Here is a 72,089-nt window from a genome sequence, read left to right on the forward strand (position 1 = left end):
CCAAAAATATGAATGATTCTAGCTCCAATGACCTTACGATGTCCATCCAACGGCTGTAGTGCTTCTTCAACCTCTGGTCTTCTTGCTCCAGCTGCCCGAACCAACGTCGGTCGTGCCGCGTGCTCCTGCCTCCCGTGGCTGGCTGTGAGGCCGCGGAGGCCTCACCGCCCCCTACTACTCCCACCGCTGGCCAAGCCATCCCTCTACTCACCCACACCACCTGTTATTCTGCGGCGACGGTAGCCTCACACCGTAGCTGAACCAGTGAACCCTCATACTCATCTACGCGCGGACATCCACTGCCGCGTCTTCCCAGGCTCCGCGTCGTCCCCTTCCTAGGCCTCACCGTCGTCCATCGCCCTGGTGCACTCGGCGCAGCATGGTCAACATGGTCAGGAACGACTTCCATCGGACATGGACTATACGTGGAGAGGCTGACAGCTGGGTCCACAGTAGCCGCAAGGAATTGGCTCCTTATTACGCGCAAAATAATTATTCCTCCACCTGACAGCAGGAACCCACCAGACGGGCAACCGTATTTCACAAAAAAAATGTTTCCCCCTGACTGCTGGGACCCACCAGCTACACCTTTGCATGCAAGGAAGTGCGTCCGGGCAAAAAAATGATTCGCGCCCCCTGACTGCTGGGACCCACCAGCTATATCTTCACACGCAAGGAAGTGCCTGACAGTCGGGACCCACCTGGTCGAAGCGTACATAGCATTGTCATTCTGGTCGCGAACGTGTACATACATACTGGTCGATGTAGAGGCGCGCACGTGTCGTAGAAGAGGCGCGCACGTAGCATGTACACGTACATACAACGGCTAGTGTGCAAGAAAGAAAATATGGCCACGTACGTACATACAGGCAGGGTCTCGAACGCCTACTCGCGCATACATACGGCCAGGGCTTGTGTACATGGCTGGGTCGGAACGGAGAAACAGCGTCGTGGTCGTGTTGATGGGGAGCCAACCGGCTGGGTCAGAACAGAATGCGTCGTCGTGTTCATCGGGAGGGGTCTGGCGTACCGCAAAATGGAGGAAACGGACTTCTGTTGGACCTCCTACGGTCGAAACGGGGTCTTGCTGATCGGGAGGGGTGCGGCGTACCGCAAAACGGAGGAAACGGACTTGTGTTGGAGCACTACGATCAAAACGACGGTCCTGTTCATTGGGAGGGGTGTGGCGTACCGCAAAACGGGACTCCACGGGATACCGTTCATCTCCACCATCGACCTCCTCCAGCCTCCACGGGCTACTGTTCATCCACCGTCGACCTCCTCCAGCCTCCACCTGCGACTGTTCATCCATGGGCTCCTGTTCATCCAGCCTCCATCGCGCGCTACTCCACCGGCTACTATTCAACCAGCCCTCTCCACGGGCTCCTGTTCAACCACCCCTCCACGGGCTACTGTTCATCCATCCCTCTCCACGGGCTCCTGTTCAACCACCCCTCCACGGGCTACTGTTCATCCAGCCCTCCACCGTCTACTGTTCATCCAGCCCTCCACCGTCTACTGTTCATACAGCCCTCCACGGGGTCGTCCTGTTCATCCAGCCCTCCACGGGGTCCTATTCATCCAGCCCGAACCGGCTCGATCGATCGGGGTCCTGTTCATCCAGAGGCAACACCATGGGGTCATGTTCATCCACCCCCACCGGGAACTGTTCATCCAAACCCCCCAACAGTAGCGAAGGAATCGCTCGATCGGGTTCAGTTAACACCCATCGATCGATCGCTCGGGTTCAGTAACGCGTAGCCTACAGTGCAATCGCTCGGGTTCAGTAGGTGAACGCCTCGCTCGGGTTCAGTTAGATCCCAATGCCTCGCCCCCACGCGCGTGCGTGTACGAGAGAAACGCGTAAACCTCCATGCATCACTCGGCCCCGACCACCCACCGTAACCGGGAACACCCTGATATTTTTCCTCGCCCTCGCTTCTACCATGGTTTTTTCCGTCATGGACGACCCAAAGAATGTCATGCAACTGCATCTCCGGCCCGCCCAGGACGAAAAGCCCATTTTCTGTCATGATTTTTTGTCATAGAAGTAGGATCCCACCACATCTATGATGATACCGGGTTTTGTCACAATTATCGTCATAGAAGTGTCATAAGTATGATAGAAAAAAATTGTTCGGCCCAAGATGTCACGGATGTGTCTTTTTTTTGTAGTGCAACGGTGCAGACGTACGATCCGTGGGGTTTGGGTTCTAGCCAATCAGAACACACTACTCAGATCGCGCGCACAGGAGGGGGAGGGGCATCGGCCACGGTTTGGTGGGCACACGGCTTTCGTGAGTGAACCATGGGCTATTTGAAAACATTTCGTGAGAAGAATCTCGGTTTTTAAATCCCAGTAAATCCAAAACTCATCCAAAAATCAAGAAACTTGGCATGGTGTCACGACATGGCACATATATGTCGAGGAATTTTTTTTGTCCATTTTGGTGCAAGTTTTATTACAAGCCTCTTACAAACCGGAGCTTCTCTCAAAGAAAGCCTCGTGGTTCCGATAGGGAAACGTGTCCCCCTTGTCGGGGAAACGATAATCACTGCCTCTTTTCTCCTTGTATTTTCTTCTACCGACAACATGGAACGACAAGATATCCGTGCTAAAATTTAAACTTATTTAGGGTTCGTTTGGCCTTTTTATACACTAATTGAGTTTCTAGGCATTTATTGTCCATAATTCAAATATGAACCTCAAATACATGCTCCACTTCACCAAAATGGCTAGAAAAATTATACATGCATGTGTCATTGGGTGCATGTTTAGGTCTCATGCCAGGAATGGAAACGAATTACAACTGTACTGGCGTCCTGGCTCATCCTCAAACATTTGGAATCTTGGTTTTTAAATCACCGTAAATCCTAAACTCACCAGAAAATCATGAAAGTAGGCATGGTGTCACGTCATGGCACATATATGTCGTGGTAAAAACATTGTCCAATTTGGGCCAAGCTTTATTACAAACCTCTTACAAACCGGAGCTTCTCTCAAAGAAGCCTCGTGGTTCCGATAGGGAAATGTGTTCCCCTTGTTGTTGAAACATAATCACTGCCTCTTTTCGCCTTGTATTTTCTTCTACGGGCAACATGGAATGACATAATATCCATGCTGAAATTTATACTTATTTAGGGTTCGTTTGGCCTTTTCATACACTAATTGAGTTTCCTAGGCATTTAATGTCAATAATTCAAATCTGAACTACAAATACATGCTCCAGTTCACCAAAATGGTTAGAAAAATTATACATGTGTCCTTGGGTGCATGTTTAGGTTCCATGCCAGGAATGAGAATGAATTACAACCTTACCGGCGTCTTGGCTCGTCCTCAAGCATTTAGAATCTCGGTTTTTAAATCCCCGTAAATCCTAAACTCACTAGAAAGTCATGAAAGTTGGTATGGTGTCACGTCATGACGCATATATGTCGTGGTAAAAACATTGTCCAATTTGGGCCAAGCTTTATTACAAACCTCTTATAGACCGGAGCTTCTCTCAAAGAAGCCTCGTGGTTCCGATAGGGTAACGTGTTCCCCTGCGACGAAACGTAATCAATGCCTCTTTTTGGCTTGTATTTTCTTCTACGGGCAACATGGAACGACGAGATATCCATGCTGAAATTTAAACTTATTTAGGGTTCGTTTGGCCTTTTTATACACTAATTGAGTTTCCTAGGCATTTAATGTCCATAATTCAGATCTGAACCTCAAATACATTCTCCAGTTCACCAAAATGGCTAGAAAAATTATACATGCATATGTCCTTGGGTGCATGTTTAGGTCCCATGCCATCAATGAGAACGAATTACAACCGTACCGACGTCTTGGCTCGTCCTCAAACATTTGGAATCTCGGTTTTTAAATCCCCGTAAATCCTAAACTCACCAGAAACTCATGAAAGTAGGCATGGTGTCACGTCATGGCACATATATGTCGTGGTAAAAACATTGTCCATTTGGGCCAAGCTTTATTACAAACCTCTTACAAACCGGAGCTTCTATCAAAGAAGCCTCGTGGTTCCGATAGGGAAATGTGTTCCCCTTGTTGTTGAAACATAATCACTGCCTCTTTTCGCCTTGTATTTTCTTCTACGGGCAACATGGAATGACATAATATCCATGCTGAAATTTACACTTATTTAGGGTTTGTTTGGCCTTTTCATACACTAATTGAGTTTCCTAGGCATTTAATGTCAATAATTCAAATCTGAACTACAAATACATGCTCCAGTTCACCAAAATGGTTAGAAAAATTATACATGTGTCCTTGGGTGCATGTTTAGGTTCCATGCCAGGAATGAGAATGAATTACAACCTTACCGGCGTCTTGGCTCGTCCTCAAGCATTTAGAATCTCGGTTTTTAAATCCCCGTAAATCCTAAACTCACTAGAAAGTCATGAAAGTTGGTATGGTGTCACGTCATGACGCATATATGTCGTGGTAAAAACATTGTCCAATTTGGGCCAAGCTTTATTACAAACCTCTTATAGACCGGAGCTTCTCTCAAAGAAGCCTCGTATTTCCGATAGGGTAACGTGTTCCCCTGCGACGAAACGTAATCAATGCCTCTTTTTGGCTTGTATTTTCTTCTACGGGCAACATGGAACGACGAGATATCCATGCTGAAATTTAAACTTATTTAGGGTTCGTTTGGCCTCTTTATACACTAATTGAGTTTCCTAGGCATTTAATGTCCATAATTCAGATCTGAACCTCAAATACATGCTCCAGTTCACCAAAATGGCTAGAAAAATTATACATGCATATGTCCTTGGGTGCATGTTTAGGTCCCATGCCATCAATGAGAACGAATTACAACCGTACCGACGTCTTGGCTTGTCCTCAAACATTTGGAATCTCGGTTTTTAAATCCCCGTAAATCCTAAACTCACCAGAAAGTCATGAAAGTAGGCATGGTGTCACGTCATGGCACATATATGTCGTGGTAAAAACATTGTCCATTTGGGCCAAGCTTTATTACAAACCTCTTACAAACTGGAGCTTCTCTCAAAGAAGCCTCGTGGTTCCGATAGGGAAATGTGTTCCCCTTGTTGTTGAAACATAATCACTACCTCTTTTCGCCTTGTATTTTCTTCTACGGGAAACATGGAATGACATAATATCCATGCTGAAATTTATACTTATTTAGGGTTCGTTTGGCCTTTTCATACACTAATTGAGTTTCCTAGGCATTTAATGTCAATAATTCAAATCTGAACTACAAATACATGCTCCAGTTCACCAAAATGGTTAGAAAAATTATACATGTGTCCTTGGGTGCATGTTTAGGTTCCATGCCAGGAATGAGAATGAATTACAACCTTACCGGCGTCTTGGCTCGTCGTCAAACATTTGAAATCTTGGTTTTCAAATCCCCATAAATCCAAAACTCACCAGAAAGTCATCAAAGGTGGCACGTTGCACGTCATGGCACATATATGTCGTGGTAAAAACATTGCCAATTTGGGCCAAGCTTTATTACAAACCTTTTACAAACCTCTTACAAACCGGAGCCTGTCGCAAGAAACCTCATGGTTTCGATAGGGAAATGTGTCCCCTTTTGGGCCAAACTATAATCGGTTCCTCTTCTATCCTCGTATTTTCTTCTACACACAACATGGAACAATGTGAGATTCGCGCTGAACTTTGAAATTATTCAGGGTTCGTTTGACCCTTTTTATTCATTATTTGAGTTTTCTAGGCATTTCATGTCCATAACTCAAATCTGAACTACAAATACATGCTCCAGTGCAGCAAAATGGCTAGAAAAAATGTACATGTGTGTCCTTGGGGTGCATGCTTAGGTCCCATGGAACAAAGGAGAATGAATTCAACCGTCTCGCCGCCCTACCTTGTCCACAAACATTGTGAATCTCGGTTTATAAATTTTCGTAAATCCAAAACTCACCAGGAAATCGTGAAACTTGGCAGGGTGTCACTACATGGTACATATAATTGTCCAATTTGGGCGAAGCTATATTACAAGCCTCTTACAAACCGAAGCTTCTCGCAACCCTCGTGGTTTCGGTGGGCGAAACGATAATCGTTGCCTCTTCAAACCTTGAACTTTGTTTTCTACAAGCAACATAGAATAACTGGAGTGTCGTACCGAAATTTGAAACTATTCAGGGTTCGTTTGGCCATTGTATATATTACTAATTAAATTTTCTACGCATTTAATGTAGTCCATAATTCAAATTTGAACTATAAGCACATGATCCAATGAAGCAAAATGGGTGGGAAATCATACATGTGTCATTGGGTGCATGTTTAGGTCTCATTTAAGGAATGTGAATGAATTACAAACTTGTCATCTTCCTAAATCATTGAGAATCTTGGTTTTTAAATCCTAGTAAATCAAAAACTCGCCCAAAAAACGTGAAACTTGGCATGGTTTCATGACATGGCACATATATGCCATGGTAAAAAAATCGTCTAGTTTGAGAAGAGGCGCGCACGTTAGTAGCCAACAAAATCCTTTTTGAAACAATAAGCTGACACGTTAATATCAAAAACGGTTGTATTATATGAACCGTGTCAATATTTAACCATGCTCAGTGGCGTGCGTGCAGCTGTTTGATTAGACGGGGCGAGCGCGAGAAGTCTGCCGTGCAGGCTCGACGGGACGCGTGCGAGCAGTCCACCATGCAGGCTCGACGGGACGTGTGCATCCTGTCCACCTCGCAGGCTCGACGGGACACATGTGAGCAGCAAGGCCGCCCATGCTCACCGAGAAACAAGCTCTTTGACCTCCATGCACCAGCCGCCGCCCACCTTGCTCACAACTTCTCCATTAATGGGCTAATTAAAGCACATGGACGGAGGTTTTTTAGGGGTGGACGGAGGGTGTTTGGTTGTGATCCATGGCAGCATTTGCTTTGTTCGTGTTTTCAACTCGTATTCCACCATTATTTAAATTGCCACATAGGGCAACGGATAATACGACGACAAATAAAATGGCAACGGATAGTACAGCGACAAATATACAATGGCACAGATAATAATTGTCTTACATATTCCGGATAATTTTAAATGCCACATGCGCAAAGCCCGGAAGACATGGGGGCAAGAGAAGAAGGAAATCGTAGACAACGATCAAGATCGCTATTGTATCTACTCTTTGATGGATCGCCAGGCGATTACATCCTCTAGCTCCTTCCTCAATTCCTCACAACTTTGCTTGAAAGCAGCCACTAATTCCTCCACCTCCTGCTCGCACTCGATCCGGAGCTTCCTCAAGTCACCCATCAGTTCATCGACGACTGTTGTCAGCTTCATCCCCGAGGCACTGCTCTGCTCATGCAACATCTTCCAGCCGGCGGCCTCCTCCTCCTTCTCGGCGAGTGCCTTGAGGAGCTTCGCATTGTCACCCATGAGTTGCTCGACGAGGCCGGTCGCCTTGTCAACCGAGGCGTCGCTGATCTCGAGTAGCTTCATCAAGCCACCGACCAGCTCCTACTGCTTAATGTGGCCAGCGAGAATGTCGTCATCGCAGGCCAAGGACTTCAGCAACGCCAGCTCGTCGCGATCACCGACGCGGTGAGTGCGCTTGTGAGAGCCCTCGCGTGCCCGTGAGAACTCGTTGTAGGGCTCCGCGGCGCGTCGGGACATCTCTGCTGCGGCTGCCACTTTGCGGCGGGACCTCTCTAGTGCTTCCGCGGCCTTGGTCTTTGCTGTCTGGTTATATGCCCATCCGAAACTCCTCCTACCGGTCATGGCGGAACAACTTGACAGGAAAGACCAGTTTTGTGGGTGACGAGGAGAGGAACTGTGAAGTAATTTTCAAGTGGGTCCGGTACTAAGTGTGAACACATATTAGTTTGATCGGTGTGAACAGATTTGCAATCACTTATTGCCTTGTAATCTGCAATATGACGAGAAACAAAGTCAAAATTTATTGATGGTTCTGGGCCTATAAAATCCTATTTCTGTTGTTCTGCCTCATCGCAAACATTTTTTTTGGATCAACCGTATGCCACGCATCGGAAGCCCGAAACGTGGGCCCTTGTTCTCTGATGTACGTGTACGTGTCTGCCCACTATCACACACAGTTATGATATCACCATCGTGTCCTATGGATGCACCGTCGTGTCTCCCACGGGGTGCCATAAGGTTGACCACATGGTTGCTCGCCGTGGAGTCCTTGCTTTTTTTGCGGGTACGTGGAATCCCTGCACACGCTCTACTCGCCGTTGAGGCAAATTTACAATGGCAATGATTAATAATTGTCTTACATATTCAGGATAATTTAAAATGCCACATGCCGCAAGGCACAAAACACTCACGACCTACTTATGCATACAATTATAATAAAATATAGCTAAAAAGCTAAGTCGGCGGCCTTCCGACGACGGTCTTCTAGGACTCCATGATCAGCATATCACCCTTGCGGCCGTTCATTATGTGTAACTTACTAATCATCGCACACGAGTACTCGCAGACGCATCGTGTGCGATACTCCTAGCCACCGCAAGCAACTAGTTTGCATTTTTCAAAGTTTTTTGTATGAACAGAATCACACACGAACTTACTATAGTAACCGTCTATGTTATAATTTCTCATCGCAAATAGTTCATCCGAGTGGGTTGTTTGCTACGTATCACACACATCTGGTTTACACGAATCGTCTGTGTTCTTTTGGCTGATCACAAATGCCGCATATCACACACATCTTGTTAAGATGAACCGTTTCCGTTCTCTTGCCTAATTGAAAACAATTTGTCCGAGTGAACCGTATGCCGTATATCACACACACCTTGATTTGGCTGACCGTTTCTGTTGCATTCCCTAATAGTACACAGCTCATCGGAGGGAACTGTATGCCATATATCGCACACACATTGATATGGTTGCCCATTTCTGTTGTTCTTCCTCATCGCAAACAGTTCTGCTGGATCAACCGTATGCCCAGCATCGCACACGTAACTAAAATCTGAACCGTGTTTGATGTCTCCGCCATCGCAAACGTTTTGCATCTTTTTTGACGGTTTTTTCACACCACCGTTTGTGATTATTGCATCGCACACAGTTTCGTCGAAGGGTCTCTGATTGTAGTGTCGCGTTAGCAGCATCCTACAGTAGTGTATGTTCTTTGTCCGTATTACTCCACCAGTATCTGCAGATAATCTCACTAATCTGGTTACATAAAGTCTTGGTCATATCAAACATGCCATTGCAAAGACCGGAACTGCTTGGGCTATGGCCTTTATTAGAATCTCTTTACCCGTCGTGAGAGCATTTTTTTCTTTCCACCCCTGAATTTCCTCCAAATTTTGTCTTTGAGGTAGGCAAATGCTTTTTCTTTTGATCTTCCGATGTACACTGGCAGCCCTAAATACTTCTCTGTTCTTGCCTCTGATCCTCCTGGAGTGCAGCAACAAGTCACCTAGTGCATATGGACAAAGCCACCTTCCCCATCCTCCAAAGGGTGAGCATTCCTATTTGGTAAATTCATACTCACTCTGTTTCTAAATACAAGACGTATTGTCACTTCAAATGAAGTGCCAAAACGTATTATATTTAGAAATGGAGGGAGTGTAACTTATGCCATCTATGTATGCTACAACTTATATGGATTGTTTCTTTTAGACAAGTACTCCCTCCGTTCCAAATTACTCGTCGCTAAAATGGATGTATCTAGAACTAAAATACATCTAGATACATCCATACGTGCGACAAGTAATTCGGAACGGAGGGAGTACTACCTTATACATGATGGCTATCCTAACAGAATAAGATATCTCGCACTGTACAAAGGAGAAAAAAGTCATCCCCACTAACTTTCACACAGGTGTCTTGTTGAATACCCCATAAGGGATAAGTTCAACATGATCCAATCGTGCAAGCGCAATTGCATAGAGTTTCCATGAAGTGTTGAAGACGAAATGGCAAATTCTACTCAAGATGCCAACCTATTAATTTGAAACCCAGAAAATGATTGTTTCCACTGCTATGGCATTTTATAATTATGTTCGTTTCCATGATAAAAAAAGGTATATTCATTTTGTTTGATGTGATAGAACCTGACTATGTGCCAACAATTTCGGAATGATCAGAAGTTCTTTGTTCCTGCATGTCTATCAGATACATCAACTTCACAGGCAAATGGTGCCGACATGGATGAGATTGATCGACTATCTACCGCCATTTCCTTAGGTTGGTGAGATTTGGTTGACGCAAGAGATATGTGCCTCTTTTGATTTGCAAAATGTAAGGCTTTTGTTCTATGAATATGTGTTAAACTTGGAGTTTTTTCATGATCTATATTTTCGTGTTTATTTTCAATTTTACATGAATTTTATATTCGCAAAAATACAAAAAATTACACTGGTCAAATGTTTTTTTGAATCACTGGTCAAATGCTTTGTATAGGTGAATAGGTATGTACACAGCACAATCGCTACAGGGAAAAAACGTTTAACAGACACCCACCTGACTGGGCTTAGAAAAACAAGGTCCAACAGCCACCAACCCGAATGGGCCAGTCCAACACCAAACAAAACTTCTCACAGTGACTCGGCGAAATCACTATTTAAGGAGTGCTTGTTGGAAAGATTACTCCCACCTTCTCAGGTTGTGACAAGTGACGCGCTGCATGTGCGCCATTTGTCGTTATCTGTGAGTTTTTCCTTTTTTTGGATTCGTTTATTCAAAATGTTTTATCTCTTAAACCGTGCGTCCAAACCGCGAACCGTTTTCACCTTTAGTTTCCTGGCGTCGAGATCTTCATAACTAGATCCCATGTTGATAGTTTTTGACGAACATTTTTTTTCACAAAAAGACTGAACCGGGATCACGTATTTTTTCCCATTCCGAAAGAGGCATGCCCATGCCTCTCGCGGAAAAAAGAGAGGAGAAAACGCATTTTTTCGTCCCCGAGGAGGCACAGCCGTGCCTCTCGCGAAAACACAACCATGCCTCTCGTGGAAGCAAAACCGTTCCTCTCACGAAAAAACAGAAAACATATTTTTTTTGTTTCCGAGAGGCACGACCGTGCCTCTCGTGAAAGCACAACCATGCCTCTCGCGGAAGCAAAACCGTGCCTCTCGCGAAAGAAAAATAAATAGAAAACATGTTTTTTTGTATCCGAGAGCCGTGCCTCTCGTGAAAGCACAACCGTGCCTCTCGCGGAAGCAAAACCGTGCCTCTCTCAGAAGAAAAAAAAACAGAAAACACGTTTTTTTTCGTTTCCGAGAGGCACGGCCATGCCCCTCGCGAAAGCACAATCGTGCCTCTCTCGGAAGCAAAACCGTGCCTCTCGCAGAAGGAAAACAAAACAGAAAACGTGTTTTTTTTCTGTTTCGGAGAGGCACCCGGTGACTCTCCCGAAAGCAAAATCGTGCCTCTCGCGGAAGCAAAACCATTACTCACGTTAAAAAAAATAACAAAAACGCGTTTTTTCGCGCATTTTTTTTCCATAAGTTAAGGAAGACCGGTAGAAAACCGAAATGTCGAAAACCCCCGAAAAAACCCGTTTAAAAAGCCAAAAACGCGTGCGGAAAAATAAAAATAAAGATAAAATCCGAAGGGAGCGCCTAGAGCACGACACACGGCGAAGGGCTGAGAGCGCGCCAAGTGGCGCTGATCGTTGTGAGCCTCCCGAAGGAGAGACCTCCTATATGGCGCGTGGGGCGCCCCCCAGTGGCCGTAGCGCGCACCCACTGCCCCCGCTCACCCAGTTGGGCCGGCCCATGCACTTGGCGGGCGCCCCCGATTTATTCGGTTTCTGTTTTTTACTTTTCCTTTGCTTATTTTCTGTTTTTGATTTATTCTATATTAAAATAACTCGTGATTGCATCTAAAACTCAAAATATTGTGAATTGTCATAAAAACAGATCTTGAATTCAAAAAAATATTTGCAAATCAAAAGAATGAACATTTTTTAAATTTTAGCGAACATTTTTTAACAATGATGAACAATTTTCAAATTTCATGAACAAAATTTGAAATCAATGAATAAATCTTGAGTTTGACGAACTTGTTTTGAAAATGATGAACAAAATTTTAATTTAATGAACATCTTTTTAGGTTGGTGAACAATTTTTGCATTTTGGTGAACATTTTTTAAATCCAATAAACAAAAAAGTTCAATTGGATTAACATTTTTTGAAAATGATGAACAAAATTTCAATTTAATGAACAATTTTTTAATTTTGGCGAACATTTTTAAAATCCGATGAACAAAAAAGTTCAACTCGATGAACATTTTTTGAAATTTTGAACTTTGGTGAATAGTTTTTAAATCCGATAAAAAAGTGCAATTTGATGGGCATTTTTCAAAATGATGAACAAAATTTGAATTTAATGAACATTTTTTAAACAGTGAACAATTTTTGAATTTTGGTGAACATTTTTTAAATGCGATGAACAAAAATTTGAATTTGATAACATTTTCTGAAAATGATAAACAAATTCAATTTAATGAACATTTTTTAGGTCGGTGAACAAATTTTGAATTTTTGTGAACATTTTCTAAATCCCACGAACAGAAAATTTTAATTTGAGTAATATTTTTGAATTGTTGAACATTTTTCTAAAATGATGAAAAAATTGAATTTGATGAACGAAAAAGTGTTTGTTAATTTGAAAAGTAAATCTGCAAAAAAGTGTAAAAGTAAAGAGGAAAGAAGAAGGAAACCAGAAAAGAAAAAAAGGGAAAAGAAAAAAGAAAAAAGAAAAAAATTGAATTCGATGAACGAAAAAGCTGGCGGCAGAGGAGTTTGGTGAACGAAAAATTTGATGAACGAAAAATTGAATCCTTCACCGCCGCCGTCGCCTAAGGCCTTAACTTTTACACTTTTGCAAGCACCGCGGCCGGTCGTCCACCTTCGCCTGTCCCACCATTGCCCTCTCTCAGCTACTACCTCCTGGTGGAGCAGGCTGAGAGCATCTCCAACAGCCACACCAAAAGGCGCGCGCGCGGTAAACCGAGTTTTTTGCGCGCGCGGGACGTTTCGGCGCGCTCCAGCGGTGGCGGGAAACTCGCACGCGTGGGAACCGTTTGCGCGCGTGTGGGAAAAGGCGGCAGCTCACGCGCTATTTTTGCGGCGCGCCTTTAAATTGCGGCGCTCACCCCGCGTCTATTCCACACACTTCTCTTCCTCTTCCGCCGCCACGCGCGCCTCCACCGCTTCCTCGTTGCTTCTGCTGCCACGCGCGCCCCCACCGCTCCAGCGCCCCGCCACCAACGCGCCACCATGCCGCCGCGCCGCCGAGGAGCGTCGGGCTACCGCGGCGTCCGCCAGCGCCCCAACGGCGGTTTCTACTCCGAGATACGGTCCGGCGAACTTCGGCTCGGCCTCGGCATCTTCGGGACGGCGCGCGATGCCGCCCGCACGTACGACGCGGCGGCGTGGCGCCTAGGCGGGCCGCGCCCACAGATGAACTTCCAGGATATTTACACGCTCCAGCAGGCGCTGGACCGTGCCCCGCCGCCTTGTCTTAACACAGCAGAAGACCGTGCGGAGCACGCTGAGCGGCAGCGCCGCCTCCTCGTCGCCCAGGAGGACGAGCGAGTCATGGCGGAGTGGCGCCGGTGCCACCCGGAGGACGTCACCTACGAGCAAACCTACTGGGCAAGGCGCCGCGAGGAGGAGACTCAAAGGCGCCGCGATCAATAGTTGGACAGGCGTCGGCTGAAGGCCCTGACGATATCGCAGTGCGAAATCGTTGAGAATGGTGGGCAGACGATCTTTACATCTGACGATGATCGTTGGACGGACATATGACTCGATACCTCGGACGAGACCAGGGAGGATGGCGATGATGATGATGGTGACGACGACTGGGAGTAGGTTGTAGTTGCACTATCTAGTAGTTTTATATCTATCTATGCTATGAAACTATGTAAAATATCTATGTATCGTTTTTTTATCTATGAATTTTATTTAGTTTTATTAAAAAATGTACGCAATGTATAGCGCGCGCTGCCTTTTTGCGCCGCCGCTGGAGCTACGCGCGCGTGCTCAATTTTGACGCTGCTGCTGGAGCCAGCGCTGCCGGCTGCGCCAAACCAGGCGAACAACACGCGGTAAATGAGTTTTTAGCGGGCGACGCGTTGCGCGGCTGTTGGAGATGCCCTGAGAAGGTGGAGCGCGCTGAAGCTGATGGGAGCAAAGAAGACATGAAGAAAGAAAAGAAGAAAGGGAAGGACAAGAAGGAAAAGAAAGAGGCTGGGTTGGGTCGGCAGAAGCAGATGTTTGATACCAATGCTGGTAAGGAGCTGGCCGAAAAGTCGGGCTTGACGGCGGTAAATTCCTTTTCGGAGCGTGGCGATCGGGAAGATGCAGAAAATGTTAAGAAATTGTAAGACAATAGGCTTTGGGGGGAACCGGCACAACCCTCTAGGGGTGGCCTATCACATATATATATATAATGAGGTGGTATACAACGTTACAATATACACATGTAAATACAGTCTAACACCCTCCCTCAATCTTAGCCACTTTCTAATGAATCTAGAAGGGTAAGATTGCGCCTGCAAGTCTCAAACTGTGGCAAAGGCAATGGCTTGGTGAAGATGTCAGCAAGTTGATCCTTGGAAGAAATAAACTTGATCTGTAGTTGCTTCTGAGAGACACGTTCACGCACAAAGTGATAGTCAACTTCAATGTGTTTCGTTCGGGCATGGAATACTGGATTTGCAGAAAGGTATGTAGCACCGATGTTATCACACCAAAGAACAGGAGGCTGTGATTGAGGTATACTTAACTCCTGAAGCAAGGACTGTACCCAGATGATCTCTGATGTGGCATTGGCCACAGCCTTATACTCAGCCTCAGTACTGCTACGCGAGATAGTAGCCTGTTTCCGAGCACTCCAGGCAATCAGGTTAGAGCCAAAGAAGACAGCATAACCCCCCGTGGATCGCCTGTCATCCGGATTGCCAGCCCAGTCTGCATCAGAATATGCTGAAAGACAACCAGAGTCAGACGGCCGAATATGCAAACCATGAGCCACCGTGAAACGAATATAGCGCAAAATCCGCTTAACAGCAGACCAATGAGTGTCACGGGGTGACTGCAGATACTGGCAGACTCGGTTAACAGCATAGGAAATGTATGGTCGCGTGATCGTCAAGTACTGGAGCCCACCAACAATACTCCTGTACTCTGTCGCATCAGAAGAAGAAAGAAGCACACCATCAACAGCATTGAGCTTATCAGTGGTAGACATGGGTGTAGTCGTCGGTTTGCACTTAAGCATCCCAGCTCGCTGCAACAAATCCAGAGAGTACTTCTTCTGCGTCATAACAAGGCCAGCATCACGAGAAGTAACCTCCACACCAAGAAAGTAATGAAGCTTCCCAAGGTCCTTGACCGCAAAATCAGCACCAAGTGAGCGAACAAGCGCAGTAACAGCCGACTGAGAGGAGCTGACCAAAATGATATCATCTACATAGACCAACAAGTACATAGTAACCTCAGGCCTTTGAAGAAGAAACAATGAGGAGTCAGCAGTTGATGATGCAAAACCATGAGCACGAAGAGCCATTGCAAGACGAGCATGCCAAGCACGAGGAGCCTGCTTCAGACCATAAATTGCCTTGGACAGACGACAGAGATGATCAGGGCGATCCGGATCAGAGAAACCCGGAGGCTGGCGCATGTAAACCTCCTCCGCCAAGACACCATGAAGAAAAGCATTTTGAACATCAAGCTGACGAAGAAACCAACCTCGAGTAACAGCCAGAGAGAGAAGAAGTCTGATGGTAGTAGGCTTGACCATTGGACTGAAGGTGTCTTCATAGTCAAGTCCAAAACGCTGTCGAAAACCACGAGCAACCAGACGAGCCTTATAGCGCTCAATGGACCCATCAGAATGCCTCTTCACTTTGAAAACCCATTTGGAATCAATGATATTTACGCGTGATTGTGGAGGAACAAGAGTCCATGTCTGATTGCGAAGAAGCGCTTGATACTCCTGCTCCATGGCCTCTCTCCAATGAGGAATGCGCATAGCAGCTTGATACGTGCGTGGCTCAGAGGATGGATCTGCGAGAGCAGCAGACATGCACGCCGCTAACCAAGCAACTGTGCCATCGTGACGTTGCTTAGGCTGAAAAATGCCACTCCGACTGCGCGTATGTGGACGTAGAGCAGCAGCAGGAGCCGGCAGAGGCGAAGGTGACGGAGACGTGACGGTCTCCGGAGATGCAGGAATCACCTCAGGCGAGCTCGGGACAGACGACTCCGGGCTGCATGGCGAAGACTGGCCCGACGACAGGGGCTCAGAGGCCATGGGCGAACCGAGAGTGGGCGAGGCCAGCTCCGGTGACACCGGCCCAGACGGCCTTGGCGAGGCGAGAGCAGGCGAGGCCGGCCCTGGTAAGAAGGGTCCAGACACCCTGGGCGAGGCAGGGGTGGGCGAGGCCAGGCCTGGTGATGACTGCCCCGACGCCCTGGGCGAGACGGGGACCGAGGAGGCCGGCCCAGTCGGCGGGGTTGCAGGGCGCGACGATGGCGAAGGCAGCCCAGAAGCCAGAGGCGACCGGGCCAGGACGTCGATCGGCCGTGCATGAGCACGAAAACCGAGGCCATGCAGGGGCGCCATGTGCTCCTCATGCACAACAGAAGGTGCCGAGGATGAAGGCGATGGCGACGAAGAGGAAGATGGCACTTCCAGAATCTCCAAACGAGCCCCACGACCAGTGCCTGCATCATGGTTAGGCAACAATAGAGGAGAATATGCAACATCATCAAATTGGTCAGAAGCAACAGAGGATGAATGCATGACAGGTGGCTCGGTAGTGGACACAGGGAGTTTGGCAAAGGGAAAAACATGCTCATCAAACACAACATCCCGAGAGATGTAGACACGATTAGTGGGCACATGAAGACATTTGTATCCTTTATGAAGAGAGCTATAACCAAGAAAAACACACTTCTTGGAACGAAACTCGAGCTTACGCTTGTTATATGGACGGAGATGGGGCCAGCAAGCACACCCAAACACCTTGAGAAAGGTGTAGTCCGGTTGTTCATTAAGGAGAACTTCAATGGGAGTCTTCATATTCAAAACACGAGTGGGAGTACGATTGATGAGAAAACATGCAGTGGTGAAAGCATCACTCCAAAAACGAAACGGAACAGATGCATGGGCCAAAAGAGTCAGACCAGCTTCAACAATGTGACGATGCTTACGTTCTACTGAACCATTTTGCTGATGTGTATGTGGACATGCTAAACGGTGAGTGATCCCAAGCGACTGAAAGAAGGAGTTGAGGTTGCGATACTCGCCACCCCAGTCCGACTGAACATGAACAATTTTGTGCTTGAGAAGGCGTTCAACATGTTTTTGGAACTGAACAAAAATGTCAAACACATCAGATTTACGTTTGATAAGATAAAGCCAGGTAAAGCGGCTGTAAGCATCAACAAAACTGATATAGTAATTATGACCACTAACAGAAGTCTGAGCAGGACCCCATACATCTGAAAACACAAGTTCTAAAGGATGTTTCACCTCACGACTGGACTCCGAAAAAGGAAGTTGATGACTCTTCCCCTGCTGACAAGCATCACACACTGCTACATCTTTATTACTAGACACACTAGGAAGCTCATGACGACGCAAAACATGCCGGACAATAGGTGTGGCCGGGTGACCAAGACGAGCATGCCACTGTGACGGAGATACCCGAACTCCACTGAAGACGCGAGCGACGCCAGGATGCTCCAGACGATAGAGACCTTGGCAGAGCCGCCCACTAAGAAGAATGTCCCTCGTGCCCCGATCCTTAATAAAAAGATCAAAAGGATGAAATTCACAAAGCACATTATTATCACGAGTGAGTTTAGGAACTGAAAGAAGATTACGTGTCACAGATGAAACTCGAAGAACATTGCGAAGTTGAAGACTCCTATTGGCATGTCTAGTGAGAAGTGATGCTTGACCAATATGAGAGATGTGCATACCTGCTCCATTGGCGGTGTGGATCTTGTCGGAGCCATGGTAGGGTTCACGAGTGTGAAGCTTCCCCATCTCACTGGTCAGGTGCTCTGTCGCCCCAGAGTCCATGTACCAGTGGGGATCAATGGAGTAGGACTGAGTGTGTCCCTGTGGCTTCTGCGGCGGCGGACGATCAGCCATGGCGACCTGACGAGCAAAGTTGTGTGTATCCTTCCCGTCATTGCCGAGACCAAGAAAACCCCGCTGGAAGTGCTTGTGACAGTTCGAGGCCCAGTGCCCATCGCGACCACAAAGCTGGCACACACGTGGACCGCCAGCCCCTGGTAGCGTCGCAGTAGGAGGAGGGGCCGAGGCGGGTGGTGGTGACTGCCCCGAAGGAGCCCTGGATGAAGCAGAGGAGCGACCACCCTTGGTGGCGGCGTTTGCCGAGAGGGCGCCGTTGCCCCTGGATCGGCGCGTCTCGACTCGTTGCTCAGTAAGCAGGAGGCGTGAAAAGACCTCGTGTGCTGGCATGGGCGTGGAGTTGCCCCTCTCATTGATGATCTCGACTAGGGCGTCATACTCCTCATCAAGACCATTGACAATAAACGAGTTGAACTCGGAGTCGGTGAGGGGCTGTCCAATGGAGGCCAGCGTGTCGGCGAGACTCTTAACTTTGTTGTAGAACTCAGTGGCGGTGGAGTCAAGCTTCTGACACTCCCCAAGTTGGCGATGGAGCCCAGATACACGAGCCTGCGACTGTGCCGCAAACGAGCGCTCAAGAATAGTCCATGCCTCGTGGGACGTCTTGGCGAAGACAACAAGCCCAGCAACGGCTGGAGAGAGCGACCCCTGGATGGAGGAGAGGTTCGCCTGATCCTGCCCTGTCCAGACACGGTGAGCCGGATTATAGACCGGACCATGCACGCTGTCAACCAGCGCAGGAGGGCAAGGGAGTGAGCCGTCGACATAGCCAAGCAGATAGTGACTCCCAAGAAGCGGAAGAACCTGTGCGCGCCAGAAGATGTAATTGTCCGACGACAACTTGATGGTGATGAGATGGCCGAAGTGAAACGGCGGCGGCGGCTGCGATCCCATCGAGGAGACTGGCTGAGGTGAGACCACCGTGGAGACAGTCAGAGGGGCAGCCGGCGCGGTGCCAGAGGGCGCGATGGCCGCGGTTGACGCCGCGAAGCCTGCCAGCGCGACGTCCTCCGCCACCAGCGGCGCAGTGGCCGAGGGCGCGACAGCTGCGGTTGACGGGGCGGCGGCGGTGTGGGCCACAAGCGCCTGCCCGGGCGAAGTAGCAGCCGGCGGGAGCGCGAAGAGGGAGCCGACGCTCCGTGTCCCGATCGGCGCCTGAAGGGAAGCGGCATCCAGCGGCCTCGAGAGAAGTGCCGCGAGGGAGGCCGGCAGAAAACCGGTGGCGGTGGAGCCGGACGCAGCGGCGGACGTCATAGCAGTCGGGCGACGGCGACGGCGGGCGCGGCGGCGGCGGCGGTGGCGGCGGCGGCGGTTTAGGGTTTTTAGGCGGAAGCGGACGTAACCTAGCGTGATACCATGTAAGACAATAGGCTTTGGGGGGAACCGGCACAACCCTCTAGGGGTGGCCTATCACATATATATATAATGAGGTGGTATACAACGTTACAATATACACATGTAAATACAGTCTAACAGAAATACAGGAAGAAAAAAGAGAAAAAGAAAGACAAAGAAGCTGAGACGGCCGGGCAGATGCAGGCATTTGATATGACTGTTGAAAATTTATGGTCGGAGGTGTATGCAGAGAGAATAAAGGTTGAAGGAAAACAGTCTAGTAGCAAGTCCAAGAAGAGAAAGCGCAAGCGTCACGATGGCGAGCTTGCTGCAAACGTTTCTGGTGGCGATCACATTGTGGCAAGAGAAGATAATAAAAGAAAGAAGGAGAATTCAGTTGTGCTGGAAAAGAGCAGCCAAATTGACAATGCTAAGAAAGGTACCAGTAAGAGAGGAAATGGAAGTGATAAAGTGAGTTCAGACCTTAGCCAGTATGTGTTTGCTGGAGAGGAAGCTAATGCAGATGGTAAGGGTGATAAGAAGAAAAAGAAGAAGAGAAAGGAAGGGATTGAAGGAGGAAAAAAGGGCAAAGAAAATGCAGCTCGGTCAAAGAACAAGGGTAGGTGGGTGACATTTGCAGATTTAGTGGAGGTTTTTAGCATCGAAGGTGGTGATGATGAAGAGGGTGGAAGCAGTGGTGGATCTGAACTTGTACATGGACAACGGTTTACCCTGGAAGAAGACGCCACCCTCATGGAAGCTATGAGGGATTATGCAGAGATGAAGCAGCTGGGAGAGGAAGGTTTAGAGATGATTCGTTGCTGTAGAAAATACCCAGAGCTGAAGGGTTACTGGAGTGATATAGGGAAATCGTTACCCCATAGAGGCATAGACCCCACGAGGCAATTTACCAGGGAGCACGTATATTACTCACTAGAAGCGACGAACGTAAATGGACACAGGAAGAATATCACAAGATTCGACAGTTTGTCGAAAAAAATGGCACGGATTGGAAGACATTGTCAGAGGAACTTGGAAAGAGTGAGATCCATGTAAAAGATACTTGGAGAAGAATAAAGCCTAAGAACTTGAAAAAAGGGCGATGGACCCAGGACGAGCACCAAAACTTGTTTGATTTGGTGAACCTTGACCTGCGTCTGAAAGCCCATCAGGAGAAAAATCCTGGCCATCGTAAGCTAAGAGATAACATTTCCTGGGAGACCATCAGTGATAAATTGACCAGCCGTAATCACAAGAATTGCTGCTTGAAGTGGTATGTCATATTAGCATCTCCGCTGGTCAAGCAAGGAATATGGGCGGATATTGATGATTATCACCTGGTGGAAGCGCTTCAAAGGGTCGATGCTGTTTGCATTGAAGATGTTGATTGGGAGAGCCTTCTCGGTCACAGGTCAGGGGAGGTTTGTCGTCAAAGATGGAACAAGTGGAAGTGCTGTCCAAGCTTTACTGCCCAGAAATGATTGACCACAGGGAATGAGAAACATCAGGAGTTCCCCACCCAGCAAACTTTTGGATGTCTCAATAGAACGGCATGTTCGATGTTGCATCTCGCCTGTTGTCGTGTGTTGTAGCCTGTAATATGTCTGGCTTGTGGGATTTGTGAGATGCTGAAATGTCCACAGCACTTGGTTTTTGCCAAATAAAAAGGGAACTTCATCTTGCTGTTTTATCTCCTCACTCCATCTCAACCACATTCACACCTAGTGCTCTAACTCCTACTCCCTCCGTTCCTAAATAGTTGTCTTTCTAGACATTGCAAATGGACTATCATATACGGATGTATGTAGACATATTTTAGAGTGTAGATTAACTCATTTTGCTCCGTATGTAGTCACTTGTTGAAATGTCTAGAAAGACAAATATTTAGGAACGGAGGGAGTAGATCACTCGCTCTCCTCTGGTTATGACAGCAGTGGCGATGGCAACAGTGACTTGACCCCTGCGAAGAATTGATCCATGCCTGACCGTGATCTGTACCATGAGTGTTCCAATCTTCCATCTACCTGTTCTACAGTGGTGTTGTCTGCAACAACAACAAATGCATCTTGCAAGTAATTTTATGAGGGCCTTACTCTTGTTAGCTAAACCACTTGACTGTGAACAATTTTAAGTGGAAATTTGTCACCAAGCATTCAAATTAGGATATCTACTTGCAATCATCTTTTTAGAGTAAACTTATGTACTTGCAATCATCTTTTTATTTTAGAGTAAACTTATGTATTTGCAATGATGCAATCTACTGCCGTGCGGGGGTAATTATGTACTAACATGTTCTGTTTTTTTAGGGGGCTATCATGTTGTTTCTTAGTAAGGCAATATGGGCGCTATCCAGAATGTTCTCTTGTCGAGTTACATTATCACTATTAAGGCTCATATAGATACAACGGAGACGACCAAAGGCACGTCCACAACTTATTTACTCCCTTCATAAAAAAAATATATAAGAGCGTTTAGATAGTTCCACTGTTGTGCGAAACAAGGAGATAGTTCAACCAAACTGATAGAATACCATACTGTATCCAGATTCGATGTGAATACTTTGGCTTAGCCTTGTTGTGATGATCAGTCTCTATATGCTAGTTTTATGCCTGGCTTTCTTTGTGTACATTTCCATGTGATTTGAACAGTTGTAGAATGATGTTTTGAGTTGGTGTGCATTGCAGAGTGGAAGGGTTGCTGAAAGCTGGTGGGCGAAGAGAGTGCGGACAGTGAGGGAACAAGCTAGGAAGGGCACCTGAACCTGAAGCCTGTGCATGTTTCATAAGCTGCTGCCCATCTTGGACAGGTAGAGTAGGCTGGAACTTTTTTTCTTTATCCAAGCATGTTTTCTTGGATATGATGGATGGATGCGGTTGCCCGGGCGGACAAATGGAGGGCGGACGCTTCCTGTCTGCGGATCGTTTTTGTTACTAGCTATATTTTTTTTCTATAAATTACTGTACAGCCCTGGGTTCACATAAACGGTGGTTGTAGCGTTTCGACTATACTAAAGGCTAATGCGCGCTTCGCCGCGCCGTTCTTCACTTGTGAAATTAACTTTTTTATATCTATAGATTATTGTGATCAGTTGTTTTGTTGTAATTTTATCTGTGCTGTTATTGTGTTTTAATTTTTATTGGTGGTGTTTTTTTTGTTCATATATCATGTTGGTTGATGTTGGAGTATTTTTTTATTCAAAAGAAGAGAGGAGTTATTTGATGTGTGGTTATGAAGTCTTTGCACATTTTGACCTGGTGTCGGTCCGGTGGTGATTGTTTGAGCCTATTGGGAGTTCTTATTTCATGCTAAATTCATGGAATTGCTATTGTGACGCTCACATGGGTCAGCACACGAAGCTTTAGCTCGCTCAGTTTGGCTCTATGCTCCTCTTGCTCATTTAGTTTTTTTCTCTAACCCCACTGTTAGCTCAGAAAAAATCTCCTATAATTTTTTATTTGAAAAGGTTAGTTAAATTAAATAATATTTTTGCAAATAAAAAACTAAATAATATTTTAAGGACTTAAAAAATAGTATGAATTTTAAAACATAAATTTTAGAAACATTCATAAATTTAAAATATATTCATGGTTTCAAAATTGTTCGCAAAATAAAAGGTTTTCTTATTTGAAAAAAAATGCTCACAAATTTTAAATGATCATGAACTTGAAAATATCCTCAAATTTACTCAGTATTACTGAATCTAAAGAATTTCAAAATATATTTATCTTCTTTAAAGTACACAAATTTTAATAAGTGCTCATGAATTAAAACGTGAAACAAATTAAAAATAAAAAGAAAAGAAGAAATAAAACTAAACAACACACGCTTACATGTGGGGTCCTAGTAATCCCACAACCCTCGAAGCACCACAACGCTTCAATTCGAGGGAGCTTAGTATCTCTATATATCTCTAATTAGCTTTTTTTTTTCCTTGTTTCTTGCACGCACGCATTTCTTTCTGGTGGTGGTTGACACGAAATTCTTCATGCAGAGATGGGGATAATCGTAAGATACAAGTAATTAGTGTCGTATTATGCGGATGCTTAACGGGATCGGTTTCTTGTTGAAATTAATGGGTTTTCCTAACCAATCATGCTTGCCGTTGGTGCACCCAACCCCCTACGGACTACTAGATCACTCCCGAAAGAAATTAGAGAGGCAAGTGATCGAACAACCCAGACAGACAGCGAGATCACAACCACGATTAAAAGGAGCCTCTGCAATTTTGCCGCAATAGTATATGTATCCCATTCCTGCAGGCTTTATATTTGATCTCGTCACATGCATGGTTCGCGTTGCAAGCGAAGCAAATCTCTCCCTTTGCTCCACCAGCATCGACGGTCCCTGCCGGTACGATTAACTAGTTATTATAAGCGTCTCCATCTGATGAAGCGTCTCTTTCGCATCACCCGTCGTCTTCGCTTTGCCGCTTGTCTCTCCAATAATGTAGTAGTACCAACTCGTGGTTAGTCCCCTTCACACACAAAAAATAAAACTCGTGAGTAGTTAACAAAACCAGCACAGCAATAACACCATTGCTGTCTATCGTTGCTCTCGTTAAGTAATGCCACTAATTAACTGACTGCTCACTACTGGAATCATGACATTTCATTTCACTTTGTGTTTTTTAAGTAAAATACATTGAAGGTCCTACAAGTATTCCAAGTGTGTCAAGTAGGTTCTAAAAGTTTGAAATCGTTCACCGCAGGTCCTAAATGTGTGTAAGTCGTTTGCCGCGGGTCCTAAAAGTATTTAAAGTGTGTCAAGTACTCCGTATAATGTAAGACGTTTTTTGACACTAGCACTAGTGTCAAAAAACGGCCTACATTATGGGACGGAGGGAGTAGTTCCTAAAAATCATTGGTAAAACATACAAGTAGGACCCGCGGTGAACGATTTCAAACTTTTAGGGGCTACTATTGTTTATTGGTCCCCTTTGCATTTTGTGTTAAAATTTGACCCTAGATTTTACTAACTAAATGTTATGCATGTAACCAAAAATAATATCACTGAAAACTACATTCAAATAGAATTCAACGATATAATTTTTTATGACATGCATTATTATTTTCTTAATTAAATTTATTTTTAAAGTTTGGCACAAAATACTAAGGGGCCAATGACACACTTCGAATACTTTTAGGACCTCCAGTGTATTCTAGGTAACATTTCACTTAGTGCCCAAACCAAACACACCCTTACATATTACTGTGAATTTTGCGATGCATGCATAATGATTCTCTAATCTCTTTGGTTACACAAACGTGCTGCTGGAAGCTCACTCCAACTTGCCACAGTGGAGGGACCTAATCATGTTTACCCAGAAAAGGGAGCTCGATTAGTTAACGTGTTTGCAGGTGGGAGTACGTTGCAACAGCCAGCTGGTCGAGGTAGGTAGGTGAGAGCGAGGTACTCCTATGCCGCAAGGTTAGTGTTCGTCCGTGTGCCCACCCAATCCAATCAAGCGTGTTTTGCAAGACCACCACTGGTCTAGAAAGCCTGACTATCAATTCGGTTTCTCTGCTTTGTTCTCACGCTTATTCTCACTCGGAGTAACTGCTCGGTTGACTTTTGTCGTGGGCGGATTTTTCTCATGCGGTCATGCCTTCCCGTGTCGTGCGTTGATGCAAACATCGCATCCTCCATAGGTTTCTTTCCTGTGTGGAAATTGATTTGACTTTTTTATTGTACATTAAGTAATTGAATAAAACACAATGTACACACGACTGCACTGAGCTCAACTACAAATCCCCTAAGCCCAACAAATATGCACTTCCTCTGCAAACGGATGCAAAAACGTCCTACATTTGTTTATAGAGGAAGTACCGCATTCTTAACAAAGAAATACCGGACAAATATATGAATTATGAATTTGTTTAGAACACATAATAAGTCTAAACGCTGCATCAAATTAAGTATTTTTCTTTAAGTATAATTAAATTACTTTGCTCAAATGCGCCTGAATATGTGCCTGCAAGCACTTTAAACTTTAAAGATATACTGATATTTTTATGGGCAGGACATCGCGTATAGCAGGGTGCCAGGATCAGAAGCAGAAGGCTCTTTTGGGAGGTGGACCAGCTGCACCAGAAAGTTGGTGGATCATTTTCCTACGTCAACATCACAGAACACGTGACGATCCTCTCGCCTACATTATTACAATACACTGTGCACTAACCGTTGGAAGCACTCGCACGAGAGGCTGACTGGTGGGGGTTCAGATGCATATAGTTTATTGTTAAGGTTGCAACTGCCAGGAAGCTTAGTGGACAAACAATAATAGTGGTAGCTAGTGACATGCATGTTGTCACAGAATATTGACTGCACTGGTGGTTGCACAAAGGCCATGGTTCGCTTCAGAAGCACACCCAAGGTAAGTGCAGTGTTTTATTTAGAGAAAAATATTATTTTTTTCATGCTATCAATCGTAGTGACATGATAACTGTCCCCTCGGACATTTTGCATGGGATTTCTGTTTGTCCTGTGGTTGATCAACATCCGCTTTGGCAAATAAAATTCCATTCACTGTTCCAAATTTGAGGCAATATGCTCCAACAGGAACATTGAAACTATTTGCTGTTGCGGACATTCATACATTTTTCAATAGACCTGAGGGCATCTCTAATAGCAACCCTCAAATTTTCTCCCGCATCCGTCCGCGAACAGGGGACCAGTCCTTGGACATGGATGCTCGAGGCAGCCATCCAACTGTAGCCGCATACATTTTCACAACAATTTGAACCAACCGGACGAAATTCGATCAAACCAGATGAATTTTGATATAAACACGGCGGATTTCATTAAAAGTAGGATAATTTGTATATAAAACAAGATGAATTTTGATATAAACACGGCGGATTTCATTAAAAGTAGGATAATTTGTATATAAAACAAGATGAATTTTGATATAAGCACGGCGGATTTCATTAAAAGTAGGATAATTTGTATATAAAACCAGATGAATTTTGATATAAACACGACGGATTTCATTAAAAGTAGGATAATTTGTATATAAAACCGGACGATATTTCGTCCAGTGAACTAAAAAACCAAAACTAAACCCCCAAACTATCATATACTTCACGGTGACCTCGTAGGTCATGCCGGGCTAGCAGGCGGCTCCTCCACCGTCATCGTTGCCTGACCCGGCGTCGGAGTCGTCAGAGTCGGGCTTGGGGCGGCGGAAGGTGGATACGTCGCGACAGGGCTTCCCGGCGGCCGCCTGGCGCTCGCGGATGATCCTCTCCGCCTCCTCCTGCGCCATGCGGAGTGCGGCCCAAGGACGTGGGCTGGGGGAGAGGGCGGTTGAGGGAGTCCTGAACTAAGGGGTCCTCGGGTGTCCGGTCTATTCAATATGGGCCGGACTGATGGGCCGTGAAGATAAAGAAAGAAGACCACCTCCCGTGTCTGGGTAGGACTCCTGTATGCGTGAACGACAAGATTGGTGTCCGGATAGGCTATTTCCTTTCCCTGTAAACCGACTATGTACAACCCTAGGCCCCTCCGGTGTCTATATAAACCGGAGGGGTTAGTCTGTAGGCAGAATCATAATATTCATAGGCTAGACAAGCTAGGGTTTAGCCATTACGATCTCGAGGTAGATCAACTCTTGTAACCCCTATACTCATCGAATACAATCAAGCAGGACGTAGGGTTTTACCTCCTTTAAGAGGGCCCGAACCTGGGTAAACACTGTGTCCCTTTGTCCATTGTTACCATTGATACTCAGACGCACAGATTGGGCCCCCTACCCGAGATCTGCCGGTTTTGACACCGACATTGGTGCTTTCATTGAGAGCTCTGCTGCGTTGTCAACAGAAGGATTGATGGCGTGCCTCATCATCAACGATGACGCAATGTCCGGGGAGACCTTTCTCCCTGGACAGGTCTTTGTGTTCAACGGCTTCGTGCTATGGGCCGACTCGACCGGCCAACTCGAGCAGGTCGACAGCTACACCCCCGGTCAACAGATCAGGTTTGGGAACCTGAATTACGTCGCTGATATCCGAGGAGATCTGATCTTCGAGGGGTTTGCGGCCTCGACTGCCGCTCCCTAACCTCATGAACAAGGCCCTTCGGATCTGCTATCAAATCCCATCCAGGGGTCAATATTCACACCTGCCTCGGCCTTAGATCCGGGGCAGATCGTGTCGTCCAAAGACGGGAGGATCGACCCCGCCAGACCTTCTCCTATCATGGAGCTCCCAACCGGAGACCCAGATGCGATCGCGCCGTTGGTGAACCCGGAGCTAAACAGGACTCTCTCAGTCATCTGAGAGCCGGACTCGCCTCTGGACGGTAACTCCGAACTGTCGAGGTCTGCGTCCATCGGGCTCGATCAAGTGCCCGGCCCCGCAGATCTGCAGACTCCTATCCAGCTTTCGCTCTTAGACGAAGCACTTGGCTTAATACAATCTCTCGCCATTACGGAATCCTTGCCTCCAAACTACACCCAGCTCAGGCTGGGGGCTGAGATCGGGGAATTTCACACCCCACCCACCACCCACTTAATAGCCACTGTCGAGGATTTAACCGACATGCTAGACTACGCCTTCAAAGACATCGACGGCATGGACGATGATGTCGACGCCGAACAAAGACAAAACCTGCCTATCACTGGGCGTTGGACGACCACTTATACCTATGATGTATACATGGTGGACACTCCTGAGAAGAAGGATGACGATGGCATTCAAGATCCAGGCAAGGACAAGCCCGTCGATGAACCACCAAAGCGCCCACGTCAGCGGCACCGCTCACGATCGCGTCGGGCAAAGCATAGTAATACCGGCACCGGAGATAATGACACTCCGGATAATGCTGAAGACCGTGACCACCCCATCGAACCCCCATCCGAACAGGACAAGAGGGAGGAGGGTCAGTACAACCCCAAACGCGCTGATCATGAGGACTCGGAAGACAACAACTACTTACCTGCCTCCGAAGAGGATGTGAGCCTCGATGACGAAGATTTCATCATCCGAGAGGAACCCCTCGAACAAGAACTCTTCAAGCGACAACTCATCGCCACCGTGCGGAGCCTGAAAAAGAAACAACAGCAGCTTCAAGCTGAATAGGACACGCTCAATGATAGATGGACCAAGGTCCTAGCCGCCGAAGAATACGGCCTTAAGCGACCAGTAAAGAGTTACCCCAAGCGCAGGCTACTGCCACAATTTGATGATGAAGCCCTTGATCCAATTTCGTCAAAATACAATTATGCTGATCAACCAGACCGACCACCACGTGGACGGCACAAAACGGCTCATCATGCCGAACACCAGCCCGCACCACCTCGCCGTAGAGGCAAGGAGACAACGGCGCCAGACTACACTTATGAGTTACGTCAGGACCTGGACAATAAAGCCGGCCGGACCAGATCAATCTACGGATCCAGAGGACGTGCTCCGGCACGAGATGACGGCCACCAAACCTGGCGCGATGAACATCATCAAGTTCGAGGTCAGCACCGAACACATATGTCATCCGAACTTCGTCATGATGTAGCCAGGTATAGAGGTGTCACACACCCTATGTGATCTACTGATGAGGTAATGCAGCACCAATTTCCGGAAGGGTTTAAACCCGTGAACATCGAGCAGTACGATGGAACGATAGACCCTGCCGTCTCGATTGAGGATTTTCTTTTCCACATTCACATGGCTCGCAGAGATGACCTCCACTCCATTAAATACCTTCCCCTAAAGTTGAAGGGACTAGCACGACACTAGTTGAATAGCCTCCCAGAGAACTCCATTGGGAGTTGGGAAGATTTAAAAGATGCTTTCCGGGCCAACTTTCAGGGCACTTATGTCCGGCCACCGGACGCCGATGACTTAAGTCACATAGTATCAGCCCGGCGAATCAGCTCACAAACTTTGGAATCGGTTCCTCATTAGAAAGGACCAAATCTTGGACTGTCCAAACGCCGAAGCCTTGACGGCCTTTAAATACAGCGTCCGTGACGAATGGCTCGCCCGACACCTCAGGCAGGAAAAGCCGAAAACCATGGCAGCTCTTACAACACTTATGACCCGCTTTTGTGCAGGCGAAGATAGCCGGCTAGCTCGTAGAAGCAACAGTTCCAGCGACCCCGACACCTCTGAGGCCAGGGACGGCAATGGTAGACCACGCCGCAATAAAAACAAGCACCGGAACAATAACGACGACACAGAAGACACGACAGTCAACGTCGGATTCAGTGGTTCTAAACCCGGCAGCGGAAGAAACCTTTTAAAGGAAACAGGGATGATCCATTCAACTTGGACAAAATCCTCGAGAGGCCTTGTCAGATTCGTGGCACCCCCAATAAGCCTGCCAATCACACAAATAGAAATTGCTGGGTTTTCAAACAGGCCGGTAAGTTAAAATACCAAACATAAGGGAAAGGGACCTCCAAGTGAGGATGATGATGAGCCCCGTCAGCCGAACACCGAGGGTCAGAAGCAGTCCCCCCCGAGGTGAAAATAGTGAACATGATTTATGTCACTCACATCCCCAAGAGGGAGGGCAAACGCGCACTAAGGGACGTCTACGCAGTAGAGCCTGTCGCCCAAAAATTCAACCCATGGTCGGCTTGTTCGATCACCTTTGATCATAGGGATAATTCAACCAGTATTCGTCACGGGGGTTCGGCCGCCCTAGTACTCGATCCTATCATCGACGGATACCATCTCACTAGAGTCCTTATGGACGGCGGCAACAGTCTTAACTTGATCTATCAAGAAACTGTCCGTAAGATGGGTATCGAGCCATCAAGAATTAAGCCTAGTAACACTACCTTTAAAGGAGTGATACCCGGTGTGCAGGCCCGTTGTACGGACTCATTAACACTAGAAGTGGTATTCGGCTCTCCAGACAACTTCCGCAGCGAAGAACCGATCTTCGACGTCGTCCCTTTCTGTAGTGGCTATCACGCATTGCTCGGACGAACGCTTTCGCCCGCTTTAATGATGTCCTGCACTATGCTTATTTGAAGCTTAAAATGCTCGGACCGCGTGGCGTCATCACAGTCAATGGAAATATGGAGCGCTCCCTTCATACTGAAGAGCACACCGCGGCCCTAGCAGTCGAGGTGCATGGCGGCCTCATCAAGACAAACAATTCATCGGTCATCAAGACCAATGACATTGCCAAAAGAGTCCAGTCCGCATCTCATTGCGATAGCTCGATCGACCCAGACCTTGAATAGCAGTTCTGCCTCCACCGATTGCCTTATAAGGCCGTGGTATATGTACCGTGTGTACATAACTACGCACTTGAATTACCTTGGGCAATGCCAGAGGCACACTACGGAAAAGGTCCATAGTACGGTTCGACCCTATTCAGACCTCACATACCCTTTTTTTCTCTCTCACTGCAGGTTCATTCGAAAACCTACCAGCTGTATGGTTGCATGAGGGCTCCCTCCTAGGCCCCTCTTTCTATTCTTTGCAAACAACCATCTAATCCTCCTCTCAAAGGATTCACTACTAAGGAGAAACGGCGCAGACGTGTGAAGAGCACCAATGGGATCTTCAAACCACTACTTTTTAGGCCCTGTGTAAACCTTTCCCTTATGTAAATTTTTGGCATGACCTCAATATTCCTGGCTGTAAGGGCATATTTATCCCCTAGTGGTTTTGGTGATTGATGACAATGCTTTTGCGGACTAATCGTGTGCGTTAAGTTCTTTCAGAGAATCATCCATTGGCACGAGATGATTTCCTCCCCTCGGTGTTTTATTCAAGACGGTGTAGCTCCTTCGTTTCGTTGTTGGTGGACTAGTTTCGTAGGAGTCACCGTACTATTAAGAGGGGATCCGCTTTGGTAAGACTAGGGTGGAATCAACACGTACACATCCCAATCACACCCGTCGTCTTCCTTTCGCATCTTTGGAGCTGCAACTTCTCTTCCGTACCTGCTTCACCCTGTGCCAGCGGTAGTACTGCGGTCTACAGCGGTAGTACCGCCGAAGCCCTCCAGCGGTAGTACCGCTCCACGAAGCGGTAGTACCGCTCTCAGCGGTAGTACCGCTCCACAGAGCGGTAGTACCGCTCGCGGGCTTCGGTCGTAGTACCGCAGCTGTACCGCGCTACTGCCGCCTCAATTCGAGACTGTGTTTCCTCGTGTCGGGTTTTGCGGCACTAGAAGCGGTAGTAGAAGCGGTAGTACCGCTCCGAGCGGTAGTACCGCTCCTACTCCCGCGGTAGTACCGCTCTAGGGCCAGTGGCCTGACTTCCTCGCCAGCACGGTAGTACCGCTAGGTAGGGAGCGGTAGTACCGCTCTCAGCGGTAGTACCGCCCTGCCCTAGCGGTAGTACCGCTCTGTGCGGGGCTGCTCAGTGGGGTAACGGTTGGATTTGTTCCCCCACTATATAAAGGTGTCTTCTTCCTCCAAGTTGACCTACCTCTTTCCCCCAAAGCTCCATTGTTGCTCAAAGCTCCATTTTCGCCCGATCTCTCTCCCTAGCCAATCAAACTTGTTGATTTGCTCGGGATTGGTTGAGAAGGCCCAGATCTACACTTCCACCAAGAGAAATTTGATTCCCCCCACTTATCCCTTGCGGATCTTGTTACTCTTGGGTGTTGAGCACCCTAGACGGTTGAGGTCACCTCGAAGCCATACTCCATTGTGGTGAAGCTTCGTGGTGTTGTTGTTGTTGTTGGGAGCCTCCGATTGTTGTGGAGATTGCCCCAACCTTGCTTGTAAAGGTTCGGTCGCCGCCTTCAAGGGCACCAATAGTGGAATCATGGCATCTCGCATTGTGTGAGGGCGTGAGGAGAATACGGTGGCCTTAGTGGCTTCTTGGGGAGCATTGTGCCTCCACACCGCTCTAACGGAGACGTACTTCCCCTTAAAAGGAAGGAACTCCGGTAACACATCCTCGTCTCCACCGGCTCCACTCTTGGTTATTTCGTGCCTTTACTTTTGCAAGCCTACTTGTTTTACATCCTTTGCTTGCTTGTGTGCTAGTTGTTATTGCATCATATAGGTTGCTCACTTAGTTGCACATCTAGACAACCTATTTTGTTGCAAAGTTTAATTTGGTAAAGAAAAGCTTAAAAATTGTTAGTTGCCTATTCACCCCCCCCTCTAGTCAACCATATCGATCCTTTCAATTGGTATCAGAGCCTCGTCTCTTTTTAAGGACTTTACCGTCCAAAGAGTATGGTTGATGTCGTAGATGAGGTGGGAGAGCACTCCGGTGCGAATCCGATCTCATCTACGGGAGATGGGGGTAACTCGATCTCACGTGAGGAATTCAATGTGGCTTTGGAAACATTGAAAACCTCCATGACGACCGAGGTCAAGGACATGTTTAAGGAATTCCTAGAAGGACTTAAACAATCTACCTCGCCGATGAAAGTGGGTGATCCCACCAACAAGGTGACGGATGCTCCCTCCGACAAGGGGGAAGCTAACATTGATAAGAGTCCTTCTATTAGTGGTAGAAATGGTACCGGCATCTTTGCCCATGTGGAACCTCCAGTTTATGGAGGGCCAATCCCATCCACTCATTTGAATCATGCCGGTCCTCCTCCTAAATATGAGAAACATGAAGATTTTGATTCTTGGGTCTATCGCTTTAAGCGTCATTTAAAACATGTGAACACTAACCTTTGGAGAATCATTGAAGAAGGTTTTTATCCTCATGACCCAAGCAACTTCACCCCTCGAGAAGCCGTGGACAATCAATTCAATGAGAGTGCTCTCTTCATCATCCAAGATGCTATCCTTCCCGAAGATCTTCCTCATCTTCGACCCCATGTCATGGCTAAAGAAGCATGGAAATGTGTCGAGGGTCTCTATCGTGGAAGTGCTAGCATTCAACGCTCCAACTATGAAGTGGTGCAAGATGAAGCCGATGAGTTTGCAATGAAAGAAGATGAAGAACCTCGTGAGCTCTTTCGAAGAGTGACCAAACTCGCGGTCGCACTCCGAGATCATGGAAGCAAGGACACGGATGACAATTGGATCAAGCGAAAGTTCCTCAAGGCCATGATGCCCTACAACAAGGCCATGTCCTCCGTCATTCGTCAACGACCGGACTTCCACTCCATGACCTCAAGTGAAGTGTTGGATGAGTTCGTTGCAATGAGCATCTTGGACAAGACCGCCGACAATGCGGTGCTCCGTTCTCAAAGGGCAAAGAAGCCCAACCTTGCTTTGAAGGCCAAGGTTATTATGGAAGAAGAGGAAGAAGTGGAAGATGAGGAAAGCAACCCCGAAGACACCAAATTTGACTACCATGAGCACATGGCCCTTGCTTCAAGACAATTTTGGAGCAAGAAGAGTTCAAGACCCAACTTCAACAAGAACAACTCAAGTGGCGTCAAGGGCAAGCAACGAGTTAGAACTTGCTTCAACTGTGGCAATGTGAGCCATTTCGTTGCGGATTGTCCTTACGAGAAGCGGGAAGACAATGGTGGCAAGTTCATCAGAAAAGACAAAGCCAAGTCCTTCCCAAACAAGAACAACTTCGCCAAGAAGACTCCCACTCGTGGGTTGGTGGTTCAAGAAGAATACCAAGAGGATGACGATGATGATGAAAATGAAGAAGCTATGGCCATGGCATCCATTGCCATTGCTACTCCTTCCCGGGTGTCTCTCTTTGATTCACCCAACGAAAACATCACCGCCAAATGCCTCATGGCTAAAGCTTCAAACAAGGTAACCCCCAACATCACAACCACCATCATTACTAATCCCTCCTTGGAGGATTGCATTGATGAACATGTTGAGTCTAATGAGGAAGTGAATGAATTTGAGTCTTTTATGAACAAGCTCAAGGGTAAGTCCAAGAAGCACTTTGTTGCTCTCTTGGAACAACTTGGTGAGGCCAATGACATGATCGAGGCTCACGAAGAAACCATCTCCAAGATGGAAGGTCATAGTCGTGACTATGCCGATGAGATATCGGATCTCTCTAATGCTCTTGAGGAAGAGCGTGTGCATCGTTTGACTCTTGAGGAGTCACACAATGATGACCATGCTAAGTTAAAGAAAGATCTTGATCATGCTCTTGTCGTGTCTCGTGTGCTAACCTCCGAGAAGGCTAAACTTGGGGTTGATCATGCTAGACTCAAAGAGGAGTTTGAGATACTTGACAAGGCCCACAAAGTCTTGAAGGGTACTCATGCTAACCTCAAAGAGTCTCATGCTCAACTCCAAGTTAAGCTAATTAAGGAAAAGGCCACCTTTCCTCACATGGTATTAATTGATAATGCATGTGCTACTAACCCGTGTTGTGAGCATGTGCATCTTGTGGAGGAGAATGCCAAGTTGAAGGATCAACTGGAGAAAGGCCTTGTGACTTGCATTCAAGGTGAGAAGAACCTCAACGACCTTTTGAGCAATCAAAAGGAAGTTGTGGCCAAAGAAGGAATTGGGTTTGCACCCAAGTCCAAGAGCAAGAAGAAGAAGAACAACAAGACCAAACGTCCTCCTCCTCTCAAACAAACATTTGTGAAAGAGGGAGAGGGTGCTCCTAAGGAGAAGAAGGAAAAAGTAAAGGGAGTTGATGCCAAAAGGGGCAAAGGCATTTCCTCAAACAAAGCCGGCGACTTTAACCCGTCATATGTGTTGTGCCGTGCTAGTGATGGACATGTCTTTGCTAAATTTGTTGGTTCTTCTTATGAGTACATTGAATGGTCCATTTGGGTTCCCAAGACCCTTGTTACTAACATCAAAGGACCCATTACTAAATGGGTACCTAAAACCAAGCATTGATCTATTGTAGGTGTTTGCTTCTGGTGGAGGATCATGGTTGCTTGATAGTGGAGCAACAAATCATATGACCGGGAGCAAAGACTTGGTGGTGGACGTGCAAGAGATTCCATCTATGCCCACCAATGTCGAGTGGGGTGATGCATCACATTCTAAGGTATTGGGTCTCGGCAAGGTTGTCATTTCTCATGATCTAACGATCGAGAAAGTCATGCTTGTTGAGTCCCTTGCATTCAATTTGCTTTCCGTTCGTCAACTTGCACCCATGGGCTTTGCTACATTCTTTGACATTGGTACCGTGGCCCTCTTGTGGAGCAAGACTCTTAAAGTAGCCTTTGTTGGGCATGTCGAGAACGGTCTCTATGTTATTAACTTTTCGGAGCGACCCACTAAGACCGCGACATGCCTAATGGCTAAAGTTGACGTGGGATGGCTTTGGCATCGCCGTTTAGCCCACGTCAATATGAGATCTTTGCAAAGTCTTCTCAAGGGGGACCATGTTCGTGGACTAACAAATGTTAGTTTTGCCAAAGATCGTGCTTGCAGTGCTTGTATCGAAGGAAAGCTTCATGAAAAGGCTCACCCTCCTTCAACCATCATCTATTCGAAGAGACCCTTGGAGCTCCTTCACATGGATCTCTTTGGGCCTCCATATTTTGATAGTCTTAGAGGAAGAAAGTATTGCTTGGTGATTGTGGATGACTATTCAAGATACACTTGGGTATACTTCTTCAAGAGGAAGAGTGAGACTCAACAAACCGTCATCAACTTTGCAAATGAAGCTCAACGTCAACATGATGCAAAGATCTTGACAATAATAAGTGACAACGGCACCGAGTTCAAGAACTACACCTTGGATGAGTTTCTCAGTGATGAGGGGATCAAGCATCAATATGCTGCTCCTTATACCCCTCAACAAAATGGTGTGGCAGAGAGGAAGAACCGGACGTTGATGGATGCCGCTAGGACCATGATGGCGGAGTTCAAGTCTCCATACAACTTTTGGGCCGAAGCCATCAACACCGCATGTCATGCATCCAATCAGCTCTATCTCCGCAAAGGCTTGAACAAGACTCCTTATGAGATACTCACCGGCAACAAGCCCAACCTCAAGTACTTCCGGGTGTTCGGTTGTAAGTGTTTCATTCTCAAGAAAGGTGTTCGTTTGTCTAAATTTGAGGCTAGAGCTCATGAGGGCATATTTGTTGGTTATGCTACAAACTCTCATGCTTACCGTGTCCTCAACAAGTCCACCGGACTCATTGAGGAGACGTGTAACGTGGAGTTTGACGAAAATAACGGCTCCCAAGTGGAGCAAAGTGGTACTTGTGATGTAGGTGATGAAATTCCTCCCCAAGCCATAAGAAGAATGGGTATTGGTCAAATTCTACCCATTGAGGAACCCCTTGTGGCCGAAGGAGAAGGACAATGCTCTACTCAAGTAGAGCCATCACCTCATCAAGACCCACACGCTTCCGAAGAACAAAGTGAAGGCCCTCAACCTTGTGAACAAGACCAAGGGCAAGATCAACCTCAAGATGGTGGTGAACCTCTAAATGATGCCCAAGGTCAAGTTCTCCCCCTCGAGCAAGTTCAAGATCAAGAGCAAGCTCAAGATCAAGAACAAGCTCAAGACGGCGCTCAAGATGATCAAGTCAACCCTCCTCCTTCCACATCCGAGGAGGAATTAGAGCGTCGTGCCGCGAAGATTGCTTCAAAGCTCACCACCCAAGGCCATCTCATGGAAAATGTGGTTGGAAGCCTAAGAAAGGGGGTAAGCACTCGTAGACAATTAGCAAACTATTGTGAACATCACGCGTTTGTCTCTTGTGTTGAACCCCAAAAGGTCTATGAGGCGCTCGAAGACTCGGATTGGCTCAATGCCATGCATGAAGAACTCAACAACTTCGAGTACAACAAAGTATGGAGATTGGTGCCAAGGCCATCGGGGAACCACAATGTCATTGGAACCAAGTGGATCTTCAAGAACAAGCAAGATGCTCATGGGAACATCGTTCGCAACAAGGCAAGATTGGTAGCACAAGGCTACTCCCAAGTCGAGGGTATCGACTACGGTGAAACCTTTGCTCCCGTTGCTCGTCTTGAATCCATACGTTTGTTGATTGCCTATGCTTCCCATCACAACTTTAAGTTGCAACAAATGGATGTGAAAAGTGCTTTTCTTAATGGTCCTATTAATGAGTTGGTTTATGTCAAGCAACCCCCCGGGTTCGAGGACCCCTACTTCCCGGATCATGTGTATCAACTCGATAAGGCACTCTATGGCCTTAAACAAGCCCCACGTGCGTGGTATGACCACCTTACCGAGTTGCTACAAGATCGTGCATTTGAAGTAGGACAAATCGATCCCACTCTTTTTACTAAGAAGGTCAACGGGGAGTTGTTTGTATGCCAACTATATGTTGATGATATTATCTTTGGCTCTCCTAACAAAGCTTTCAATGAGGAATTTGCCGCTCTCATGACCTCCAAGTTTAAGATGTATTCGATGGGAGAGTTGAAGTTCTTCCTTGGTTTTGACATCAAACAAAGAAGAGAAGGAACCTTCATCAACCAAGCCAAATACACTCAAGACATGCTTAAGAGATTCAAGCTAAGTGATGTCAAGCCGGCTACTACTCCAATGCCTACCAAGTGCCAACTTGACATTGATCCCAATGGTAAAGCGGTGGATCAAAAGGTATATCGCTCCATGATTGGCTCCTTGCTTTACCTTTGTGCATCTAGACCGAATATCATGTTGAGTGTGGGGATGTGTGCACGTTTTCAAGCCGCACCAAAGGAAAGTCATTTTGTGGCGGTCAAGCAAATATTTCGATATTTGGCTCATACCCCAAACTTTGGCTTATGGTACCCAAGAGGAGCAAACTTCAAGCTTGAAGGTTTCACGGATTCCGATTGGGCGGGAGACAAAGTGGATAGGAAGTCCACTTCCGGAGGGTGCCAATTTCTTGGCTGCTCTTTGGTAAGTTGGTCTTCCAAGAAGCAATGTTGTCTATCTCTCTCGTCCACCGAAGCGGAGTATGTGGCGGCCGGTAGTTGTTGTGCTCAACTCCTATGGATGAGGCAAACTTTAAAGGAGTACGGTGTCATTTGTGACAAAGTGCCTCTTTGGTGTGATAATGAAAGTGCCATCAAGATTTCTCTCAACCCGGTGCAACACTTCAAGACGAAGCACATTGAGATTCGGTATCACTTCATCCGGTATCACATTAGGCGAGGGGGGATCGAGCTCAAGTATGTCAACACTCATGATAACCTTGCAGATATTTTCACGAAGCCCTTGGATGAAGCAAGATTTCGCGAGTTAAGGCATGAGCTAAATATCATTGGTTTGAGCAATGTGACTTGAACCCGTGCACCCCCCACCACACTCAACTTGTTGTCTAGTTTAGGTGTAGGCATGGACATAGGGGGAGTGTTCTTCTCTCAATGAACTCTCCCTCCCCCCATTATGCATAAAACGATCAACTCTTTCACATTAGCCATTTTTGATGGTACTTGTGCTTCAAAGATGAATTTTGGTCATGGGCCCAAGGATAATTCTTCGCGGTGCCATACCAATTGACTCAAACATAGGTGGCTCCGGCCACCGCCTCTCTTGAGAGAGGCCAGAGCTCGTTCTTCTTTCGTTTGGTTGCTTTGAAGGAGTGGGTTCCGGTTCGTTGTTCATGTGTGTGTTATCTTGTTGGTCCTTTTTCTTGTCTTTGCCTTCCCGGTCTTCTCGGTGTGTTTGAGTTTTTAGTCTAGAAGCATTTTTATGGTTGCTGGCGGTACTACTGCCGCTGGCGAGCGGTACTACCGCTCCAAGCGGTACTACCGCCCTCCAGCGCGGTACTACCGCTAAGAGGCGCGGGCAGGGGTTATATCGGGGGCAGGGGGAGTTTCTTCTCCCCCATACCCATTCGCACGCCCCCTCGTCTGTTCCTCTCTCTCTCCAGCAACCGGCGCCGCGGGATGGCTCCGGCGGATCTCCCTCTCCGGGACGTCCCTCTCCATTCCCTTCGGTGGAGACGATCCCCACCTTGTCCTCTTGCCATGGATGTCGGTATTGCCCCCGTTCTCTCGTTCTTTTTGTCTAGATTTCCAATCTAGCATCTTAGGGGCAGTAGCAGTTGCATCTCTAGATTTTTGGCCAAATCTAGGCTTGAGTAGGATGGAGAATGCTTCTAGGCAGTTTAGATTGATGTTTGGTTGGAGTACTTTTGAATTTGGTTGGACGGTAGTACCGGATCTGACCACGGTAGTAGGAAACTGTTGTTTCCCCGTCTCGAGCGGTACTACCGCCCTCTCCAGGGGTCCGGGGTACTACCGCTTGGAGCGGTACTACCGCTCCCTGTGGAGCGGTACTACCGCTCGGGGCGGTACTACCGCTAGCAGGTCGCGGTACTACCGCTCCCTACCAACTTCCACTATACTTCTACCTTTCAGTGATATTTTTGTTCGTGTTTTGTGGCTTATGCTCGTTCTTTCTAGTTGTTTGCGTGTTCTTGTGTGTGGTTCCAGGTGATGAGGTCCTTGAGCATCAGGCTCGTCGTGTCAATCCCGGACGTGCCACGTCCAAGCGCTACCGCACCACCGAGCCTGCCGGAGGATCTTCAAGTGCTCCTCCTCCACCTCCACCTCCACCTCAACTCCAGAAGAAGTCTGGGGTCAAGCCAAAGCCAGGCAAAACAATGCCAGAAATGCAGCCCAAGGAGTTCTGGGCAAGGCGCCGCCGCAACCCGTATGAGGCTGACCAAGAGCCCACTTTGGTCAACCGTCCGTTCTGGAACAGGTTCCAGTTTGCCATCTTCTTCGATGTTCTCAAAGCCAAGAAGAATCTCTATGTCAACGTGCACTCCATCGACACCAACCATATGGAGCAAGATCCTGACTATTTTGGTGAAGCTCTTCAGATGTGCACTCAACTGAACATTCTTGGGATCATGAAATTCAACAAGGACTTTGATGCTGATATGGTGGCCCAATTCTATGCCACGGTTCACCTTGGGACTGATGAGGACAGGACACTGACCTGGATGACCAATGGCAAGTTGCTTTCAGTCAAGTGGAAAGCGTTCATGCAGTTGATTGGGGTGCAAGATCTAGGTCTTGAGTCTCCTGTCGGCTTTCGCCCTCACGGCCGCCCCAATGCCACTCACAAGCAAGCTCTCTGGCCCTACTGCACTCTGAGGATCAACCATGAGACAAAGAAGGAAACCTATGAGCTGCCTGCCTATCTGGATATCCTTCACCGCATCTTCAGAGAGACTCTTTTCCCTCGCATCGGGAATCTGGACCAGGTTCACTCTTATCTCGTGGACATGCTTCTTTTCTGCCAGCGTGAGAAGGGACAGCCCACCGGAGAGTCCTTGGATATCTCTCATGTTATGTGGTCTGAGCTGCTGTCTGCTATCTCCGAGCGCAAGTGCCCGATTTATGGTCCGTTCATCATGCTGCTCATTGAGAAGGCCTGGGATCATGTCTATCCCAAGGTGCCACTGGAGACTGGAGAGTTGATCTCTCACGATGTCAAGCGTCTGAGGAAGAAGGATAACTGGGGCACTCAGGCCCCTAGGACTGGAGTTCCTTCGTCTGCTGCTGCCATGGAGACCGAGGAGGAGCCTGGAGCTGATGATGATGAGGATGATGACTACATGCCTTCTGAGGCAGAGCCCTCTTGGGCAAAGAAGCTCAAGTCTAAGATGAAGAAGTTGTTCTGCATGGAGGCTCACGGTCAGTACATGACTCATGTGGCTGAGAAGAAGGCTCGAGGTCGTCACAAGGAGCTCATGCGTCAGTTGGGTGCTACAGTCAACAGTGGATCTGAGGACCAGCTTACTGAGGAGGAGGAGTGGATTCAGCAGCACTGCCCGTGGACCGATTCTGATGCCGAGCACTTCCAGACTGACGACGGTGGTGCCGATGATTCCGCTGGGCTCTGATGCGTGTGTCCCTCGTTTGCTCTCACCTGGAGCCGTAGCAACACTCCCTCTCCTTTTTGGTGTCTCGATGCCAAAGGGGGAGAGAGTTTAGGGATTTGCGAGTTGTGTCTTTCGTCTCTTGTTCGTGTTTTCCTCGCATTTGCTTTGGTTGGTTTGTCTGTGAGACCTAAGTTCGAGTGAGACCTAAGTTCGAGTCATATGGTGTGAGACATATGCTACCTTATCTTTCCAGTATCATTATCTATGTCACTATCTAGCTTATAAGTTGCTTGTTTTTCTTGTTATATCATCTATGCTGCTCTCATATACCTTGCTTAGATTGTTGGTCTCTAAAATGTAGGGGGAGCATTGATCCTAGTATGTGTGCTGTGCAGTCCAAAGCACTTATCTAGATAGCACACATCTAGGGGGAGCCCATCTACATATTAGGACCGTGGGGTTTGTATGCTTACTCTATATCTTGCTTGTGCAAATCCCATATTGTCATCAATCCACCAAAAAGGGGGAGATTGTAAGGGCATATTTATCTCCTAGTGGTTTTGGTGATTGATGACAATGCTTTTGCGGACTAATCGTGTGCGTTAAGTTCTTTCAGAGAATCATCCATTGGCACGAGACGATTTCCTCCCCTCGGTGTTTTATTCAAGACGGTGTAGCTCCTTCGTTTCGTTGTTGGTGGACTAGTTTCGTAGGAGTCACCGTACTATTAAGAGGGGATCCGCTTTGGTAAGACTAGGGTGGAATAAACACGTACACATCCCAATCACACCCGTCGTCTTCCTTTCGCATCTTTGGAGCTGCAACTTCTTTTCCGTACCTGCTTCGCCTTGTGCCAGCGGTAGTACCGCGGTCTACAGCGGTAGTACCGCCGAAGCCCTCCAGCGGTAGTACCGCTCCACGAAGCGGTAGTACCGCTCTCAGTGGTAGTACCGCTCCACAGAGCGGTAGTACCGCTCACGGGCTTCGGCCGTAGTTCCACAGCTGTACCGCGCTACTGCCGCCTCAATTCGAGACTGTGTTTTCTCATGTCGGGTTTTGCGGCACTAGAAGCGGTAGTACCACTCCGAGCGGTAGTACCGCTCCTACTCCCACGTAGTACCGCTCTGGGGCCAGTGGCCTGACTTCCTCGCCAGCACGGTAGTACCGCTAGGTAGGGAGCGGTAGTACCGCTCTCAGCGGTAGTACCGCCCTGCCCTAGCGGTAGTGCCGCTCTGTGCGGGGCTGCTCAGTGGGGTAACGGTTGGATTTGTTCCCCCACTATATAAAGGTGTCTTCTTCCTCCAAGTTGACCTACCTCTTTCCCCCAAAGCTCCATTGTTGCTCAAAGCTCCATTTTCGCCCGATCTCTCTCCCTAGCCAATCAAACTTGTTGATTTGCTCGGGGTTGGTTGAGAAGGCCCAGATCTACACTTCCACCAAGAGAAATTTGATTCCCCCCACTTATCCCTTGCGGATCTTGTTACTCTTGGGTGTTGAGCACCCTAGACGGTTGAGGTCACCTCGAAGCCATACTCCATTGTGGTGAAGCTTCGTGGTGTTGTTGTTGTTGGGAGCCTCCGATTGTTGTGGAGATTGCCCCAACCTTGTTTGTAAAGGTTCGGTCGCCGCCTTCAAGGGAACCAATAGTGGAATCACGGCATCTCGCATTGTGTGAGGGCGTGAGGAGAATACGGTGGCCCTAGTGGCTTCTTGGGGAGCATTGTGCCTCCACACCGCTCTAACGGAGACGTACTTCCCCTTAAAAGGAAGGAACTCCGGTAACACATCCTCGTCTCCACCGGCTCCACTCTTAGTTATTTCGTGCCTTTACTTTTGCAAGCCTACTTGTTTTACATCCTTTGCTTGCTTGTGTGCTAGTTGTTATTGCATCATATAGGTTGCTCACTTAGTTGGACATCTAGATAACCTATTTTGTTGCAAAGTTTAATTTGGTAAAGAAAAGCTTAAAAATTGTTAGTTGCCTATTCACCCCCCCTCTAGTCAACCATATCGATCCTATCACTGGCATTATCTGTCGAAATGTGTCTCGGTGTATTAATAAGGGTATAAAGGAAGCAGATGATCACCACTTTTTGTTTGGTACTCATGTTATATTATCATCTGTATTCCCTCCTTACTTCTGACTGACATACGTGCTTTAGCCCGGCCTTCACGCCGGGGGCTGCATTTGGCCTTGCACATTCTAAAGTCCGAACGCCTACAGGGAGATCTTCGGCGTCCCAGATATTGGATTATATGCATTGGTTCCGAATCATGTCTTTGGTATATAGTTGGGTTGCACGGCTCCTGTGCTTACCACCTTGCGTTCTGCCAGTTCGGCTAAGGTAGTAAAGGGAGAACTACTGCGATTGTATTCCTGGTTCGTCCAGTTAAGTACCTCAGTAGAGAAAGCCGAAAACTAACCGTCATGGTAAGCAAGAGCTGGTCAGCTATCCGGTGACTTAGTGTTATACTACAAATCGTTAGCGATTCTTGCCGTGTCACACGAGAGGCTGGGCTTTGACCAGCCGCGTTGCTAAGGCACTGTAATCCGGATGGCCACATAATGCAATAGGGGCTAGTACTTAGCCCCACCAATGGACTCCTATGGCTAAGTGAAGGTAATAAAGCTGCATAGTCTGATTGCCTAGTTCACCACACGGACGCCTCCTCTACGGACCATGACAATGGATAAAGTGCGGTTACACATTATGAACACCCATGTAACATTTACATTGGGGCAAAAGCCGACGACTGGCAACCTTCAGAAATATAAACAATAAACGGCCGCACAGGAGGATAAATTAACACAAAAGGCACAATCATAACGCGGATTCACAACATAGTTTTTTCAACCCAAATACATCTAATCGAACATAACGTCCTTTGAACACTGTCCCTCTACTATCCGGGCCCCTTCTAGGACATCGTCAAAGTACCTCTCTGGCTTCCGATGTTCTTTGCCCTCGGGCAGACCTGCGTTGCCACTTCGGTGGCCTTCATCTTCGCACATTGCATCTTGACGCGGGCGAAGGCCATCCGGGCACCTTCTATGCAGGTCGAACACTTTATAGTGTCGATCTGAGGACGCGTGTTGACAGGTCGCTTCACGAGGCCGAAGTAGCTGCTGGGCATGGGTTCGGCTTGCCAAAGTTGGACTATTATATCTTTCATGGCCAAGCCGGCCACCCTATGCAGCTCTGTCAGCTGCTTAAGCTGGTCGCTCAAAGGCGTCGGATGCTCTGGTGATACGTCTCCAACGTATCTATAATTTTTGATTGTTCCATGCTATTATATTACCCCTTTGGGATGTTTATGGGCTTTATTTTACACATTTATATCATTTTTGGGACTAACCTACTAACCGGAGGCCCAGCCAGTATTGTTGTTTTTTTTGCCTACTTCAGTATTGAAAGGATCAATATGGTTGACTAGAGGGGGGTGAATAGGCAACTAACAATTTTTAAGCTTTTCTTTACCAATTTAAACTTTGCAACAAATAGGTTGTCTGGATGTGCAACTAAGTGAGCAACCTATATGGTGCAATATCAACTAGCACAAGAGGAAGCAAGGGAAACAACACAAGTAGGCTTGCAAAAGTAAAGGCACGAAATAACCAAGAGTGGAGCCGGTGGAGACGAGGATGTGTTACCGAAGTTCCTTCCTTTTAAGGGGAAGTACGTCTCCGTTAGAGCGGTGTGGAGGCATAATGCTCCCCAAGAAGCCACTAGGGCCACCGTATTCTCCTCACGCCCTCACACAATGCGAGATGCCGTGATTCCACTATTGGTGCACTTGAAGGTGGCGACCGAACCTTTACAAACAAGGTTGGGGCAATCTCCACAACAATTGGAGGCTCCCAACAACACCACGAAGCTTCACCATAATGGAGTATGGCTTCGAGGTGACCTCAACCGTCTAGGGTGCTCAAACACCCAAGAGTAACAAGATCCGCTAGGGATAAGTGGGGGGAATCAAATATCTCTTGGTGGAAGTGTAGATCGGGCCCTTGTCACCCAATCCCGAGCAAATCAACAAGTTTGATTGGCTAGGGAGAGAGATCGGGCAAAAATGGAGCTTGGAGCAACAATGGAGCTTGGAGATGAAAGAGGTAGTCAACTAGAGGTAGGAGACGCCCCTTTTATAGTCATGGGAAATATCCAACCGTTATCCACATGTTCAGCCTGCGACACGCGGTACTACCGCTCCAGGGGCACGGTACTACTGTGGCGGACCACGGTACTTCCGCGGCAGCAACAGAGGCCGGACTTGCCTGACTTGGGTGCAGTACTACCGCTTGCACGGTACTACCGCTCCCCCTTCGGTACTACCGCAAGGCAGGAAAGTCATTGCCTACGAAGAGCGCGGATGAAATAAATTACATCCGTGCCTACTTCTGCTAAAAATGAGGCAGTGCAAAAATCCGACGCGGTACTACCGCGCACGAGGCGCGGTACTACCGTTGAGGCGCGGATGTAAAAAATTACATCCGCTCCTACTACCGTGACGCCGCGGTACTAGGTAGGAGGGCCACGGTACTATGACTCCTGCGGAGCGGTACTACCGTGGGCTCCCGCGGTACTACCGCGCTGGACGAGCGGTACTACCATGGGGGGCGCGGATGTAAGAAATTACATCCGCCCCTACTACCATACCGGAGCGGCACTAGGCCTGGGAGCCACGATACTAAGGCTCCAGAGGAGCGGTACTACCGTGACCCACAGCGGTACAGCAGCAAGTACAGCAGCAGCCGTCAGATTTAGGCACAACTAGGATAACGAAGAGATGCTCCAAAGTGCAAGGAAAGGTAGGACAAGTGTAGGTGTTGATTCTACCCAAACCTTTCCGACGCGGACCCCCTCTTAATAGTACGGCTCTCCTACGACTCAAATCCACCAAAGATAAACGTAGAACAACGCCGACTTCAATAGTCTCCGAGGGGCACCGAATCGTCTCGTGCCTAGTGATGAAGTATCTGAGAAACTCAAGGCACATGATTAGTCCGCAAAAGCATTGTCATCAATCACCAAAACACCTAAGGGATAAATATGCCCTTACAATCTCCCCCTTTTGGTGGATTGATGACAATACGGGATTTGCACATAGATAAGATAATCTTGAGCAAGGGCAAACCCCACCTCTCTAAATTATAGACGGGCTCCCCCTAGATGTGTGCAATCTAGAGAAATGCTTTGGACTGCATAGCACACAAACTAGGATCAACACTCCCCCTATATTTTAGAGACCAAGGCACGATAATTAACATCAAAGTAGAGCATAGCATAAAGGTAGCACAATATATCACAAGCTCGCTAGGATAGATAGAGTGCATATGTCTTACACCATAAGAAGTAAAGCAACCGAGGTTCAAACGAGAAAGCAGCAAATAGTTCAACCAAGAAAGCAGCAAACACACGCAAATCCCTACACTCTCTCCCCCTTTGGCATCGAGACGCCAAAAAGGCAGAGAGGACACCTACACACAAGAGGTGGCTCAAGCAGGGAACTCGTCCCAACCCTCTCTGTCGGTCTCCTCGGCAGCAGGGATGGTCTCCTCGACGTCCCCCTCAGAGTCAGTCCACCTAAAGCCTTGCTTCTCCATCCACTCGGCCTCTGGAGTGATGCGCTCCTCAGACCCGCCAGACACATCCTCACCATAGAGCTGCAAGATCTTCTTGTCCCTGCGACGACTCTCCTTGGACGCCACATGAGTCATGTACTGCCCTTTGGCTTGCATGCAGAAAAGAGTCTTCATCTTGTCCTTCAGCTTCTTGGCCCACGATGGCATAGAGGAACTCTGGGAAGGCCTAGCAGCACGGCCCTCAGCAACATCCTCGGCGCCAGCATCCTCCTCATCAACAGCAGCCCTAGCAGCAGTCGCCTCGGCACGAGTAGTGGTGTTGGCCCAGTTGGGTTTGATACGCAGACAGATGGGATCATGGCGAATCCAGTCTGGAGCAAGGAACTCCTCACCAGGGAACATCTTCTCCCAAGTCTTCGAGATCAGCAGAAACAGATAGGGCCCATAGATAGGCACCTTGCGGTTGAACACTGCAAACCGAAGCTCACACCACATGATGTGTGAGATATCAAGTGGCTGAGACTGAGACAAACGAGCCTCCTCGCAAATGAGCATCATATCCACCATATAGGCATGAACCTTGTCCTTGTCACCAATGCGAGGGAACAAGGAGTTGCGGAAGATGCGATACATGATATCCAGAAAAGAGTTGAGCACCAACGCTGTCTTGCCATTGGCAAGTGCCTTCTCAACCATGAATGGCGCAAGCTTGTCCTTGTTGGCAGACTCAGCATTGGCATGGGGGCGAACACCCACTGGAGTGTTGAGCCCATCATCAGGAACCTAGAGCAGATCCATGAACTCCTTCCAGGTAGCAGACAGTTGACGGCCATTGGTCATCCAGGTCATCCTCCGCTCCTCATTAGAGTGAAAGTAAACTGAGGCAAAGAACTGACAGATAAGCTCAGGGTCATAGTCAAGGTGAAAGGATATCACATGCTCAATGCCAAACTGCTCCACCAAGTCCAGAGCCTCTCCAAAGTAGTCACGGAACTTGTCCTTCCTCATGTGATGCATTTCAATCCATTTCACATCCACGTAGGTATTCTGCTTGTTTTTGATGACATCCAAATAGATGTTGGTCTGTAGCTTGTTCCAGAACAGCTCACAACCTCTGACAAAAGAACGAGGGTGCACATACGGGTGGAGTTGCCTGAGACGGACGTACTCTGACTGGAATATCTCATCCATGCCCTTAGCGGGCTCCTTGTGCTTGCTAGCTGAAGTCTTGACATTGCGCTTGGGGGCAGAAGAGCCCTCTGGTGCTTCACCTGGGTTGCGCACACGCTTGGAGCCAGTATCACGACTGGGATTGGACCGGCGAGAGCCACCACCTGAGACACACATGCAAAACACCAACGAACGCGAAGAAGATCAATGCAAAGACCACGGCAAAGCACAAGAAACACATAGAAAGTATACGTGAAAAGTTGCCATGAGATAGATATGAAGTACGGTAGTACTGCCAGAACCTGCGGTACTAAAATTTTAGTACCGCTCTAGGACGCGGTAGTACCGTGCGAGGCACGGTAGTACCGTGGTTGGAGCGGTAGTACAGTTTTAGTGCCGCAATGGGTGCGGTAGTACCGCGCCAGAGGGCGGTAGTACCGAACGAGCGGTAGTACCGCGCCAGTTGGGTGGTAGTACCGCACTGCGTCAGATCCAAACGACGGTTTGAATCTGAAAAGAACCGCGAAATCCCGGCAGTGCTACGGTGATCAAATCTAGCATAGGACAAAGTACAAGTATAATTCCTACGCAAAACTACGCTCCTTCATCCTACTCTTGCACAAATCAAGCCTAGGAATCTCAAGAACACACAAGTCTTCCCCAAAACCTAGAAACAACAAACGCAAACAACAAGGAGAGGGAGTTGGGGAAAGACCTTGGTCCATAGCAAGAGCACGTGGTGGGGAACGATCCCACCGGACGGAATCACGGGAGGGCAGCCGGAGGCGAAGATCCGGCGATGAACGCTGGCTCCATTCTTGAGCGAGAGAGAGAGAGAGAGAGAGAGAGAGAGAGATGAGATGGGGAACATGCGAATGGGTATGGGGGAGTTAGAACTCCCCCTGCCCGTCCTTATCCCCACGCGCCCGAGTCGTCGCGGTAGTACCGCAGGTCATTGCAGTAGTACCTCTTGGGCGGAAGTACCGCACCGAAGCGGTAGTACCGCTCTCCCAGGCGGCAGTAAAAAATTACTGCCGCGTGGGGGCGGTAGTACCGTGCTCCCCTCACGCGGTAGTACCGTAGCAGGCTGCGGTAGTACCATGAGCTCAAGAAGATTCAAGTTTCAACACACGAAAAGAGGCCTTTATAAAGGGACTTTTAGCACAAAAGACACCACAAGAACACAAACAACCTAAGAGCAGAAAGACAACAAGAAGCAACCGCGCAACCCAACCTCTCAAAAGGAGAGGGCGGTGGCCGGAGCCACCTATGTTTGAGTTAGTTGGTATGGCACCGAGAAGAATTATCCTTGGGCCCATGACCAAAACTCGTCTTTGAAGCACAAGTACCATCAAAAAAGTCTAATGTGAAAGAGGTGATTGATTTATGCATAATGGGGGGAGGGAGAGTTCATTGAGAGAACAACACTCCCCCTATGTCCATGCCTACACCTAAACTAGACAACAAGTTGAGTGTGGTGGGGGGTGCACGGGTTCAAGTCACATTGCTCGAATCAATGATATTTAGCTCATGCCTTAACTCACGAAATCTTGCTTCATCCAAGGGCTTCGTGAAAATATCTGCAAGGTTATCATGAGTGTTGACATACTTGAGCTCGATCTCCCCTCATCTAATGTGATCCCGGATGAAATGATACTGAATCTCAATATTCTTCGTCTTGAAGTGTTGCACCGGGTTGAGAGAAATCTTGATGGCACTTTCGTTGTCACACCAAAGGGGCACTTTGTCGCAGATGACACCATACTCCTTTAAAGTTTGCCTCATCCATAGGAGTTGTGCACAACAACTACCGGCCGCCACATATTCCGCTTCGGTGGACGAGAGAGATACACAACTTTGCTTCTTGGAAGACCAACTCACCAAAGAGCACCCAAGAAACTGGCACCCTCCGGAAGTAGACTTCCTATCCACTTAGTCTCCCACCCAATCGGAATCCGTAAAACCTTCAAGCTTGAAGTTTGCCCCTCTTGGGTACCATAAGCCAAAGTTTGGGGTATGAGCCAAATATCGAAAGATTCGCTTGACCGCCACATAGTGACTTTCCTTTGGTGCGGCTTGAAATTGTGCAAGATAATACCAAATTGTGTGATTTCTCGAATACCAATAATAATGATTTCCTTAGTACTCCGATTGCTCCTCTTAATGATGTCGAGTCTTGTGAAATCAATACTGCTTTGCTGAATCTTGTTATGAAAGATCAATTCGCCGGCCTTCCTAGTGAAGATGCCGCTACTCATCTAAACAACTTTGTTGATTTGTGTGAATATGCAAAAGAAGAAAGATACAGATAACAATATTGTTAAATTGAAGTTATTTCCGTTTTCACTTAGAGATCGTGCTAAAGTTTGGTTTTCGTCTTTGCCTAAAAATAGTATTGATTCTTGGAACAAGTGCAAAGATGCTTTTATCTCTAAGTACTTTCCTCCCGCTAAGATTATCACTCTTAGGAACGATATTATGAATTTTAAACAACTTGATCATGAGCATGTTGCCCAATCTTGGGAAAGAATGAAATTGATGATTTGCAATTGCCCTACTCATAGTTTGAATTTATGGATGATCATACAAAATTTTTATGCCGGTTTGAACTTTGCTTCTAGAAATCTCTTAGATTCGGCCGCGGGAGGCACGTTTATGGAAATCACGTTAGGAGATGCTACAAAACTTCTTGATAATATTATGGCTAATTATTCTCAATGGCACACCGAAAGATCTTCTAATAAAAAAGTGCATGCTATAGAAGAAATCAATGTTTTGAGTGGAAAGATGGATGAACTTATGAAATTGTTTGCTACTAAGAATACTCCTATTGATCCCAATGATATGCCTTTGTCTACTTTTATTGAGAATAATAATGAATCTATGGATGTGAATTTTGTTGGTAGGAATAGTTTTGGAAACAATGCTTATATAGGAAACCTTAATGCTAGACCATTCCCTAGTAATTCCTCTGATAATTATGGAAATTCCTACAATAATTCTTATGGTAATTTTAATAAGATTCCCTCTGATTTTGAGAATAGTGTGAAAGAATTTATGATTTCTCAAAAGAATTTTAATGCTTTGCTTGAAGAAAAATTGCTTAAAGTTGATGATTTGGCTAGGAACGTTGATAGACTTTCGCTTGATGTTGATTCTCTTAAGCTTAGATCTTCTTCTCCTAAGGATAATATCAATGAATCTCTCAAAGCAATGAGAATTTCCATTGATGAGTGCAAGGAAAGAACCGCTAGATTGTGTGCAAAGAAAGATTGCTTTATAAAAAGCGTCTTCTTCTAGTTTCCATGAAAATAATGATGAAGATCTTAAAGTTATTGATGCATCTCCTATTATATCTTTGTTTTGCAATATGAATCTTGATAATTATGGGACTGACGATGAGTCAACTTTACCTATAAGGCGTTCCAAGAATTCGGAGTTTTTAGATCTTGATGCTAAATTTGGTAAAAGTGGGATTGGAGCAGTCATGACTTTAAATAGTATTGAACCCACTATCTCGGATTTCAAGGAATTTGATTATGATAATTGTAATTTATAAGGTTGTTTTTCCTTGTTGCAATCCGTTGTTAATTCTCCGCATGCTTATAGTCAAAATAAAGCTTTTACCAAACATATTGTTGATGCCTCGATGCAATCTTATGATGAAAAACTTAATTTGGAAGTTTCTATACCTAGAAAACTTAATGATGAGTGGGAACCTACTATAAAGATTAGAATTAAAGATCATGAGTGTTTTGCTTTGTGTGATTTGGGTGCTAGTGTTTCCACGATTCCGAAAACTTTATGTGATATTCTAGGTTTCCATGATCTTGATGATTGCTCTTTAAATTTGCACCTTGCGGATTCCACCATTAAAAAGCCAATGGGAAGGATCAATGATGTTCTCATTGTTGAAAATAGAAATTTGGTCCCCGTAGATTTTATCGTTCTTGATATAGATTGCAATCTTTCTTGCCCCATTATTCTTGGTAGACCTTTCCTTAGAACGATTGGCGCGATTATTGATATGAAGGAAGGGAATATTAGATTCCAATTTCGATTAAAGAAAGGCATGGAGCACTTTCCAAGAAAGAATGTCAAATTACCTTATGAATCTATCATGCGAGCTACTTATGAATTGAGTGCCAAAGATGGCACCACTTAGATCTATCTTCGCTTTTATGCCTAGCTAGGGGCGTTAAACGATAGCGCTAGTTGGGAGGCAACCCAATTTTCTTTATGTTTTTTGTTTTTGTTCCTGTTTAGTAATAAATCTTGCATCTACCTCCTGTTTAGATGTGTTTTTATCTTTTAATTAGTGTTTGTGCCAAGTAGAACCTATAGGATAACCTATGCTGATAGTTGATTTGATTCTGCTGAAAAACAGAAACTTTGCACGCACGAATTTAGTTTTGTTAAATCGCAGAAACGTGCTTTTGCGTTGATTCTTTTTGATGCGGATCAATATAAAAATTTTCCAGGACTTACTATTTTGGTAGGATTTTTAGAGTTCCAGAAGTTTGCGTTAGTTATAGATTGCTACAGACTGTTCTGTTTTTGACAGATTCTGTTTTTCGTGTGTTGTTTGCATATTTTTGATGCATCTATGGCTAGTAAAATAGTTTATAAACCATACAGAAGTTGGAATACAGTAGTTTTAACACCAAAATAAATAAAGAATGAGTTCATTACAGTACCTTATGTGGTGGTTCTGTTTTCTTTCACTAACGTAGCTTATAAGATTTCCTGTTGAGTTTTGTGTTGTGAAGTTTTCAAGTTTTGGGTAAAGCTTTTATGGACTATGGAATAAGGAGTGGCAAGAGCCTAAGCTTGGGGATGCCCAAGGCACCCCAAGATATTCAAGGATAGCCAAAAGCCTAAGCTTGGGGATGCCCCGGGAAGGCATCCCCTCTTTCGTCTTCGTTCATTGGTAACTTCACTTGGAGCTATATTTTTATTCGCCACATGATATGTGTTTTGCTTGGAGCGTCATGTATTATATTAGTCTTTGATTTTTAGTTTACCACAATCATCCTTGTTGTACACACCTTTTGGGAGAAGCCTACTTGTTTATGATTTGCTAGAATACTCTATATGCTTCACTCATATCTTTTGAGCTTGATAGTTTTTGCTCTAGTGCTTCACTTATATTTTTTAGAGCACGGTGGTGACTTAATTTTGAACAAATTGCTAGTCTCTCATGCTTCACTTATATCTTTTTGAGAGTCTTTTAGAACAATATGGTATTTGCTATGGTTATAAAGTTGGTCCTAGAATGATGAGCATCCAAGTTGGATATAATAAAAACTATCATAGAAAGGAATTGGATGCTATGATCAATTTGATGCTTGATAATTGTTTTGAGATATGGAGGTAGTGATATTAAAGTCATGCTAGTTGAGGTGATTATGAAAAATACTTGTGTTGAGGGTTGTGATTCCCGTAGCATGCACGTATGGTGAACCGCTTTGTGATGAAGTTGGAGCACAATTTTATTTATTTATTATCTTCCTTATGAGTGGAGGTCGGGGACGAGCGATGGTCTTTTCCTACCAATCCATCCCCCTAGGAGCATGCGTGTAGTGCTTTTGTTTTTGATGACTTCTAGATTTTTGTAACAAGTACATGAGTTCTTTTGACTAATGTTGAGTCCATGGATTATACGCACCTCACCCTTCCACCATTGCTAGCCTCTCTTGTGCCGGGCAACTTTCGTCGGTAGCATACACCCACCATATACCTTCCTCAAAACAGCCACCATACCTACCTATTATGGCAGTTCCGTAGCCATTCCGAGATATATTGCCATGCAACTTTCCACCGTTCCGTTCATATGACACGCATTACTTTTGTCATATTGCTTTTTGCATGATCATGTAGTTGACATCGTATTTGTGGCAAGGCCACCTTCATATTTTCATACATGTGGCTCTTGATTCATTACATATCCCGGTACACTGCCGGAGGCATTCATATAGAGTCATATCTTGTTCTAGCTTTGAGTTGTAATTCTTGAGTTGTAAATCCATAAAGGTGTGATGATCTTCATTATTAGAGCATTGTCCTAGTGAGGAAAGTATGATGAAGACTATGATTCCCCCACAAGTCGGGATGAGACTTCGGACTTTACAAAAAGAAAAAAAAGAAAAAAAAAAGAAAGGCCAAAAAGAAAAAAAAGGCCAAAGAAAAAAAAAGAAAAAGAAAGAAAAGAAAGAAAAAAATAAAATGAGAGAAAAAGAGAGAAGGGACAATGCTACTATCTCTTTTTCCACACTTGTGCTTCAAAGTAGCACCATGATCTTCATGATAGAAAGTCTCCTATGTTGTCACTTTCATATACTAGTGGGAATTTTTCATTATAGAACTTGGCTTGTATATTTCAATGATGGGCTTCCTCAAAATGCCCTAGGTCTTCGTGAGCAAGCGAGTTGGATGCACACCCACTTAGTTTCTTTTATTGAGCTTTCATATATTTATAGCTCTAGTGCATCCGTTGCATGGCAATCCCTACTCACTCACATTGATATCTGTTAATAGGCATCTCCATAGCCAGTTGACATGCCTAGTTGATGTGAGACTATCTTCTCCTTTTTGTCTTCTCCACAACCACCATTCTATTCCACATATAGTGCTATGTCCATGGTCACGCTCATGTATTGCGTGAAAGTTGAAAGAGTTTAAGATTATTAAAGTATGAAACAATTGCTTGGCTTGTCATCGGGGTTGTGCATGATTAAATACTTTGTGTGATGAAGATAGAGCAACAGCCAGACTATATGATTTTGTAGGGATAACTTTCTTTGGCCATGTTATTTTGAGAAGACATGATTACTTTGATTAGTATGCTTGAAGTATCACCATTTTCATGTTAATATGAACTTTTATTTTGTATCATTTGGATCTGAACATTCATGCCACAATAAAGAAAATTACATTGAGAATTATGCTAGGTAGCATTCCACATCAAAAATTCCATTTTTATCATTTACCTACTCGAGGACGAGCAGGAATTAACCTTGGGGATGCTTGATACGTCTCCAACGTATCTATAACTTTTTTATTGTTCCATGCTATTATATTACCCCTTTTGGATGTTTATGGGCTTTATTTTACACATTTATATCATTTTTGGGACTAACCTACTAACCGGAGGCCCAGCCCGTATTGCTATTTTTTTTTGCCTATTTCAGTATTTCGAAGAAAAGGAATATCAAACGGAGTCCAAACGGAATGAAACCTTCGGGAGCATGATTTTTGGAACAAACGTGATCCAGAGGACTTGGAGTGCAAGTCAAGAAGCAGCCGAGGCGGCCACGAGAGGGTAGCCCCCCCCCCTATAGGGCGTGCCCCCTGTCTCATGGGCCCCTCGGGCGGCCACCGACGTACTTCTTCCTCCTATATAAGCCTACGTACCCCGAAAACATCCAGGGAGCCAACGAAACACAATTTCCACCACCGTAACCTTTTTTATCTGCGAGATCCCATCTTGGAGCCTTCGTTGGCGCTCTGCCGGAGGGGGAATCGACCATGCAGGGCTTCTACATCAACACCATAGCCCCTCCAATGAGTTGTGAGTAGTTTGCCATAGACCTTCGGGTCCATCGTTATTAGCTAGATGGCTTCTTCTCTCTTTTTGGATCTCAATACAATGTTCTCCCCCTCTCTTGTGGAGACCTATTCGATGTAAACTCTTTTTGTGGTGTGTTTGTTGAGATCCGATGAATTCTGGGTTTACGATCAAGTTTATCTATGAGAAATATTTGAATCTCCTCTGAATTCTTTTATGTATGACTGAGTTATCTTTGCAAGTCTCTTTGAATTATCAGTTTGGTTTGGCCTACTAGATTGATCTTTCTTGCCATGGGAGAAGTGCTTAGCTTTTGGTTCAATCTTGAAGTGTCCTTACCCAGTGACAGAAAGGGTTGCAAGGCATGTATTGTATTGTTGCCATCGAGGATAAAAAGATGGGGTTTATATCATATTGCATGAGTTTATCCCTCTACATCATGTCATCTTGCTTAATGCGTTACTATGTTCTTATGAACTTAATACTCTAGATGCAGGTAGGAGTCGGTCGATGTGTGGAGTAATAGTAGTAGATGCAGGCAGGAGTCGGTCTACCTATTGCAGACATGATGCCTATATACATGATCATGCCTAGATAATCTCATAATTATTCGCTTTTCTATCAATTGCTTGACAGTAATTTGTTCACCCACCATAATACTTATGCTATCTTGAGAGAAGCCACTAGTGAAACCTATGGCCCCCAGGTCTATCTCTTATCATATTTGCTTCCAATTTACTTTTATTTGCATCTTTACTTTTTGCATCTATCTTATAAAATACCAAAAATATATTTATCTTATCATACTATCTCTATTAGACCTCACTTTCGCAAGTGGCCGTGAAGGGATTGACAACCCCTTTATTGCGTTGGTTGCGAGTTCTTTGTTTGTTTGTGTAGGTGCGTGGGACTTTTGAGGAGCCTCCTACTGGATTGATACCTTGGTTCTCAAAAACTGAGGGAAATACTTACGCTACTATTGCTGTATCACCCTTTCCTATTCAAGGAAAACCAACGCAAGCTCAAGACATAGCATCCGGCGCGAGATACTGCGACTAGAACAACTTCTCGATCGAGCTCCCCTCCTGGGCTCTGAAAAACTGCACGGCATTGGCGACACTCCTCGAAGATCCGCAAACGCGCCTGGAGAACTCCAAACTCGGTTTAGCAAGATATACCTCTTACTCCCTCCGGTTCTTTTTAGTGAGCGTATAACTTCAGACCCGGATACCAAGGCGGGCAGTGTTTTAATTTTTTGGACTAATTTGCCCTTCGCTGGAGTAAGCCGCATGCATCCGGAGGGCTGGGCCGTAATGATTTTGCATGCATGATTGGCTAGTCCTCCTTGACTGCGTATCCGGTCTCTTAGTTTGTGCCCCCGCCAGCGTAAAACGAAGGCAAAAAGAAGGAGAGTAGTTACTGCACGCATATATTGGTTCCATGCGAGGCGAACGATGCGGGGCAAAATAGGAAAGCACAAGGAGAAAAAAGGATCGCGCAGAGCAATATGGGAAAAATGGAAAAAACTTAGACGCAAACTAAAACGGACCGGAGGGAGTACTCCCTCCGGTTCTTTTTAGTGAGCGTATAACTTCAGACCCGGATACCAAGGAGGGAAGTGTTTTAATTTTTTTGGAGTAATCTACCCTTCACTGGAGTAAGCTGCATGCATCCGGAGGGCTGGGCCGTAATGATTTTGCATGTGTGATTGGCTAGTCCTCCTCGACTGCGTATCCAGTCTCTTAGTTTGTGCCCCCACCAGCGCAAAACGAAGGTGAAAAGAAGGAGAGCAGTTACAGCACGCATAGGATTGGTTGCATGCGAGGCGAACGATGCGGGGCAAAATAGGAAAGCACAAGGAGAAAAAAGGATCGCGCAGAGCAATACGGGAAAAATGGAAAAAACTTAGGCGCAAACTAAAACGGACCGGAGGGAGTACTTCCAAATTTACTCTGCAGAAGAAAGGCCTTACCAGCCGCTATCTGCCTCGCTTGCTAGATCTCCCCGCGAGCGCTCTGGGACTCAACCCGGGCCTCTTTGGCATCCTGGAGAGCCTTGCCAAGTTTGGACGCTTGGTCTGAAGCTTTGTGCTCCAAGGACTCGCACTTGTTGATGGCGTCCTTTAGCTCTTGCTCGACTTTGGCCACCCGAGCTTCATGTTGGAGGTGGGCAGTTTGCTCCGCCTCCAGCTCCTCAGTCGCTTTATCAGCGGCTGCCTTGTCCGCCTCCGCCTCCTTCTTAGCTTGGGCAAGCGCGCCTTTGAGGGACTCGACCTCGGCTGTGCCAATTGTGATCATAACCAAACAATCTAATGAGTTAACAGACTCACTATACATATCACTTCTGATATATAACTTCCGCATACCTTGTGTCTCCTCGAACTGCTTGTTAATGTGGTCGAGCTCCTCATCGGCCACTCGAAGCTTCCGATTAAGCTCGGAAACCTCTGTGGAATGGGCCGTAGCCGCCAACATGGATGCCTGTTACACAAATTAGCACAATATATTAATGTCTGAATTATCATAAGATCCTTGAGGGAGTCCTGGACTAGGGGGTGTCCGGACAGCCAGACTACCATCGTCCGCCGGACTCCAAGACTACGAAGATACAAGATTGAAGACTCCGTCCCGTGTCCGGATGGGACTTTCCTTGGCGTGGAAGGCAAGCTTGGCGATACGGATATGTAGATCTCCTACCATTGTAACCGACTCTGTGTAACCCTAGCCCTCTCCGGTGTCTATATAAACCGGAGGGCTTTAGTCCGTAGGACACAACATCCATTACAACAATCATACCATAGGCTAGCTTCTAGGGTTTAGCCTCCTTGATCTCGTGGTAGATCCACTCTTGTAATACACATCATCAATATTAATCAAGCAGGACGTAGGGTTTTACCTCCATCAAGAGGGCCCGAACCTGGGTAAAACATCGTGTCCCTTGTCTCCTGTTACCATCCGCCTAGACGCACAGTTCGGGACCCCCTACCCGAGATCCGCCGGTTTTGACACCGACATTGGTGCTTTCATTGAGAGTTCCTCTGTGTCATCACCGATAGGCTTGATGGCTTCTTCAATCAACAACAACGCCGTCCAGGGTGAGACTTTTCTCCCCGGACAGATCTTCGTATTCGGCGGCTTCACACTGCGGGCTAATTCACTTGGCCATCTGGAGCAGATCGAAAGCTACGCCCCTGGCCGCCAGGTCAGATTTGGAAGCCTAAACTTCACGGCGGACATTCGCGGAGACTTGATCGTTGATGGATCCGATCCACAGCCGAGCGTGTCGCACTGTCGCGATGGGCACGATCTAGTTCTGCCGCCGGTCAGTGCTTTGGAGGCCGCACATGAATCCGCTGCGACCCATAGTTCGGAGCCGATCGTGCAGATCGAGGACGAGTGGCTGGACACTGCCTCAGGAGCTGCAACATCCGTGGTGATGGAGCCGAACACTGACCTTGTCCCCCATAAAGCTCGTGACTCCGAGGTGCCGGACTCCCTGCTGGACTCTGAACCTCCTGCGCCCCTGCCAATCAAATCTGATTGGGCGCCGATCATGGAGTTCACCGCCGCGGACATCTTTCAACACTCACCCTTTGGCGACATCCTAAATTCGCTAAAGCATCTCTCGCTATCCGGAGAGCCCTGGCCGGATTATGGCCAGGATGGTTGGGATGCGGACGACGAGGAAATTCAACGCCCACCCACCACCCACTTTGTAGCCACTGTCGACGATCTAACCGACATGCTAGACTACGACTCCGAAGACATCGACGGTATGGACGACGATGCCGGAGATGATCAAGAACCAGCGCTCACAGAGCACTGGAAAGCCACCCCAGCCCATGATGTATATATGGTGGATACCCCAAAAGGAAGCGATAACGAGGACCAACGGGGCACGGCAAAGGATAATCCCGCCGATAAACAACCAAAACAGCGACGCAGACGCCGCCCTAAGTCCCGCCTCGACAACAACAGCACTCCTAATGACCCAGCAATAGAGCAGGGCAAACCAGTGGACGACGAACATGCAGCCAAGCAACCGTCCGAACTGTCACATCCCTTGCTTCTGGTAATGCTCTAGGCTAGCTTCATGTGTGCATCATGTCTATATTTTCGAAACTTGAATTGAGGAATTTTGGAAGCCTCAAAAACTTAAATAAAAGAGGGGCAAAAACCCTAGAAATCTCATTCATTGCTCCAAAATGCTCTTCTTAAATGTTTGATAATTTTTGGTAAGGGTTCTGGTCCCAACCAAAATATTGAACATTTTTAAGGAATTATTTTTGGGACTTTGGATTTAATTCATTAGCTATTTGAATTTGAATTATATTCATATAATTAGAATATAATTTCAAATACCCCTGAAATATTTTATAAGCTTTTGGAAAAGTCCATCTAGCTATATAAAATATTCAGAGGAGTTTTTGGCATTGTTTGAATTATTTTAAATTCAAAACAGTGGCAAAATAAATTAAATAAAAAAAACAGAAATAAAACAGAGAGAGAAGGAAGTTACCTGGCGCCACTTACCTGGCCCAGCTGGCCAGCCCATCTGGCCGGCCCAGCCCACCTCCTCCCCCTTGTCATCTTCCTCCTTTGCCAGGAGGACGAACAGAGGCGAGGCGTGGCGCGCGCCCGAGAGGCCTCGGCCACCTCCTGCTTCCACCGAGGCGTTCCTGAGCCTCCCCCTCACGCCACCACGATGCCACGAACCCCCCCCTGGTGGCCCTCTCTCCTCTCCCTCACTCGCTGCTCTCCTTCCCCTCTCCCTCTTCGTTCTTCGCCCGAACAGAGAGCCGCCGCCGTCGTTCGCTGCCACCACGCCCACCATGCTCCTCTCGCCTCCCCGTGTAGTCTACAAACTCCGCCACCGCCTGTTACGTCGCCTCGAGCAAGCCCCGAGCGCTCGGACGCCCCAACTCGACCGCATCGACTCGTCTTCAAGCTTCGGTCGCCGGAGATCGCCGTCGCTGTCCCGTCGCCCCAGGCCTTCCCCGAGCACGCCGACCGTCTCATCGTGATCTCCGTGAGCTCTTGCTTCGTTTCCCCCTAACCCCATGTCCGATTTCGAGCTCCAGCCGCTCCCTCCACCGGACCCGAGACGCTCCGCCGCACGGGCTCGTCGCCGGTGAAGCCCCGGTGACCTTTTGGTCCCACGCATGCGTCCGTTGCATTCGTTACGTCCCGTAGAGTAAAACTAGCGCGTCAACCGTCTCGTTTGCACACCGCAGCGCCGGTCCCGCGAACCCCCGAGCTCCGGCCGCCGCCGGGGTTGATGCCGCGCTCAACTCCGGCCACCCCACGCCCTCTCGTGGGTCCCCCTGGATGCGCGGGAGCACGGGCTCACTCTTGGTGCCCTCAGCGCGACCAGCCGCGGGCTGTAGCGCCGTCCCGAGCAACTCCGGCGAGGTCTCGCCGTCGCCGTGGTCGCCGGCGTCACTTGCTGACGTGGCTGGCTTAGTTAGCCACTAATCACCGCACCGTGTCACTGGCACTGGGCCCCACGCCTTAATTAATCTTAGTTTATTTTCTGTTTAGTTTAACTAACCACGTGGGCCCCACCCGTCAGCTTTGACCATGCTGACATGGACGTTGACCGACCCCACACGTCAGTATTGACCTGCTGACGTGTCTGTTGACCCGGCCCCACCTGCCATTGACACTAACCAGCCTCAGTCACTGACCAGTGGACCCCACTGGTCAGGTTTGACCACCAGCAGCGTCTATTGACCTGCTGACGTCATGGTGACGCAATGCTGACGCAATAAGTATTTTCTGGATTTATTATAATTCAGGAAATTCCAGAAAATGCCTAAAAATTCTAAAAATCATAGAAAATTAACCGTAACTCCAAATTAAATAAATTATATATGAAAAATTATCAGAAAAATTCAAGGAATCCATCTGTACCATTTTCATGCATGTTAGAACAACTTATAGCTGCTGTTTAGCACAAATCAATTAAATGGCATTTGAACAATCACATATGGAGTTTGAATTTGAATCTTGTATTCAAACCAACTTCATTTAATCTGTTGCTAGTTGCATTAGCTCAAAACACATTCATATTGCCATGTCATAGCATGCATCATTTTGTGCATTGCATTGATTGTGTTCTTCTCTATTGCCGGTATCTGTTCCCTCCCGGTAGAAGATGTTCCGACGTTGTGATCGTTGACACTGATGAAGACTCAATGTTATCTTCAGAAGTGCCAGGCAAGCAAAACCCCCTTGTTCATTCCGATACGATCCTACTCTCTCGCTCCTGCTCTCTTTTACTGCATTAGGACAACATCGATTCATCTGTTACTTGCTGCGGTAGCTGAACCCCTTTATCCTTTGCATGACCTGTCATTGCCACAGTAAATAGATGAAACCCACTAGCATGAGTAGGAGTTGTTTGAGCCATGTTGTGCCTACTCATTCATGCGTGTTTGTCATGCCTGCTACTGCTTAGAGTTGTGTCAGGTCTGATTCATCTGGGATGAATCAGAGGTGTGTGAACATGTCCTACTGTGTGTGAGCTAAGTGTGTGAACACGATTTGGTAAAGGTAGCGGTGAGAGGACATGTAGGAGTACATGGTGGGTTGTCTCATTGCAGCCGTCCTCAGGAACTGAGTTCTGTGTTTGTGATCCATGATTCAGCTACTACCATACATTGGGCCCTGAAATATGACCCCGCTCGACTTCTTATCCACCCTTGTCCTCTGTCCAGGAGTTGCAAGTAGTTTCTGGTGTTTGTAGCCTACTGGAGGCCGTGGACAGCGCTGACCGTAGGGGTGGGCTGTGATGCGGTAGGTACGTGGCACGGTGTACCGAATACCCGTTAGGTATCTCGGGAACCCTGTTCACATCGTTCGGGGCCGTATGGGAAACCCCGGCCGGACTCCCTGCGGATGGAACCTGGATAGGCGATAAACCTGGACTAGAGACTTGAGTGTTTAGGTAGGTCGTGGTCTACACCCACGTCGGCTTTCGCTTGAAGTCTGCCGAGCACATGTCGTGTGCAGACGCTAAGCGGTGGAAACATGTATGAAGAAGTACACCCCTGCAGGGTTAACATCATCTATTCGAATAGCCGTGTCCGCGGAAAATGACTTCTGGGTTGCTTATATCAGTTCATAGACAAGTGAAAGTGGATACTCTAAAATACGCAAGATAAGCGTGAGTGCTATGAATGGCGCTCTCGTAGGGAGACGGGAGTGGATCCATAGTGGTGTATTGATATGGTGAATATGTGGACTCGTGTGCGCCACCTCAAAAGAGTCGCTTGTAGTCGTAGTTTAGGATAGCCACCGAGTCAAAGCTGGCTTGCTGCAGTTGAACCCCACCATCCCCTTGTTGAAAATGATGCATATGTAGTTAGTTCTGATGTAAGTCTTGCTGGGTACATTTGTACTCACGTTTGCCTATTTTATGTTTTTGCAGAGAGACTTCAGTCTCACTAGTAGTTCCACGTGGACTTCGACGTTTAGCTTGTTACCTCAGCTACGATCTTGTGCCTCAGCAGGATTTGGTAGATAGTCAGGCTTCTCAGCCTTTTTCATTTATAGATGTCTGTACTCAGACATGATAACTTCCGCTTGTGCTTTGATATGTATGCTCTGAATGTTGGGTCATGAGACCCCTGTTTGTAATATCTCGCTCCTCGGAGCCTAATGAATAAATACTTGAGTTGTAGAGTCATGTTGTGATGCCATGTTGTATTTGCACATATCGAGCATATTGTGTGTATGTTATTTAAATGCTTGGTATGTGTGGGATCTGACAACCTAGTTGTTTATCCTTGGTAGCCTCTCTTACCGGGAAATGTCTCCTGGTGTTTCCACTGAGCCATGGTAGCTTGCTACTGCTCCGGAACACTTAGGCTGGCCGGCATGTGTCCTTCATCGTTCCTGTGTCTGTCCCTTCAGGGAAATGTCACGCGATGAATACCGGAGTCCTGTTAGCCCGCTACAGCCCGGTTCACCGGAGTCCTGCTAGCCCAGTGCTACAGCCTGGATTCACTCGCTGATGACCGACACGTTCGATGCTGGGTCATGGATGCCTGTCCCTGTAGGTTTGTGCCACTTTGGGTTTACGACTAGCCATGTCAGCCCGGGCTCCTTATCATATGGATGCTAGCGACACTGTCATATACGTGTGCTAAAAGGCGCAAACGGTCCCGGGCAAAGGTAAGGCGACACCCGTGGGAATACCGTGCGTGAGGCCGCAAAGTGATATGAGGTGTTACATGCTAGATCGATGTGGCATTGAGTCGGGGTCCTGACAGCGTTGGTATCAGAGCTTGACTGCCTGTAGGATTACCAAGCCAAACTGGTCGAAGTTGAGTCTAGAAATTCTTTAGTTATATAAGGGAATTGATTGTGGGATGGAACGTAAGGCTCTTTTTATTCCTTATACCTTATGCCCTTCTGATCTGAGTCATCTTATCTTTCCTACGGGGTTAAGGGACTAGGCTTTCTCTTCTTTCTATCAGGATCACGTGTTATTAATCCGTAGACTTATAGAATTGTTGGACTTAAGCCTCGTTTCAGTTCCTATTACTTCTGTATGTTAATTGTTGATCTCGGAACCTTGATATTGTGCTTCTGAGTGGTTATGCCACCATTTTGTGAATGTCTCAAATCTTTTCTGAGCATTTACAGCCGTTATGCTGTCCGAGTCATCCCAGGTTTCTAAGTAGTCTGATGCATTTGCAAATCCTTTCTTCCCGTTTCAATGTTCCCATGGGCCAGATTAACCACACTAATCAGTAAGTTGAGGTACTCCGTTACCTTGACATATATGTTGGAGATATTATTATGACCCTAGGTGTCTTAGGGGATCATCTAGTAATTTGGCCATGATTTGTGTTCCCAGTGTGATGATTCTGGCCATCATTCTCGAAAGCATCCCGTGATGCTACTTAGTAGTAGGTATTCTACTCCTGGGTTCTGAACCCGAGATTCACTCTACCTACTTCATGTTGATAGTAATTTCTAGTGCCTTTAGGATATTAGTAACCTTTGCGATAGTGCTTGAAGTCCGTGGTATCTTCTTCTTCCCAATTACCATGAACCATTCTTGGCAGGAGTTCTTCTGAACCAAAAGATGACAACAAGAGTGCTCTCGATGAGTTCTCCATGCTATATTGCGACTCTGCCAGCTCAACCCTTCTGCATGGGTTATCCGGAAGAATTATGTTGAACTTGGTTCGACATACTAGTCTATGCATCCACAACTCAGAAAGTTATATGTTCCTTTGAGTTGTCCCTCTTTAGTTGTCTACTGACCTTCGTCTATCAATTGATAGTCAAGAGTATGCGTGCGTTCGTTTATCGATGCCTATTACTCTTGTGGTCCGTCAAGCCATTCTATCGTGGAATGACTAGGAGAAACAAACTCCAGTACCTCTTCCATATCTAGGATTGGGTCAAAACAATTGTACTCCGCAGATCCAAATGTCAATCCAGCTTTTGCTCTGTTCTACCTTGGAGTATTACCATCTTTTATATCGGGATTGTTATAGGAATTGCACACCATCCTATGAACTCTTGGTACAGTGATACTTTTGCCATTATTGTTCATTCCTCGGTTCCTGTGTTATTGTAACCGGAATGCCGACAAATGAATCATGGCGTGTGAAATCAATACTCCTAGCAACCTTGTTGCTTGGTAGTTAAAGGATAATAATTTCATTCTTAGCATGTTGGTTAGTGAATCATCATTCTAAGATTGATCGTGCTACCTTGTCCATCTTTCTGGTGCACTCCTCGACCAATGAGTTAGGAATTATTTCAAGTCCTCACTCATTTGATCATATCGTCTTGCCCTGAAAAGCAAGATTGTTCTCGATCTTAGTAACATATTGGTGGTTCGTGATTTTCCGAATATCTTCTCGAAAGTATCACCAGGTTGTCACCTGACTGTTATGTTAAGCTCGTGATCAAGTTGGTTTATCCTGTAAAACACCCTTTCTCCAAGAATCCGTGTTGGATACCCCTGAGCTAGTTGGTTAAGCTATGCATCAACTTGGAGAGTTGGAAGATAGAAGCTTGTCCGATATAGTTCATTATAAGGGATGTCTTGTATGTGTGTTGAAGAAAGTTGATATTTTCATCGACTGAACCTCGTGATCAGTTAATGGACCTATCATTTTATCCAACCTTTGATTGGAGTATGGGCTATCATCCAATCAGACCAGAACCAACGATATTCGTAATGTTGTCTTACTCGTGGTTGATCCCTCGAGTATACACCATTATATCTTTTGGGTCTGACCCATGCTATCACTTGTTCACTTAACTATGGAATTCCTTTTAAAAGGAAACCCAGATGAATTGTTGTTGAGCCCATTGACAACATCCTTATCTCCTCCATGATTTTGTTGAACATTAAGCTAGTGTTGGAAACTTTTGAAAGCATTATCTTCATGCTAGCTCATGAAGTATTTGTTTGATGAAAGGAGTGACTTCCTCTTATACACGTGCATTTGGTGAAAGTTGCCGCCGTGAATTTGAGAAAGTTAGTTTTGCTTCCTCTGGAATCATCCCAAGTCAGTCATGCATACGTGCGAAGTATTCTGTGGTCTGGAGATTTGCAACCTCCATTCTATATGTATATCCTAGCACACCAAGCCACTGATTGAGTTGTTCAAAGATAAAGGAGTCTGTCCAAGGTGAACTCTTTGGACTTCCACGCGTGGAGACTTCGATGTCATTAATGATGGTTCCCCCTCCTGAACTCGGTAGTGTTTTATTATAAGACTACTTTGTGGTCATGCTTGTCTTGGACAACATGTTCACATGTTTGTAGCAGAACCAGCTCATGTTTTGGAGCTTGCTATCGTAGTTCATCTCCCGAGAATCCCGCAACGTCATCTCGTCGATTTGTGTTGCAAACTTTCATTTTTCTTCCTAGACTCGATGAGTCTGGAATATCCTGACACCAACCAGATCTGAATCTCAGGCAGATATGATGGTTTGGAACATTTCCCAAGAACTATAATATCGGTCCCTCGAAAACCGGTAAAGTGGATGTCGTGGCCAACACACCCAGCCGGAAGACCTGTTATTATAATATCTTGATTGAGGAAGTTGGCCACCTCCCCATAGGGATTTCGTAGGATTTACTCCCTAGTTGCCCTATGGAATTTTGAGATCCCGAAGTCCGACCTTTTTACTTGATGTTCTAGATATCAAACCATATCTATGGGTGGATTACACTAGCACATCAAGGAGAACATTAGAAGCGGAGTGCTAAATGTCTCTCGGTCGATCATCCAGATTTTATTTCCTTGGCCCCGCCAAGGGTGAAATCTGAGAAGGTGTTATCTTCCTTTGCATCTGCATCATCCATCATCATTCGTCATGGTAGCAAGTTGTGTTGCCAGGATCCTTGACACGGATGTTGGTAAAATCTTGATGAATATGGAAATGCTCAAGTTCTTGAGAGCACGCACAAGCGCTAGGTGTTATCATCGACACTAACTGGAGTGCTCTCAGTTTCCTCGGCAATGCTATAACCATTCCAATAGTGGAATAACTCTCTATTGTTGAGCCTCTCCCCAGTTACTAGAATCATTCCCAGCATTTGCATTTTGTTCCCAGCTTGCACCGCCAATGTGCCATTCTACCATGGGTCCCTTCCATTTCCGGTGATAAGCAAAAATCATCCATTGCGTTGTCTTCAACAAGGTAATCCACATCATCCAAGTCCGAGTATGCCATTCTACCGACCCCCTCCAAACGATCGTTGTGAACTGCCTTAGGCTGGTATGAAGAGTTTCAATGATCTCTGAATCAAAAGTAATTCTTTTTGCCACTTAAGGTAATAATCTACGAATCACCCTCCTCCAGGATGTTTCGTCGTGGTATCATGGCAACTCAACTCCTCGCAACGTTGGCAACCGTTCACCACCCTCTTAAGTGTGGAATTGTAGTCTACCTGGTAAACCTCCGTCATTTGTTCCACTCCATTCCTCTAGAGGTGTGCTTCGTCTCTCAGCTCGGGAGATGTTCCTATGTCTCATTCTGTGAGTTAATCCTGAGTTGTTCGATCTTCGAGGAGATCGACCCTTCTAGAGTCTCTTTATCTCCAGGTCATGTTGGCAGGATTTCTCAGAGCAAGACATCAAGACAATGATGGTGAATGAATCAACGTTCAACTGAAGTGCACCCTGGATCGTGAAGATTATACTAGTTTGCGTTCCCCCTTTACCTTACCCTACGCTTGAATCTCGAGACGAGATTCTTGTTTAGTGGGGGTGAATTGTCACATCCCTAGCTTCTGGTAATGCTCTAGGCTAGCTTCATGTGTGCATCATGTCTATATTTTCGAAACTTGAATTGAGGAATTTTGGAAGCCTCAAAAACTTAAATAAAAGAGGGGCAAAAACCCTAGAAATCTCATTCATTGCTCCAAAATGCTCTTCTTAAATGTTTGATAATTTTTGGTAAGGGTTCTGGTCCCAACCAAAATATTGAACATTTTTAAGGAATTATTTTTGGGACTTTGGATTTAATTCATTAGCTATTTGAATTTGAATTATATTCATATAATTAGAATATAATTTCAAATACCCCTGAAATATTTTATAAGCTTTTGGAAAAGTCCATCTAGCTATATAAAATATTCAGAGGAGTTTTTGGCATTGTTTGAATTATTTTAAATTCAAAACAGTGGCAAAATAAATTAAATAAAACAAAACAGAAATAAAACAGAGAGAGAAGGAAGTTACCTGGCGCCACTTACCTGGCCCAGCTGGCCAGCCCATCTGGCCGGCCCAGCCCACCTCCTCCCCCTTGTCATCTTCCTCCTTTGCCAGGAGGACGAACAGAGGCGAGGCGTGGCGCGCGCCCGAGAGGCCTCGGCCACCTCCTGCTTCCACCGAGGCGTTCCCGAGCCTCCCCCTCACGCCACCACGATGCCACGAACCCCCCCCCCCTGGTGGCCCTCTCTCCTCTCCCTCACTCGCTGCTCTCCTTCCCCTCTCCCTCTTCGTTCTTCGCCCGAACAGAGAGCCGCCGCCGTCGTTCGCTGCCACCACGCCCACCATGCTCCTCTCGCCTCCCCGTGTAGTCTACAAACTCCGCCACCGCCTGTTACGTCGCCTCGAGCAAGCCCCGAGCGCTCGGACGCCCCAACTCGACCGCATCGACTCGTCTTCAAGCTTCGGTCGCCGGAGATCGCCGTCGCTGTCCCGTCGCCCCAGGCCTTCCCCGAGCACGCCGACCGTCTCATCGTGATCTCCGTGAGCTCTTGCTTCGTTTCCCCCTAACCCCATGTCCGATTTCGAGCTCCAGCCGCTCCCTCCACCGGAGCCGAGACGCTCCGCCGCACGGGCTCGTCGCCGGTGAAGCCCCGGTGACCTTTTGGTCCCACGCATGCGTCCGTTGCACTCGTTACGTCCCGTAGAGTAAAACTAGCGCGTCAACCGTCTCGTTTGCACACCGCAGCGCCGGTCCCGCGAACCCCCGAGCTCCGGCCGCCGCCGGGGTCGATGCCGCGCTCAACTCCGGCCACCCCACGCCCTCTCGTGGGTCCCCCTGGATGCGCGGGAGCACGGGCTCACTCTTGGTGCCCTCAGCGCGACCAGCCGCGGGCTGTAGCGCCGTCCCGAGCAACTCCGGCGAGGTCTCGCCGTCGCCGTGGTCGCCGGCGTCACTTGCTGACGTGGCTGGCTTAGTTAGCCACTAATCACCGCACCGTGTCACTGGCACTGGGCCCCACGCCTTAATTAATCTTAGTTTATTTTCTGTTTAGTTTAACTAACCACGTGGGCCCCACCCGTCAGCTTTGACCACGCTGACATGGACGTTGACCGACCCCACACGTCAGTATTGACCTGCTGACGTGTCTGTTGACCCGGCCCCACCTGCCATTGACACTAACCAGCCTCAGTCACTGACCAGTGGACCCCACTGGTCAGGTTTGACCACCAGCAGCGTCTGTTGACCTGCTGACGTCATAGTGACGCAATGCTGACGCAATAAGTATTTTCTGGATTTATTATAATTCAGGAAATTCCAGAAAATGCCTAAAAATTCTAAAAATCATAGAAAATTAACCGTAACTCCAAATTAAATAAATTATATATGAAAAATTATCAGAAAAATTCAAGGAATCCATCTGTACCATTTTCATGCATGTTAGAACAACTTATAGCTGCTGTTTAGCACAAATCAATTAAATGGCATTTGAACAATCACATATGGAGTTTGAATTTGAATCTTGTATTCAAACCAACTTCATTTAATCTGTTGCTAGTTGCATTAGCTCAAAACACATTCATATTGCCATGTCATAGCATGCATCATTTTGTGCATTGCATTGATTGTGTTCTTCTCTATTGCCGGTATCTGTTCCCTCCTGGTAGACGATGTTCCGACGTTGTGATCGTTGACACTGATGAAGACTCAATGTTATCTTCAGAAGTGCCAGGCAAGCAAAACCCCCTTGTTCATTCCGATACAATCCTACTCTCTCGCTCCTGCTCTCTTTTACTGCATTAGGACAACATCGATTCATCTGTTACTTGCTGCGGTAGCTGAACCCCTTTATCCTTTGCATGACCTGTCATTGCCACAGTAAATAGATGAAACCCACTAGCATGAGTAGGAGTTGTTTGAGCCCTGTTGTGCCTACTCATTCATGCTTGTTTGTCATGCCTGCTACTGCTTAGAGTTGAGTCAGGTCTGATTCATCGGGGATGAATCAGAGGTGTGTGAACATGTCCTACTGTGTGTGAGCTAAGTGTGTGAACACGATTTTGTAAAGGTAGCGATGAGAGGCCATGTAGGAGTACATGGTGGGTTGTCTCATTGTAGCCGTCCTCAGGAACTGAGTTCTGTGTTTGTGATCCATGATTCAGCTACTACCATACATTGGGCCCTGAAATATGACCCCGCTCGACTTCTTATCACCCTTGTCCTCTGTCCAGGAGTTGCAAGTAGTTTCTGGTGTTTGTAGCCTACTGGAGGCCGTGGACAGCGCTGACCGTAGGGGTGGGCTGTGATGCGGTAGGTACGTGGCACGGTGTACCGGATACCCGTTTGGTATCTCGGGAACCCTGTTCACATCGTTTGGGGCTGTGAGCGAAACTCCGGCCGGATCTCCTCATGGATGGAACCCGAATAGGCGATAAACCTGGACTAGAGACTTGAGTGTTTAGGTAGGTCGTGGTCTACACCCACGTCGGCTTTCGCTTGAAGTCTGCCGAGCACATGTCGTGTGCAGACGCTAAGCGGTGGAAACATGTATGAAGAAGTACACCCCTGCAGGGTTAACATCATCTATTCGAATAGCCGTGTCCGCGGAAAAGGACTTCTGGGTTGCTTATATCAGTTCATAGACAAGTGAAAGTGGATACTCTAAAATACGCAAGATAAGCGTGAGTGCTATGGATGGCGCTCTCGTAGGGAGACGGGAGCGGATCCATAGTGGTGTATTGATATGGTGAATATGTGGACTCGTGTGCGCCACCTCAAAAGAGTCGCTTGCAGTCGTAGTTTAGGATAGCCACCGAGTCAAAGCTGGCTTGCTGCAGTTAAACCCCACCATCCCCTTGTTGAAAATGATGCATATGTAGTTAGTTCTGATGTAAGTCTTGCTGGGTACATTTGTACTCACGTTTGCCTATTTTATGTTTTTGCAGAGAGACTTCAGTCTCACTAGTAGTTCCACGTGGACTTCGACGTTTAGCTTGTTACCTCAGCTACGATCTTGTGCCCTCAGCAGGATCTGGTAGATAGTCAGGCTTCTCAGCCTTTTTCATTTATAGATGTCTGTACTCAGACATGATAGCTTCCGCTTGTGCTTTGATTGTATGCTCTGAATGTTGGGTCATGAGACCCATGTTTGTAATATCTCGCTCCTCGGAGCCTAATGAATAAATACTTGAGTTGTAGAGTCATGTTGTGATGCCATGTTGTATTTGCACATATTGAGCATATTGTGTGTATGTTATTGAAATGCTTGGTATGTGTGGGATCTGACTATCTAGTTGTTTATCCTTGGTAGCCTCTCTTACCGGGAAATGTCTCCTAGTGTTTCCACTGAGCCATGGTAGCTTGCTACTGCTCCGGAACACTTAGGCTGGCCGGCATGTGTCCTTCTTCGTTCCTGTGTCTGTCCCTTCGGGGAAATGTCACGCGATGAATACCGGAGTCCTGTTAGCCCGCTACAGCCCGGTTCACCGGAGTCCTGCTAGCCCAGTGCTACAGCCTGGATTCACTCGCTGATGACCGACACGTTCGATGCTGGGTCATGGATGCCTGTCCCTGTAAGTTTGTGCCACTTTGGGTTTACGACTAGCCATGTCAGCCCGGGCTCCTTATCATATGGATGCTAGCGACACTGTCATATACGTGTGCCAAAAGGCGCAAACGGTCCCGGGCAAAGGTAAGGCGACACCCGTGGGAATACCGTGCGTGAGGCCGCAAAGTGATATGAGGTGTTACATGCTAGATCGATGTGGCATTGAGTCGGGGTCCTGACAGCGTTGGTATCAGAGCTTGACTGCCTGTAGGATTACCAAGCCAAACTGGTCGAAGTTGAGTCTAGAAATTCTTTAGTTATATAAGGGAATTGATTGTGGGATGGAACGTAAGGCTCTTTTTACTCCTTATACCTTATGCCTTCTGATCTGAGTCATCTTATCTTTCCTACGGGGATTAAGAACTAGGCTTTCTCTTCTTTCTATCAGGATCACGTGT

At 46.8% G+C, this 72,089-nt stretch overlaps 1 pseudogene; it reads left to right on the plus strand.

Annotated features, from left to right (window-relative positions):
* Window positions 1-14,129: 14,129 nt before the first annotated feature.
* On the plus strand, window positions 14,130-27,492 carry LOC123114747 (uncharacterized; annotated as a pseudogene).
* The last annotated feature ends 44,597 nt before the right edge of the window (window positions 27,493-72,089 follow it).

The sequence above is a fragment of the Triticum aestivum genome, chromosome 5B (assembly GCF_018294505.1).
Source record: "Triticum aestivum cultivar Chinese Spring chromosome 5B, IWGSC CS RefSeq v2.1, whole genome shotgun sequence".
NCBI classification, from domain to species: domain Eukaryota; kingdom Viridiplantae; phylum Streptophyta; class Magnoliopsida; order Poales; family Poaceae; genus Triticum; species Triticum aestivum.